Raw genomic sequence first — 72,089 nt, forward strand, 5'->3', positions numbered from 1 at the left:
TAGCATATTAATGAAGAGGATGTTAAATTGTAGTTGCATGAGAGCATAATTGGTGAATTCTAACCCCGGCAATATCAAGTCATATCATTTCTAATCTTTTCCATTCACTAAATGCCTTTAACTTCCAAAGTTCAATTTTAATTATTTATGCAAAGTTTAATTTCATACATTAAAACTCAAAATATGGATTTATTCATTAGTTTAAATTAGTCATTAATTACGCAATTAATTAGTATACACGAGTCTCTTGGGAAACGATATCCCGGTCTTACCGGTTACTACTTGCGCGACTTGGTACACTTGCCAAAGTCTTAACACCACCCTTTCTTTATGAATAAAATCAACAGATGTAGGAAGTGGTAGCAAGTCCATGGGAGTGAGAGGATTAAACCATAAACAATTTCAAATGGAGAGATTTTAGTAGCCTATGAACTACTCTATTGTAGACAAACTCAATATAGGGAAGGCATTCATCCCAAGATTTGTGGTTTCCTTTCAAAATTGCCCTTAGCATAGTAGACAGAGACCTATTAACAACTTCAGTTTGCCCATCAATTTGTGGGTGACATGAAGTAAAGAAATTAAGCTTAGTTCCTAGCCTTAACCAAAGTGTTTTCCAAAAGTGGCTAAGGAACTTAGTGTCTCTATCAGAAACTATAGTGCGTGGTATACCATGAAGCTTGACCACATCTCTAAAGAAAAGCCTAGCAATGTTGCTAGCATCATCAACTTTGTGACATGGTATAAAATGTGTCATTTTTCTTAAACGATCTACCACCACAAAAATATAATCAAAACCCCTTTATGTTCTTGGAAGTCCCAAGGGGCTGAAGCAACAGGCAAGGGGGTCTATAATCCATGGGACATTGTCTTAGACTTGGATTGCAAATATGAAATACATTTTATTACAATGCCTTTAGACATCCTTCCTCATATGGGGCCAAAAGAATTTTTCTTTCAAAAGACCTAGGGTTTTCTTGGACAAGGAGTTTTCTTTGTGAGCATTGGGGAATACAAATTTTTCCTTCTTTAAACAAATACCCTTCATTCACATAGAAACCTCCTTGAGGTCTTTCCATACACTCAGCATAAGTATTGGAAAACTCAGAATCTTGAACATACATTTCTGGAATGTGATCAAATCTAAGAATTTGGGCTCCCAATTTTGGAAACAGGGTGTGCCTTCTAGACAAGGCATCAGCCACCACATTACTTTTTTCCTTCTTGTACTTTATCACATCTATCTTGACAAGCTCATTGAGGGGTGAAGCCAAAGTAGAGAAGTTAGGAATGAATCTTCTATAAAAGCTTGCCAAACCATGGAAGCTCCTAACTTCTCCAACACTTGTAGGAGTAGGCCATTCTTGGATGGCCTTTATTTTTGTAGGGTCAACATGGACCCCATTTTTGTTCACAAAAAAACCTAAGAAAACTACACTATCTACATAGAAAGTACATTTCTCTTTATTAGCAAACAAACTATTTACCCTAAGGATGGTAAGGATAGACCTCAGATGGTCTATGTGCTCATGTAAGCTCTTGCTATAGATCAAGATATCATCAAAATAGACAACCACAAACTTTCCTATGCACTCTCTAAGGACATGATTCATCAGGCTCATGAATGTGCTAGGTGTATTAGTAAGCCCAAAGGGCATCACCAACCACTCATATAGTCCAAATTTGGTCTTAAAAGCGATTTTTCACTCATCACCTTCTTTGATTCTTATTTGGTGATAACCACTCTTTAGATAAATTTTAGAAAAATGAGGGACCCATGCAACTCATCAAGCATGTCATCAAGCCTAGGGATTGGATGCCTATATTTGATGGTGATGTTATTTATAGCCCTACAATCACAACACATTCTCCACTTTCCATCCTTTTTAGGCACTAACAAAACGGGCACAACACAAGGACTAAGGCTCTTTTGAACCCAACCCGTCTCCAACAACTCTTGCACTTGAGACTTTATCTCCTTTGTTTCTTGAGGATTTGTCCTATAGGTTGGTTTATTTGGAAGACTTGCCCCAGGCACTAAATCTATTTGATGCTTAATTCCTCTAAAAGGAGGAAGCCCAATTGGCCTTTCCTTAGGGAATATATCCTAAAACTCTTTCAAAATATTTTCAATTTTAGGAGGTAGACTCTTAAGTTCAAGAAATGTGGCAGTGCATGTGAGTGTTCCTTTACACAACAAGAGGCATGAAGGTTGTTCATCATTGAGAACTTGGTTCAAAGATTTTATAGTCAAAATGTTCTCATGTTGAATGACCTTGGGAGAAGGAACACTAATCTCTCCCACCTCAGATTCATCTTTAGTTACTTTTTGAGAGAGATGGAGGACATTTTTTAATCCTCTTTTATCTTCTTTTCCAACTTCTTTCTCATTTGGATTTAATCCTCTACCACTTGGGATGGTGATAAAGGATGTAAGACAAATTTTCTATCCTTGTGAGTGAAGGTGATTTCATTGGTAAAACCATTATGCATGGTTTTCTTGTCAAATTGCCAAGGTCTTCCTAATAAAACATGGCAAGCTTCCATAGGTACTACACAACATAGAATACTATCTTCATATTTCCCTATGGATAGCTTGACCTTCACTTGATGTCGGACTGTCAAATCGTCACTTTCATTAAGTCAATGAAGTTTGTAAGGTTTTGGATGGGGAATGATAGTCAAAGCCAACTTATCAACCAACCTTGTACTACAACAGTTGCAACATGAACCACTATCAACAATGAGAGAACAAGTGTGTTCTAAAATTTTACATCTTGTATGAAAGATGTTCTCTCTTTGTGTTGGCTCTTTTGGAATGGGTTGGTTGCTAAGAAGTCTTCTAATCATTACAAGGTCTCCTTCACAAGGATAGGCAATTTCCTTAGACTCATCATTAGACTCCTCACTAGAAGTCTCACTATCACTTTCTTGCTCATCTTGGCTACTATAGTGGTCAACACCCCTTAAGATCATGGTCTTTTTGGTGGGGCATTGAGATGCAACATCACCTCTACCAAGACACTTGAAACATTTTATTTCACTAGTGCGAGTGTGTGTAGATGTTCCTTCCCTTGGTTTCTCCTTTTCCTTGAAACTTTTGGAGGGTTCCTCTTTGACTTGCTTACCCTCCCTTTTGAATTCTCTCTTGGTATAAGAGTTAGACTAGTCATTTCGAAAATTTTACCTTAGAATTTGTTGCTCTACCTTTATGCAAAGTTGAACCAAGTCGTTTAAGTCTTGGTAGGGCAACAATTCTACTCTATCTCTTATCTCAAGACTTAAGCCACTAAGAAACCTTGCAATGGTGGTGTCCTCAGACTCCCTAATCCCAACCCTCATCATATATAACTCCATCTTTTGTCTATATTTTTCCACTTTTATTTTATTGTGATGGAGTCTTTGGAGCTTATCCATTAGCTCTCTATGATAGTAGGAGGGAATATGTCTTCTCTTAAGGGCTCCTTTGAGGTCATTCCAATATTTGACCTTGAGACTTTGATTGATTCTCCTATCTCTTTTGAGGGCAATCCACCAATATATAGCATTGCTTGGAAGCTAAGGGTAGCTAAGGGTACTTTCCTCTCCTCACTTATTTGATGACAAGCAAAGAGTTGCTCAACCTTCATTTCCCGATCAAGATAAGCTTCAACATCATCTTTCCCATAAAAGTGAGGGAGGTCTATTCTAATGGCTCTTGGTTTCCTAGGCTCTCTTCTTTCTCTTCTTAGAGGAGGAGGAGGTTGATAGAAGTTGTTAACTAGTCTCTACTATCTTCTTCTACATAGTGTGTGACTAGTGTTGGAATGTGGGAGTACAAGTGTTGACTCCTATTACCCATCCTCTCATGCAACCTTTCCATATTTCTTGTTACCCTCCTCTCTTCATCTAAAAGTTGATCAAACCTATCTCTTTCTTGTTTTTCCCTTTCCGTTGCAATTGTTTCATCTTCCTTCCAACGTAGTAGTGCTCTCAAATCAAAGGTAATTTGTTTCAAACTTATTTCTTCTTCATTTGAAGCACCCATACATTGAGAAGGAGGTTGAGACATTTTTTTAAGATTTTAGAAGACTTTGGTCTTTTAAAGAAAATTTCAAAGAAGAAGTAGATAGCAAAAGCTTTTAGTTCTCCTCCAGGAAAGAGAGGTGAATCACTTAGATTGCTTACATACCAAGTCTTTCCTAGCCAAGTGAACTTGAAACTTTTGTTCAAAACTTCTTAAATGAAATTAATTCAAAGACTAAGTTGACACACACTAAACTATCAAACAAGAAAATTAAAAACAAGAAAGATTATAAGCTATATGTGGCCTAAGTTTTGGTAGAAGTAGAAGGCACTTGGAACCTTCAACCTTCACCACTAAAAGCACTTCACTAATGTATAGAAGAGGTTCTAGTTAGGAGATGGAATTGAGTACCTAAGACTCCCCCAAGACACCTAACTAGGCCATGAACACAAGAAGGAAAACATTACAATTTTACAACTCAATTTGAATACAATAAAAGTGCACAAAATGTAAAAGGTCTTCTTGACTTTGTCTTCTTGGCTTGGTCCTCACAAGTGTTTCACTCTTGATCTCACCAAAGAGGATTCTCTTTCAGGACTAGGTACTCCACCTCCTAGGATGCTACCTTAGGAAAGTTAGATCACCTCCAAAAAGAAGTATGCACTAAGTATAGAAACCAAACAAAAAGAGGTCAAGAAATAAAGAAAGAAAAGCACAAAATTATAATTGCTAAACCAAAAGTGAATAATGTCATTACAAACTCAAAGGATTACCAAAGAAATGACAAACTAGAAACAAGGTAAAGAAACAAGATAAACACTCAAATGAATTACCTAATGAATGACACTAGAATGGATGAAAAACAACCAAAATAAGCTACAAAACTGCATTGAAATTTGATTTTTCACTCACTGCCAGTCCAAAAACGTGAATTCAAGCCTCTACTTCAGCTATTTTTTATTTTTTTATTTCTCAACATTTTTCAATGATTTTTTTTTCTCTTTTTCGTCTATGTCTTAGCTAAAAGAGGCAAAAATCAAATTTGGATTTGCACCAGCCAATGTTTTATGATAAGTCAAATACATAGAGTGTGTAGTTGGATAGAAACTGGAACAATAGTAAAATGCAACAAAATAATGCTCTCAAACTCAAATGATGGTAGTGATTTTAGTGTACTTCTTTTGCCATTTTCTTTTGATCTTTTCTTTTGATTCTTTTTGACACTTTCTTGTATTCTTTTTGTGCTTTTTTTCTTTCTTTTTGTAGCTCTTACAACAGCTAGTTTCCAGCAAGCACAAAGAAAATTCCCACTAGACATTAAGATAACTAAGGTTATCTAGATGTGAAGGTTCATTTCCAAGGCTCCAAGAGAGAAGAGAGTGTTCATTTTTTAAGGATTAAAAACTGTACTCAAATCTGAAATAGAATTCAACAGCACATCACCAACAAATTCAAAGCAAATTAAAAGCTAAACAAGGAATTAATGACATATATGGACTAAACATGACTCCAGACAAAACATATGGATCTTAAAATCAAAATAAACTTAAGAACAACAGAATAAACCGAAAAAAACATCAATTACTCAATTAAAATGAAAAGTAAGTGGTAGAAACCAAATAGAACACCTAAAGCACACAAGGATGGTTCAACATGAAGCAAATGAAGATGAACAAAAGTAAAAAAGACATGAATACTCAAAATAAAAGGAACAAAAACAGCAAGACAAGTAGAAGAAGAGATGAACAACACGAAATTGAAAGAAAAATGGAGAAGAAGCACTTAACTCACTAAAACTGAGAGTAACCAAGGCTCATGATACCACATGGCTTCTTCTTGTCTGCATTGAAGCTTGCATGAAGAATGGAGGCTCCATTGATGGTGTTGGATGCGGAAGCATGAAGGAAAGAAGCTTAAGGTTTTTGGTTTGGTGTAGGTGAAAGGATTCTTAAGAGAGGTGAGGCCAACTCCTAAGGAAGAATACTAGAGTAAACTAGAGAAAAGTTTACTCTAAGGTGAGCTCAAAAGATATTTGTGCACACATTTGGGCAGCAATTCATTACTCAATTTCAAGCTCAAAAATACATCTCCTAAGCCTTTTATTTATAGGCTAAAATGAGACCAAGGAGTCTCCAAAAAGTGGAGGGAAAAAGGAGTCTAGAAAGTTGAATTTTTTAGCCAAAAAGGAGCATGTGGGAGGTGTGACTTGCCACCTAATCAAGTCACACTTTTCTTGCAATGGAAAACTAACTCTCATCCTTGGAGAGCAAGTTTGAGAAGCCTTTAGGCTTCTCTAAAGTAGATGCACTACTCTCGGCCCATTTAGCCCAACTCTCCTTTTTGATCCAAAATTACTTCTAAAGCCCAATTTCCTCTGAGGCCCAATATGTAACACCCCAATTTTGAGATTTCACGGAAAGTTAGAAAATTATCACGTTTAGTTGGAAAGGATTATCATTGAAAATGTACTAATAAAAAAACTTTTAATTTAATTTAAATTACATATTTCAAACGTCACTTTGTCAAAATAAATTCGAATAACAATTGCGAACAAAAGAAAATTACATAGTTTTTAGTATGTGACTTAAAACAACTAAATATTATATAAACTTCTGAGTCCACCCCAGCCTCTTGTCAATCTACTCCATGCCAAAATTATCTGCAGTATCATCTGCTCCTGTATAACACACACGTTATACGATCATCGCACATACAACAAACACATAAACAAACAAATAGGGGTAAGCTAACCATAAACAATTATATATAAAAGAATTTCGTAAATAAAACACGACAAATAATATTCAACATCTCATTCAAGTAACACTTAAGCATTAAGATCACAATCAAACTTTATTTTGAACACACAACCCCCAACATCCAAACAACCATATCAATGCTTAATTGTTCATCTTTAGAGTGTTTTTCATCTGATGGGCTTTATTGGGCCACTATTCTGAATTTGGACTAATTTCACATTATTTGGCCTAATTTTTGTTTTTAATTATTGTTAGGTATTTGGGTGAAGCCATTTTGGAGCTTGGACATCAATATTCAGTTGAAGAGAGTCATCACATCATTTCCATGTCATTTCTACGTCAGCAGAGTGAATGAGCCAACATTAGAGGCCCAGGAGTGACATTTTTGTAATTCTGAGTGACAGAGTGACAATTTTGTAAATATGAGTGGCAGAGTGGATGTGACCACGAGAATTAGGTCTCCTTCCATGCTAGCAGCCGCAACTTCATCTTCTACATTCTCTCCAACCACCATTTTCGTTCTCCAAGCTTCCATGGAGGTGCCCCTTGCGATTTATCACGTTTTTTACTAGTTTTTACCGTTTTTATGCACATTTGATAGCACCCATTAAGGGTTTTATGTTTTGAATTCGTTTTCTATCTTGGGCAGCTCGTTTTGTGGGTTTTATAGACTTGGAACAACACCCATTAATGTGGTTTTCATGTTTATATATCACAACATCATTTTACATTCCATTGAAGCTTTGAAATCTCTCTTTTTGCTCTTAAATTGCGTTTTCAGAATTCATAGGATAGGGTTTTTGAGTTTGATGTTCTGTTTCAGATTCGAAGTGGTTGATTGTTCCATTTTCCATGTCTAGCTAAGTTTTTCGTATTGGTTCCTTGAAGAAACTGAATTGAAACCATGAGGTTGATGTTTTGCAGTGCACTCCAATTCCTATTTTCTCTTCATCCTATTCAATTTTGTAGCTTTGAATGAAATGGAATTTGTGATGCTTAATCATGGGTCCATGTTTTCCACAATTTCAGAACCCTTGTCATGCTTAGTGAGTTCGGGTTCTGCCACAGTTGCTTAATTTTTGTGTGTGTGAAATTGAAAGAAGGATGTGTGCTATGCTTAATGGCATAATGAAGCTGTGTTAATTTTCGCATAGTTGATTAATTCGGATTTCATGAGAAATTAGATAAGATAATTGATTTAGTAACCTGTGATTGGTGGATTTTCAGTGGAATCAAGGAATCAATACATTTTGAATTCTGTGTTTAATTAAGTTTTGCTATTTCTATTAGAATTTAGCAATTTTGTGTGAATCTGCCAAACCCCCCCTTTGTGTTATTGTTGTGTTCATTTGGAAATTGAAGCTTTGAATGAAAATATTGGTCGATGAGAGACGACTTGGTTCACTTTCATATACTGCATTTTATCTGATTTAATTTGGTGGGGTACAGCCTCTATCACTTTCCATTTTGAAACTCCCTACCCTGATCACTTCTTAAAGAAACAATTTTAGAACTCTTTTCATTTTCCAAAACCTTGGCAAACTTCTTAAATGCATGGAATGTATCATTCTTGGAAGCTAAAAATAGTGTCCATGTGAATCTAGAATAATCATAAAAAATTACCAATGCATAGAAGTTTCCACCAAGACTCTTGGTTCGTGAAGGTCCAAATAGATCCATGTGAAGCAATTCCAAAGGCCTTTCAGTTCAAACAAAATTTTTAGGTTAGAAAGAAACCTTAGTTTTCTTTCCCTTTTGGCATGCTTCACATACTTTATCCTTCTTAAACATGAGTTTTAGAAAACCTTTAACTAGCTATTTTCTATTCAATCGATTCAAGTGATGCATATGTATATAACCATGTATCATCATATTTTGTAAGAAGACATTATATGTTATTTGATGCATGATGCAGATTAAACAATTAAATGTTATTGACTCTTTTCCCAACTTGCTTGTGACTCCATTTTCAAGTATTTTTCCTTTGTTGTTATCTCCATAAGTCACGAAACCTTCATCCTTTAACTTCAACTTTGCAAATTTGGATTTGTCACCTATCATGTGCCTTGAACATCCATTATCTAAGTACCACAAGTCCTTCTTTTCGTGTTTTATGACCTGTAAAATAAATTAATATTACATGGTACCCTTTGATAGGTTGGTTCCAATATGGTTACACCTTTCTTGATCTATTTGGGATTCATTTCATAAATTATTTAGGAACATCATGTTTTCTTGCATAGCAGTTCTTATAAACATGGCCTTTCTTCATACAATAATTGCAAGAAAAGAACAACATATCATCTGGCTTACTTTTGGAAAAGAAACTAGAAAACTTCTTAGCTTTCTTTTCAAAAATAGGGTTGTAACCTAGTCCAGTCTTTCCAAAAACACAATTTTGAGAGTCAAGAACAACTTCTAGGTTTGCTTTCCCTTTTGTCAATTTTCCAAAACAATGTAGTTTTCACAATGTTTTGTAGCCAATTGATTTTTGCAACAGGTTAAATTTTTGTAATTCATGTCTAGGTTTTAGAAATTAGTTTTTAAATCGGTTAATTTTGATTCCAGTTGATAACTCTGTTTTCTAGCTAGTTGTTTAATCCTTTTGATCGATTTTTTATGACAGTAATTTTGTTAGCTTCATTATGCAATTCTTCAAAGTCATGCAACAATTTATTATAGTCGTTCTTGTCTTTTGATGACAGAGAACTTACTTGGCTTGATGAAGATTACTCATATCCAACCATGAGGCACACGTTTGCTTCTTCACTTTCATCTTGTGATAAGCTACTTGTTAAATCATCACTGTCTTTCCAAGCATGTAGGCACGACTTTCCTTAGGCTTTTTCTCCTTTTTCCTATCACCATTCTTCTATTTCTCTTTGTTACTGTTTGGACATTCAATTTTGATATGTCCTTGTTTTCCACAATTATAACAAGAGAAACTAGGAGTGTTACTTGAATCATTTTGTTTGGAATTGTACCTCTTTTGATTACCTTTGTTGCCTTTCATCTCGAGATATTGTCCAAACCTTTTAATTAGTATATTCAAGTTCTCATTTATTTTGATTCAGCCATCTCCTCCTCGAGTTCATCACTCTTTTTGGTGTTAGTCTTCAAGGCTATAGTTTTCACCTTTTTGTCACTTGACTCTTGTTCATTTAGCCTTTGCATCTCAATTTCATGTTCCCTTAGCTCACCAAAACAATGCAATTGTGGTCATAGTGAATAAATCCTTTGATTACAAGATAGTCGTAACCTTAGGTTGTCAACTCCTATCAAGACACTTTAGCCCTTTGATGTTTTGCTCTTCTTTATCAAACTGCTTTCCCAAGCCTATAAGATGATTGACAATATGTGTGAATCTCTTTTGCACTTCAGTTATTGATTCTCCTTGTTGCATCTTGAGCAGCTCATATTCTTGGATCAAGGCATGTTTCCTTACTCTCTTCACATCATTTGTTCACTCATGAATAACTTCAAGCTCATTCCACATGTCTTTTGCACTTTTGCATTGAGAGACTCTAAAGAACTCGTTTATGTTCAATGAAGAGGTGAGGATACTCTTGGCTGTATTCACATCATTTGTTCCCTCATGAGTAACTTCAAGTACATCCCACATGTCTTTTGCACTTTTGCATTAAGAGACATTAAAGAACTCATCTATGTTCAATGAAGAAGTGAGGATATTCTTGGTTGTCCAATCATATTAAGCACGCTTTCTCTCCTCCTTTATCCATAGATTCCATGGCTTTTCAACCTGCTTGTTATCAACAACATGTTTAGGAGTGTAAGGTCCATTCACAATTGCATCCTAAATACCTTGGTCGATTGATTCAATGAAAATTTTCATTCTAATTTTCCAAAACTAATAGTTAATACCACTAAACATAGGTGGCCCATGTATGAAGCACCTTCTGCAAAAGGAAGCTTATTTTCAGCCATTTCAAAATAAATTTAGGATTAAACTTAAATAACTTTCAAGAACCTTGCTTTTAATACCAATTGTAAGTATTTAGATGGTAAGTTTAGCCAAGAAGACGGGGGGATGATTTGACTTTATAAAATTTTGTTTCCTTTTTGAAAACCTAAAACCCTTTTTTTATTGAATCAAACTGACCACAAAATTAGAAAGCAAGTATTGTGGGAGTGTACACTTTTAACTGATTAAAATAAAAAAACAACAAATTAATTTGTTCATACAAATGATTCAACTAATTAAAATATGAAATTAATTAGCTAATATTGTAGGAAATTATGCAGAAACGCGAAATGCACAAAACTCACTCAAACAACATGCTTTCTCAATTAAGATACATTCCAATGTTTATATCCAACTTAGTTATATTACTAGATAACGTAAAAATACATGCACACTTAACAAAGATTGGTTTAGCTGATTTTCTTGAGATTTAAATGATGAACAAGATATGGGAAAGAAGTTCACACAAACAATTTTATACTAGTTCACTCAATAACTGAGCTACATCCAATTTATCAAGACAACTTAAGCCTGATCATGCACTAAATGAAAAGTTTTACACAATTTATTACACTTTTGATTAAAGCAAAAACACCAAGATTCTTGAATCAACAAGAATCTGATCCCCAACACTATAAGAATCTCACTTACAGACCTGGAATCACAACAGGAATAGTATAGAAGCATAAGAACAACCAACCATGATGGAGGCTATCCCTAGCCAACCAAAACATGTGTTCTTCAAGCTTCAACCAAGCAAAAATGCTTCCAAGATCAACCAAGATCTTTAATCAATAGTTGCAACTCTATGATTCAAAGAGAGAGAGTTTTCCAAATTTGTATTACAGTTTTTTTGTGTTCAGAAATCTCAATTTGTTCCTTATCTCTTTGAAAACCATTTTATAAAGCTTGGTCATAAGTGAATTCAACAGGTTGATTTGTCCGTACAATCTATTGATTTCACTTGACTTAAGTGAAATTTGTTGATTGAATAACAATTCAATTGATTGAATACATTCATTCCAAAACTATATGCAACAATCCTTTTAACCATTTAAAAACAATTTTAACACATTGAAAAGGGCGCACCAAGACCAAAACGACATCGAACCTATGTCATATAGTGTATGAATACAATACAAGAGTCAAACTTTTTAATCTTCACGTCACTTCCAAATTCAAAAAACAAGAAACTTGATCATCAATAAATCTTCATCAACCTCATATAATCTCATGCCTTCATCAAATTTATGCACCAAGGTCACTTGTGCTAACAGACTAAACTCTCTAATTAGACTCTTGTATCTAAAACGTCTAGTGCATTTTGTACGCCTATAATACTTATCATCCAAAAACAAAGTTGATTTTAGTATATTATTTTATTTAAAGCTCACTTTATCCTACTTGGACATGTCCCAATTACAAAATTGGATTTAAACTCAATTATATCTCAAAATAAGTAATATTAAGTATTCTAAAAGTATATAAAAATGCACTCATCACCGAGATAAGTAATATTAAGTATTCTAAAAGTTACACCATCTATTAATCAACAAATATTTTCTTTAAAAGTTTGTTTTCCTTTTGTGAAATTATTCTCTCAATGGCAATTGAGTGATAACTCAATTTCTATACTCTCATATCTAGGTTTATTTTCTTTAGGATTTTGATCTCTTTTATCTTTCATTCTTAGCTTAGTGTTTGCACTTCTTAGGAAATTTAGAAGTTATAGTAAATATAGCATAAAAGACTTTTTTATAGCTAAAACTTAGAGTTGCTATGCCTTGACCTTTGTTCATTGTTTTGCTCATAACTTTCTTCACAGATGTCCAATTGAACTAAGTTTTTTGGTGTTGGACTGTAGGCTCAAAGAGATTTAATTCTAGTATTAAAGCATTATCTTTGGAGCTTTTTTCTGGCTGTAATTCACATTGGAAATTGGATCAATTAGCAATGTTTTGGGCTAGTCGTTCTCCACCTAACATACAAGTGGATTGACTACACAGGGACCCAAAGAGACTAAGATAAGGCATTAAACTCATACCAAGTTAGCAGACAAAACATAATCACAAATTCTAAAATGGCAGTACGAACACTCATACCAGAAAAACAACTTTCGGTAGCTTTTATCTTTTTTCTTGTTTGCCTAACTCTGAACTATTTTCAATCCTGCATAAATTATGCGTTTATTTTCCCCTTTTCTCTATCTTTATTCATACTGATTTAGTTTATTCTACTTCAATTTACAGCCTTGAACTGTGTTCAACTTCCTGTATAATTTAATTTTAACCAATTAATTTCACTTTTCGTTATATTTCATTTACCTTGATTTTTATTTCTTTATCTTTATGTTTTTGCTTTTGAAAAACCCAAAACATTTTCTTTTGTATCAATATTATTGTATTGACCTCTTTTTCTTTGGTTGACATAATCCCTATACTACATTAGTAAGAAGGTTAATTATGATTATTTGGAGTAACTTATGCGATTAGATTATTCATAAAAGACAAAATGAGTTAATCTAATCCATTTTAACCAAGCCTGCCAAAAATAAATTGAACTAATCTGACCTACCACAAGGTAGAAAATTCCAACTCGTCCGGTCCACTATTTTTTTAATTATATATATATATATATATATATATATATATTTATTTAAAATATATTATGGATATTTTTTAACTTTCAATTGATTAATTAATGTTTATATTTAAATAAAAATAATTAATATCTTGTTAAATTATTATATTATAATTAATAATTAAAACTTAATTTATCAATATTAATAATTTAATTATAATATTGCATCTTTCAAATAATTTAATATAAACAAACCAATTTTTATATTTTTCAAATTTTTATTAAAAAAACATGCTGATAGACCAATCATTTGCCTTCGGTCCGTCAGATAAGATGAGCCATAATGGACTAACATGAAAATTTCAATCTGACACCAAATTTTTGGCAAACTAATATATTGACCCTCCAGACCAAACCCCTTTTTCAACACTATTCATCAGAGTATTGTAGAATCTGGTAAGGTCGATTTGGACGACAGATTTTGAAAATAAGGTTAAATTTGAATGGAATTATATGTATGAATTTATTTTTGGGTTAATTATGTTTTTGGTCCCTCAAGTTTCAGCGAAATTTGAAATTAGTCCCTCATCAAAACTTTTGACCAATTTAGTCTTTCATCTTTCAAAATACGTGAATTTAGTCCTTTTAACCAAATTTTGTTAAGTTTATCTGACGTTTCAAGCGCATGTCAAACAGTGTAAATAATTTAAATACTATTATGAAATAGGCTTGAAACGTCAGATAAACTTAACAAAATTTGGTTAAAAAGACTAAATTCACGCATTTTGAAAGATAAAAGACTAAATTGGAGGGACTAAATCCAAATTTCGCTGAAAGTTGAGGGACCAAAAACATATTTAACCCTTTATTTTTTCTAAAATAATTTTGTAATTTTCTAGGAAACAAAAGACATGAATTCAGAAATAAATAGAAACTAATTACAAGATTAATATAGCTTTTATAAATTAATTATTATAGAAATTAATTCATATTTATGTTTTAATTTTTCGTATAAGTCTTTAAGAAAACTTGTCGGAATATACTGTTAACCCATTTCATTTAAAACATTTAGCTTTTTTTTCTTTTTCTTTTTTACAAAATGTATATAGTCACGATCTATACATAAGAAAGCCACCCCCACAAGACTTTAGCATTCAGGTAATATTTCCCATATGCTAAAAGTTGCCGTGGAAAAAGAATTCTCTCAAAGCTGTAGAAGATAAAGCTAACATCCGAGTGGAGCTCACATCCTAAACCCTAAACATTAAAGATTTAGTTATTAATGTACAAGGAGATAACGGTTGCAGAGATAACACTTTACAGAGAAACCAGTTCAACAAACTTTGTATGTAAATATTAAATTAAAATTATGTTAAACGGTAGAACAATTTGTAAGATCAATGATTAAACTACAGTAATGACAATTAACTTAAAATATATTTTAAATAAATCCATCCAGCAAAACAGTTCTCATCTTATGGTGCCATTGTACAAAAAATTCTGAAGTCAGACATGCGATTGTATCTTACAAGTGTATCTATTTACAAAGCAGCACCCAGAGAATAAACCAAAAAGGCATTTGCTATATACATCAGCATATTCCTAAAAGTTGAATGCAGAGAGCAAGGAGAAGATTTCTCCCAAACCGTGCGTATATTTAGAGATTTCTTTCATTTGGTTCAAGCCAAGGAAAGTTCAGGAAATCAAATACCTCCTTTTCAGTATTAAATTTCAAACTTGCGCTACCTTTTGCACCCTGAAGTGGAACAAAAGTATGTATGAGAATTCGAGCAAATCATGACGCAAATATAAAGGATTCTTTTATGCCATACCCGTTTGTTGCCAGAACCAAGTGTGGCTGGAAACAACCCAGTATCGTCAAGCCGGAATCCTTTAGATTCTGCTATCAACCTCAACCTGCACTCAAACACCCAGAATAAGAAAAACCATCGTGACTTATTAGCTATGCATGACACAGAAATGACAACCCAAGATAAACAAGACACCGAACAAGGCCCATCAAATAGACAATGAGGTAAGGTTATGAAAACATCGTGCGCAAGAAAACAATAAAAAGCTAGAGTGGAAAAGCTTCTCAATAATCACTGGAAGAAGAAAACTCTAAAAAAATGAGATAGCAATAAAATAATAGACCACGTTTACTGGGGGATTTGAGTTATTTTGCTATAACTACGTGAATCTTTATTATATTTTTATTAGCAAAACTTGCGCTTTGTTCTTAATAAAAAGGACTGATATTTTGACTATTAAATTTTGACAACTTTCCTTTACAACCTGAGGTGTCATCTGTTAAGTAGTTTTGAAATATAGAGAAATGAAAAATTGCAAAAAAATAGATAGCCACTTGAAAGATGTCACTATATTGTAAGAGAAATTTCAAAATTTAATTGTCAAAAAATCATTTTTCTAATAAAAAATACTTACTAGAAGAACAGAATATCTTGAAAAACATAAATCAAGTCAACCACCACGACCATATCCATCCAACCAGCCCGTGTTGAGAAGACCATGCTCAATATAAATGTGGCCCAAGCATCCTATTCTATTTAAGAAATTGTACCTTATTGTTTGGGGCAAATATGCGTGTCCATCACTAGGGCTATTTTGTTCTGACTACATGTTTTCTTATTAACAGAAAATCTTCTAAAATCTTCTTCACTTGAGTTGATTAATGGATAATAAGTCAAATGCAGACTCATATACATAAAGAACATTATCAATGAACAAAGAAGAAAAAAATTAATAGTACCAACACCAGGATAAGACCTTAGATCCATCCGACATGGTATTTGAAGATAAATAACCCATAGAAGATCGAGAAGAAAACAAAGATTTGTTATCCGTAATATGGTTGGTGGCATCCAAGTCAAGAACCCTAGGTCCAAGGGAAGTAGAGTGAGTTAGACCAACAAAAGATGCACGTATGTGTGCGATAGAAGCAGTGGAACTAAGGTTCTGACAACCCTCGTACCATTTGATAAATTCATTGAGAATAGCATAGTATCTTGTGGTATTAGATGAAATAGAATCCACATTAAATGGAGGAAAGTTTAGTTTGGACCATTGTAGCAAAACAAGGAGAATGACCATATAAAGCATAATGCCGACAATCTTGTGACCTAGCTTGTGACAATGTTCACACTTGCGCTAGAGAGAGCCTCAGATCTGCAATCAAGATGATCAGGACATCGTGGTGGTCGCTAGGCCGAAATGATTTGATTGGTGGTGTTTCTCATCTAAATGGTGGCTCTAGGTCTATCGATGACGACTAGCAACAATGACAGAAAAAACGTGGGTTTAGCAGAAAACCCTAACTCTAGATACCATGTGAAAATAATGAAAAAACTAGGTATAGGATTAATTCCCCAGCTCTAGATACACAAGATATTTATAATGAAAAATAATATAAGAATATATGGGCCAAGACAAATACACATAATATTATAACTAACATAAGATATTGTAACTAACAACATCTAACAAAAGTAATGGTCTCCTAAGATTACACGCAAAGCTTCAGAGATCGCACTTCTTTCATAAAGCATTTCGTTACATGTAAAATTGATATTGAAAAGGGCTCTCTGGTAGAACATATTGAATATCAAATTGGTAGTGAAACTTATTTATTTATCTATCACACACAAGACCGAACATTATTTATGAAGTTAGTGTGGTAAACCAATTTATGCATGAGCCAAGAGAAAGACATATGCAAGCAATACACAAAATTCTTCGGTATTTGAAATCAAACCCAGGAAAAGGGCTATTGTTTGGGAAAGAAGACACATTGACCCTAAAAGTATATATTGATGTAGGCTATGAAGGTTTTGATACTAAAAGAAAATCTACCTCGGTGTATTATATGTTCCTAGGAGAAAGTTTCGTAACCTAGGAAAGCAAAAAAAAAACATGATATGTGTCATTCTAATGAAGAAGTTGAATTTTGAGCCCTTTCTCAGAACATGATAAAGTTTGATAACATTTAGTAATTGGTGTGCCTATTACTAGTAAAAAAATATTGTTTCCTTACATAGTTCAAGTGTATGTAAGGGGGATAACTTGAATCACTCACGTAATAGGATGGATCCATCAAAGTTCAACTTGGACATGGTTAGAGACTACAAAACCTGATCAGAAACAGACATACTCTCAAGAAGCCCATAAGAGGTAATCAATGCAAAGGTTTAACATTGCTCTAGTTCCTGGGCAGAAGTGGTAGGAAGAGGTAAAAGTTCATTGAAGTAACCTAAAAGACCATGAACCCCAATACTCAGCCACAAGACTATCAAGGCATCTAGGCACAATGACACTCAAGAAATTATGACAAACACCATAAAGGTGTTGAGTGTCATTGGTATACAACGATCATACCCATTCCCAAACCCTTGTACATGTGTCATGGGCACGGAAAATCAACTTGAACAAAGGATAGATGGTCTATATAAGAATAGTAAAAACTTGGGCATCAACTTTTCACCAATGAAGGTGATCCTTTTTTATCAATTGTGGTCATTGTCTGGTAAGGAATCAACATAATCCTATCCCTTAAGCCAAAGCTTGATATAAGAGGCATAAGTGTCATAATTAGAGCCATTTAACTTGTTAGTGGAGAGTGGGATAGAGGATTCAAAGCTAGCACTTGTAGAAGCCATGGGCACATGAAAAAGAGAGAAACATTGATAAGAGAGAGAGAGAAACATCCCTAAAAAAGAGGGGACATGTAAAATGAGCCGCAATCACTAAGTTGAGACTAGATTGGAAGAGGGAGCATTGAAGCAAGTTCAACACCGAAGAGAACAATTGAAGTAGATGCTGGACATATTGCCCCACGTGGTCGCCAGTGATGAATGAAGAAAGAAGCACACCTGGTTCTAGACATGCATGAGTGCATGTGGCTTCTCTAGTAGCCGCGATTTCAGTAACTTCGACTAGGCTCTCAATACCGGATAAGAATAAATTATTGGCATACGATTAAATCCTTGAGCATCTCAAGCACACTAAGCGAACGTGATATATATCATTTACATTGCATTACAAAGATAGGCCAAGGGGGCCCATATACTTCTAACAATGTATTGACACAAACAAATATTAAGATGCCACGTAGCTGACAACTAAAAACCAATTTCATAGATACAATGGTACATCATTAAAAAAAAATAAGGAAACCTCTTTCTATATTATTAAAATAATTAAATATTCATTTCACTTCTAAACCTTTCATTAATTTTCCCTAAACGTAAATTACAATGATATTCCCATAAATCAAAAGAACAATCCCTGAGGTACTATTTGAACTACTCTACTACACATCAACGGCCAAAAGACACTCTAGAAATAGAAAGTTTAGTACCTCCTATTCAGCACATCATTTCCGGTCCAAGCTATTAGTCCAAATGCATATATGTCTCTTGGGTACACCTACAAAAACATTAAAACCAACCATTTTAAAAGGTGATGCAACAGCATAAAACTGACAAGAATTACTTCTAAACTTTTATTGCAATATCCTATTGTTGATTATGTGCTAACATACTAAGTAAATAATTAATAGTCACAACACTATCAAATAGAAAAGAAAACATGGAATAAAACTAAAATATGCCATGCTACATGTCAAATGAAAGATAAAAGGAAAACCCTAAATATTTTAAAGCTACAATTGTCACCTTCAAATCAATACGACGACGCAACTCCTGCCCAGGATAGGTACAAAAACCGAAGTAAGTGTCCACGCCAGAATCAGAACCCTGTGTAATGAAATAAAAATTAACAAAGAAATTACCAATGAATTAAGAAATATTGCAAAAACATCTACCAGATAGATTAGTGCAACAAAATATTGAGTGGAGATTGATTCATCTAAAGGTATATCAAGATATATTGTATTCAAATTATATAATGATAAAGATATATGAAGTAGAGAAGGGGTTGAGAACTCCTATTAAAGTTTGAGACACAAAGTGTAAGGAACCAAGAAATCCCAACACCACTTAGCCCTTTTGTTGATTTCCAAATGATACAAATGGTGTACATATTGTGCCATTATCCAATTTCTCCTTTATAGAGTGTCTATCTACTTCAACATGCTTAATTATATCATGTTGCACTAGATTATGTGCAATACTTATTGTTGACTTGTCCTCACACTACAGTGTCATAGGGTTCTTCCAATGAATCTTTAGGTCTTCTAAAATTATCTTTAACGACAATATTTCATAAAGCTCTAAGGCCATGACTCTAAACTTGGCCTCTGAACTTGACCTTGCCACAATTTTGTTTCTTACACTTCCAATTGACTAAATTTCCTCCAAGAAAAGTGCAATATCCAAAGGCAGATCTTTTGTTGTCTATAGAACCTGCAAGTCTTAGTCTATGTAGACTTCTAAAATCATCCGATTCCGCTTTGTAAATTGTATTCCTTTTCCATGAATTCCTTTGAAGTACTGTAGAATGTGATAGGTAGCTCTAAGATGAGTCTCCTTTGGATTAGGCATGAGCTAACTAAGAATGCCTAAAGCAAAGGCAATGTCAAGCCTGGTGAGAAAAGTAGATCAATGGGAAGATTGTCTATCCACAACTACATCTTCAATAGAGTCACCAAGTCTGTGATTTTGTTCAATAGGTCTCTCTACTCGTTTGCATACTAATTTACAAATTTCAGCCAATAAATCTAACATATTTTTGTTGGGAGATGAAAATATCATGATGGGAATGAACCATTTCAATGCCCAAGAAATACTTTAAAATTCCTAACTCCTTAATTTCAAATTCTATTATCAAACATTTTTTTAAAGCTTTCGTTCCTACCAGACAATTTCCTGTTACAACTATATCAACTACATAGACGATTAGTGCAATAACTTTCCTGGAAGGTGATGCTTAATAAACAGTTTATGATCACCTTAACTTTGCTTGTAGCCTATGGTCTTCATTACAATAAACACATGCAAAACCATGATCGAGGAGAATACTTCAATCCATAGAGTGGCTTCCTTAGTTTACACACATTTTCCCCTTCGGCTTTAAACCCATGTTGGACCTCCATGCAAATTTTTTCCCCAAAATTACCATGCAGAAACGAATTTATGACACCAAATTGTTGCAAACTCCATCCTTAGTTAGCTTCTAAAGACAATAAAATTCTAACAATATTCATTTTTGCAATAGGCGAAAAGGTTTCAAGAATGTCAATCCCATATATTTGAGTATATCCTTAGCTACTAACATTGCCTTATACCTTTCTAATATCTCATCTGCCTTGTATTTAACAACGAATACCCCCAATGGACGGTTAACAGGCCTTCTCTTCATGAGTATACTTCCAATGGACGGTTAACATTGTAAGTTTGTTCTCCAGTTATATTTGGGGTTCACTCAAGGTGAATGAATAGGAGCGGCAATAGACTTAGTAGATGGTAAAGTGTTAGACTGAATAACTGGTGGAGCGTTAATGAGACCTAATTTGGGAAGAAAGGAGTTTTGTTAACAATGAATTGTTCTCATGTTCAATACATAAGTTTTTCCCCTAAAGATAAGGTTGAAAATAGTGGTTTTTTTATCAAAGGTGACATCACCATACACAAGGAATCATTTTGTTGGAGCCTAGTAATATGTGTATTCCTTTTGAATAGGTAACCAATAAATATGCATTTGATAGCAAAGATCAATCTAAGTTACAAAGAATAATAAATCATAAAATTTAAAAACTTGATGGCACCTTCCTCATTTTATCCTAATAGCTGGTCATTTCAAAATTCGTGTCATACTTCAAGGTAGCTTATTCAATCCTTCAAATGACTAAAATGTAAAATTTCAATCTATATGTTAAGAAGTAGACTTTAAGTCTAACTCAACCCCACAAAACTGACTTGTAAAATAAAGTTTGTGCTCCAATTATATATTATGAAATTGACTTATCTCTAGTTGATGATGGACTTCCAACACACACCCCTCATGCCGAATATATACGTCCCGTGCATGGATCTAGAAATGGATGGTTTGATAGCGACTCGATAGTGGGTGGAACAATATGTGCAAAAAACATAAATTTCGTTAGCATAAGCTTTTTAACTGTGGTTCTAATACCATGTTAAGAAGTGAACTTTAGACCTAACTAAACCTCACAAAACCGGCTTGTAAGGTGAGGTTTGTACCTCACTTAAATATATTATGAAATTGTCTTATCTCTAGTCAATGTGGAACTTTCAACATTATCAACTATATAGCACATATGTATTTGCAAACAAACCCAAAATGTCATGATGTCAAGCTTAAGTGCAATTTAATAGTTACATCTCAACAAACTATTACTGCTTTGCATATTTATATGCAAGCATGCAGTCAAACACTAATCTTTGATGATATCAACATACAAATAAAATAATGTATCAATGCTTTCCTGGAAAGCTTAATCAATCAACCAAATAAACACATAATTTATAGGTCACAAGAAAATGCTAAAATTACCTCTTCGCTGTGAATACTGAAAATTAAATCCTCTCTTAGGAAATTCATATGCTTTAAATGTTTTACAAATTCTGGCAAAAATCCTTTGTGACTGCAAGCAATGAACAGATTTGTTTAACCTCTAACATGAAAAAAGAAGTTTCCACAAAGCAAACAACGATAAATATGTGCAAAATGTTGGTCAATTGCATTCTCTCCTTAACAGAAAGAGTAAAGTGTAATTTCTTAGCTGTTGAGTGTTACATATTTTTCCAATAATGGAGAAGAAAGTAAGCACGGAAGTAATTAAGGAATCCACAAAGATTAACATAAATTGCTTTAAGAATTTAGAACACGCCTAATTATGTAGTTAATCCAAGTAAAAACAGAATTCAAAGTGAACTCATGCTTCTAAAAGACATTTTTTGAATTTTGTTTTACCAAGAGAAAATTTGTATACATTACCATTCACTATTCTATTAAAAAACTAGTCAAAATTTCTATTGCCTACTTCACAGCACAGCCAGCCTATGTGTGCTGGGAAACATTGTTGGATGTTAGCATTCAATTGCAAGATATGAGACTTGAGTCCCACAATTTATCCATGAATTTTTTAATGGATGAATCCATCCATGAAAATAATATTTTAAAAAAGTTTAAAATAAATTGTCCAAAACAAATTTAATATTTCTGAAACTTTTTAAAAAGGTAAATTTAAGAAAGATTTGATTGTGAAAATATTGGTTGGATTGAGTTTATTTCATTAAGAATTTATACGAAGATCCATTGGATTTCAAGAAATGATGATGAATCATAAACCACCCATAAATATTGTTAGATAGTGAAATTTAAGCCTAACTCAACCCAACAAAACTGGCTTGTAAAGTGAGATTTGTACCCACTGATATACTATGAAATTGCCTTATCCCTAGTCGATATGGGACTTCTAGCACACCCCCTTCATGCCGAGGAATATACATCTCGTACGTGGGACTAGACCATGGTAGTTGAATCTTGAATCGTATCGTGTATCAAAGAGCTTAAATTTTGAATCGTGAATCGTACAATTCATTAACATTTTATAAACATTAAAAGAATGCAGTTTATACTTAAATATATATAAGATAGATAAATATGTAAAGAGAAAATTAATAACAAAACAATCTCATAATAAAATAGAATGGTTGTATCTATGTGTATCTACCGCAGAGTTTCACAATTTCAACAACATGGCCTTCAAAATACAATGTGGTTGCTGCATAAGATTCCTTCAACTATAGTTATATGCAACTAAACAAATTATGCATTATAGCCATCCAAAAAATAAGTGTTTGCTCCTTGTACCCTAAACAACCTAAAAAATAATTCTATTCTAATCATTCGTAATTCATCCTCATCCTCTCTAAGATTTACCACCTTGTGACCACTGTACTACAAACGCAGAAGCTCAAACCCACTGAACAAACGAACAAAAATATGCACGAGATGACCTGCAACCGCCACCGCAACACCGCACAACCAACCTTACACCATTGTGCGACCACCGCAACAAACAGAGATGACGTGATCACAAGAGGCAATGAGGAGAACATGTTTTCGAGCACACTAACGTTAATAAGTAACGTTAATAAGCTTCAATGTGCGAAAAATAATGGGGAAAAATTAGGGTTTCAATTTGGGGGTAAATCTGTAGAGGGAAAAACTAAATTTTCAAATTGGGGTAAATTCGTATCGTGAATCGAATCATGATTACGATTCGGACTCGTATCTTACGATACAATTACGATATCGGAGTAAAAACGATACAAATCATTCGTATCGCCAGGGACCTGAATTGTTTCATATTGTACGATTCGTATCGTGAATCGTACGATAGCGGGTGAAACTATATGCCCAAGAAACACAAATCTTGCTAGGATAGGCTTTAACTATGCCTTTATTACCATGTTAGATAGTGGACTTTAAGATGAGGTTTGCACCCACTTACATACTATGAAATTGCCTTATCTCTAGTCAATGTGAGACTTCCAACATATTAATGGATGGATTTGATGCAATAATTATTATACTTTTTTTATTAGAGATCCCACATAGGGATAATGTCTGTTGAAAAAGAGAGACCGATGTTATCAATATGGGATAACAAAAAATATCAGTAACCCAAAAATCATTTATAAAGTTATAACGAAAACCATCACGGGTTATAGTGGAAAGTATAACTTTTAAAAGATAGTTATAGTCTATGTACCAGAAAAAAACAAAATGACAAAAAACAGAGTTGACAATGGCAGCAAGCGACAGTTGTTGCCAGTGGCGGCAGACAGCGGTGGTTGACAATGGCAAGCAACGACAACCAGTGGTGGAAGTTGTCATTGTTAGTTGTAGTAACTAAGGTTGTACTACACGTACTCGAACCCCACAAAAATTAGGGGGCTAATGAACTATCCATACCCGAACCTATCCTACCCGGGCAAGAAGGATAGTATCAACCCATAGATAGATGTACTACTCGTACTCAAAGCCCACCAAAACTGGGACTAGCGTACTATCCGTACCCATCCCTATCCTACCAGGACCAGAACGTTAAGGCATCAACCCCAAACATGTCAACCCTCATACCAATGCCTTCATTAGAAAGCCGACAGCTACGAAATGAAAACCAACAAGGGCTTTTGGGTAATTTCACCCACTTCAATGGATTTACAAGTAAAAAGGTATTTTGGACCAAAGAAATCCCAATCTAGGTGGGGACCATAAATAAAATAGTATAAATAGCACGTTCTTCCATGCATTCATTACGCAATAATTATTCTCTGAAATTCTCTGACATCACCACCAGTATTATCTTAAGCATCAGAGTGTCTTTCGCAAGCACCCCCCTTGCTTTGGACAAGATCTTTGGAGTTAAAGGATAATTCACCTTAAGACCAGATACTAGAATTACTTAAAGGACTTGGTAGAGTACAACTAGTTTCCATAAGAACAAAGGCTAAAGTGAAAAGAATAAGAGAAGAAATGTTTTAAACAATATTTTACTAAGTAGTAAAAGAATAAGAGTTGCCGAGTAATATGTAAAAGAGTAAGAGAGGAGGGTTCTCTGTACAAGGGTTTAGGTTAAATAATGTCAATTGGCCTAGCCCAAATTTTCGCCTTATGTACTAAACATTCGTAAAACATAGAAAATGACGAAATTAAGGTTTCTGTGTGCTGCTGCTACCTATCTCATCTCCCACATTGCTCATCTCTTCCCACAGTTGCTGCAATATCTCTTGCACTTTGCTACTGCTTATCTCTTTCTTCAGTTTGCTTTTTCTGCCATTACTATTCTGCCACCGTCAACCGCCATGCAAACAACGCTTCCACAAAAAACCCCTTCACCTCCGCCATGCGAACAACGGCCACCAAGAACTGCCACGAAAAACCCCCTTCACCTCCGCTCATCTCTTCCCACAGTTGCTGCAATATCTCTTGCACTTTGCTACTGCTTTGCTACTGCTTATCTCTTTCTTCAGTTCGCTTTTTTTGCCATTACTATTCTGCCACCGTCAACCGCCATGCGAACAACGGCCACCAAGAACTGCCACGAAAAACCCCTTTCACCTCCACCATGTGGCGACAGGTTGGGAAATTGCAACCGGTTTTCGCCATGGCAATGCCATGGCCGAAATCTGATAGCAGTGAGAGACATAGGTTTAATCTATAATATGTGTAGAGCACATAGAGTTATGCATTATAATAGGAAAATACAAAGAGATGGGCCTAAGCCCATCCCATGTAACACTCTCCCCCATACTGGTATATATAAATCGTATGTACCCGTAATGATTTAGTAAACAATACTAGGTCCCTATAACGAATTAGTAAACACATATGCTAGTTGATCCCTATAATTAATAAACTCAATCTTGATATCTCCAATCTTGATATCTCCAGATACAATATTTCTCAAATAAAATGACAATTGACCTCAATTATTTAGTCCTTTAATGAAAGGCGGCATTTCAACTAATATGAAAAGCAGCTTCATTGTCACATATAAGTGTGATTCAAGTGAGCTCTTCAAATTGCAATTCTTCAAGTTATTGTTTAAGCTAAATAATCTTACAAGTAGTTGAGGTCACAGCTCAATATTATGCATCCACACTAGATCTTGCTACAACATTTTGTTTCTTTTTCCTCAAAGGTCAAATTACATTTTATTTGTAAAGTCAAGCCAATGTTGTGAGGTCGAATTATGCTTAAAGTTCAATTTATAATATGGTATTAGAGTAATTCAGAGCCTATCCTAATTAAGTTTGTTCGGCCTCATGTCAATTGCTATCAAGTTCCCCACTACCTCCACACTCAAGATCAGGGCGGTGCTTTTCTATTAAGGGCCTTCCTCTTGATTATGTTGTAGTTATTTATGTAATTGAAAGTTGTTGGAAGTCTCACATCGACTACATAAAGATAAGGCCAATTTAGAGTATATATATGGGTGCAAACCTCACCTTATATACCGGTTTTGTGAAGGTTGAATTAAGCTTAGAGTCCAAAATTCTTAACATTGTATCTAGAGCCTAAAGCTTTTGATTGTCAATATTTGAATTTTGAATTCATTAAAGAAGGATTCTTTGGTTTTTATCACAGGACACTGGGTTCTTATCAAAGATTGAGATCTTTGTGGCAAATCTTCATTGACTCGTCAATCTGCTAGATTGTGGCGTCTCCATCTTGGTTTTTTAGGGTTTTTCTCTTTCCATGGCTTCTTCTGCTGCCTCTTCTGATAGTGCAAGCCAATTTGCTCTTTTCAAGGTATGTAGATGATCTGAACTGTAGTTCCACTATTTTTATTGCACGCCCAGTTATATCTTCTTTTGTTGGCGACCTTGGATTCTTGACTTAGGTGCCACAAATCACATTTCTGGTAACAAATATTGGTTTTCTTTATCCTCTTGGATAATTTACCTACGGTTACAATGGTTGATGGGTCTAGAGTCTTATCTCATGGTATCAGAGTCCTTCTTAGAACCTATCCTAACAAGATTTGTTGTTTGTTGGACATGTTCCACCAGCTACCGGGCCGCTATGGGGCCACTCATTAATGTCTAGTTCTACGCACGAGATATATATATACCTCAGTGTGAAGGAGGTGTTGGAAATTCCACATCGACTACTTAGAGATAAGGCCTATTTAGAGTATATATGTAGGTGCAAACCTCATTTTACATGCCGATTTTGTGAGATTGAGTTAGGCTTAAAGTTCACTTCTTAACAAGAGTAAATTTGAGACGCCTCCCATCACTGAAGTGGAGGCCCTCCTTGATCATGAAGCGTGCCTCGAACTTCATCAAAAGTGTCTTTTTTCCCCTTATGTAAATTATTCTTCTTTTTCTACCCCTACTACTTTCCATAATAATTCTTCCAAGTATAATGTTCGTGGTGGTGCAAGGCGTGGTCGTGGCCATGGTGGTCGATTTGCCAACTTCTAATGTCATATTTGCCTTAAGTATGGTCATACTGCCAATGTTTGTCACTATCGTGCTAATCCAACCTATCGGCCACATGAATCCTTGGTTCTTTATAATCCTTCCACCAATCAACTATTGCATCTTCCATCCTAATTTACTGCTCCTTTGTCTATGGCTTCCTCAAGTTCCAGTGTTGCCTCTACACAACCTATTTCTGTTCTGCCCAATGCCTTGCTCACTTCAACTACTCCCGAGACAATTGCCTCATGGGTCCCAAAATTCTAGTGCTTCTTTCCATGTCACTAATAACTCGCAAAACATCCAGCAATCCAAGCAATTTGATGGTCTTGACAACATCTATGTTGGCAATGGTGAAGGATTGAATGTTCTTGCCTCTAGTTTAACTTACTCTTAATCCCTCCACAAACTCCTCCTTCATCTTTCACTTTTGTCATTTACTTGTTCCTTCTAATACTAAAAATCTTTTTAGTGTGTCAATTTGCTCTTGATAATGGTGTTTATTTTGAGTTTTATCCTCACTTTTGTATTATCAAATCCCAGGTCACTCATGAAACTCTTCTTCAAGGTGTTATTGGTGTTAATGGTCTCTATTCCTTCCCCCACACTCCAGGTTTCCCAACATTGTCATCTTGTCTTGTCCATTACCTCTCTTGTTTGTGATGTCTCATCATCCAATGCTCCACCATCCTCCGAGTCTCTCAATTTATGGCAGTCTAGATTAGGCCATCCTAATGTTAATGTATTAAAACTTGTTATGACACAGTGTAATGTTCCTTTTAATAGTAAAAATCTCTCTTTTTGTTCTTCATGTTGTGTCGGTAAATCTTATCGTTTACCTTCTCCATCTGCTATTGTTTATAGCAACCACTTCAATTAATTTTTAGTCATTTATGGGGGACCCTTCCATGTTCTTTCTATTGTCGGTTTCTTATACTATATTTCATTTATCGATCCTTTCTCACGTTTTATATGTCTCTCTCCTATTAAGCATAAATCTAAGGCTCTATCTGTCTTTCAACATTTTAAATCTAAAGTTGAACTTCAGTTGACACTAAAATCAAAAGTATTCAAATTGACTAGGGTGGTGAATTTTGCTCTTTTACATCTTTTCTTGCCACTCATGGTATCACTCAACATCGCCACATTACCGAATTGAGCCTAACTCTATTACAACATGCATCTCTTCCCTTGAAATTTGTGATCTTACTTTTCATGTTGCGATCCATTTAATTAATAGGTTACCTAATGCCTCTTTGCAATTCAAAGTAATCTACACTATTCCTTTTAATTGTTTCCCTGATTATACATCTTTAATGGTTTTTGGTTGTGCTTGTTTTCCATTCCTATGACCATATCATGCACACAAACTTCCTTTTCGTCGGAGGAATGTGTTTTTTTTCGGTACTCCACATCCCACAAAGGTTATCTTTGTTTCTCCATGTTTGGTCATGTTTATATTTCCAAGGATGTCATTTTCAATGAACTATGTTTTCCTTATCCTACTCTTTTTCCTTCTACTTCTCCTTCTATTCCTTCTCAATACTTTGGATCTCCTGCTCCCCTTAAGCGCCCATTCTTATCCCTCCTTCTCCATCGTCTTCTCTTCGGTCTTCTACTCCAACCACATTACCTTCTTCCACTGAACCTTTGCCACCTCCTGTTGTTTCCTATAATACTCATCCTATGCAAACACATTCGAAAGTTATTGCCATGTCTTGTTTTGTTCCTTCCTCCCTACTTCTCACACTGTTGAACCATATCATTTTACCACATGCCATTAAAATTCCCCACTTGGTTGTTGTTGTGCAATCTAAATATGATCTTTCATGATAAAAATAAACAATTAGAAATTGATTGTCATTTTGTTAAAGAGAAGTTGCAGTTCAAGAATCTCTAAGACGACGTAAGATATAGTTTAAATGTGTTGGAAGTCTCACATTGACTACAGATAAGACAATTTCATAGTATATAAGTGGGATGCAAACCTCACTTTACAAGCTGGTTTTATGGAGTTGAATTAGGCTTAAAATCCACTTCTAACATGGTATCAAAACCATTGCTTAAAAAGTCTATCCTGGCAAGATTTCTTGGACATTCTGTTCCACCCACTATCAGACTGCTAACGGACCACCCCTTTCTAGATCCACACACGAGATGTATATACCTCGACGTGAAGAGGGGGTATTAGAAGTGATGAAGGATTGACCCCAACCAAGGATGGAGGCACATGCTTAAGAAGACTAAGCATGTTTAGAAAGGAAGTTCACTAATCCTTCATCCCTTTCATTTGTGTTTGTTATTTTTGATTCCCAAAGTTGACTTAGTTGATTCAACTTTAGTTGACTTGTTGACCTTTGACTAGGTTTGACTTGTTGACTACAATTGACTTGACTTAAGTCAACATGCTAATCTATGTTTATTTGCTTTGTAGGTTAATTAGGAGTAAAAAAGCAATGCTAGGTGGCGCATGGTGATTGGGGAGCATAAAGACATCCAAATGATGAAATCAAATAGTGAGAAAAAAGTACTGCAAAGTGACATGTATGCAGTAACAAGGTCAACCAGTGGTAACTTTTAAATGGTCAAAGAATAAGGATTTCAAATTTTATTAGGCTTCTGAGGCAAAAAATGCATTAGCAAATTGTAGTTAAAACTGGGATTTTGGAACCTATATCATGGTAAGAGCATCATGGTTAAAAAAGCCCATAGCAGCACTAATTGCAGCTAATGAAAATCACTCCATTATTTGAATATTTTTGCAGCCGAAGGCTTTTCCACTCTGCTATAGCATTATTATGATTAAGAAAATACTCCATATATTTAAACGCATTTTTTCTTCACAAATAAAGGTTATAAGAAATCAAGCCATACCTTTGTCCATCGGGATGTGTTATAATGATATCAATATCTCCACAGGTAGCTTTCCCACGTCTATATGATCCCCCACAGATGATAACAATCTAAATTAAACAACAGAAGCATGAGCAAGTTTTCAACAAATTAAGAGTTCTGCTCTGATTTTGGAAACATAAAACATTGAGCTGAAACCGTGTTATTGAGACAACACAGATGTATTATTTCTATCGAGAAAAAGGAATTAAAATTAATATAATAAGTAAAGGAAATTTGATATCCCTTAATAACAAAGATATGATACAAAAATAAATTAAAACATTCTTAATAATGCATATATAATCTAAATATTCTTGATTATGTATACGATAAATTCCTTAGTTCTATAATTATAACACTCAACCAAATTGAAGAATGTAAGTCAGATGTGTCTAGCTTGCTACACTAGAGTTTACAAATCAAGTGGTCATGTCTCCAAACTCTAATTGTTTTCTTATGAAATGACAATCTACTTCGATATGCTTGATCTTCGCATCAAAGACAGCTTTAGAGGCAATGCATAATAATATTTGGTTGTCTACTACAAGGCACATTTGGGAACTTTCAAGTTCGATTTTTTTGAGTCGCTTTAGTCATATGAGCTCACAAGTGACTAATGTCATTGCCGCAATTGATCTTGTCACAACATTTTGTTTCTTACTTTTTCACGATATTAAATTATTTCAAAAAAAAACAACACCCTGAAGTGGAGCATCTATTGTTTGATGACCCTACCCAGTCAACATTAGAATACCCAACAATTTGTGCAGATTTGCCATATCTTCAAAACATGAGGCCTTTTCCAAAAGCCTTGAGGCCTTTTCCAAAAGCCTTCTTAATATACTATAAGATCCATGTCAAGGCATCCAGACACTCTAGACAAGGAGAGTTTAATAATTGACTTACTACTCACTGCAAAGGCGACGTAACAGAGTCACTCAGTGAGATTATTTAGTTAAGCAACTAACATTATGTATTTCCTAGGATAAGAATATGGTTCTCCTTGGTCGGGGTCAAGTTTGACACATTGATTCCTTGGATTTTGCCACTTCTTGATATGATTTCGGATGAAGAAATGTCAAATCAAGGAGGAGGAGAAAATTTAGAACATGATCAAGAAGTCCTAACTAGAAACATGGTAAGAAAAGTGATAAAGAAAGAATCAAAATGATTGAAGAAAACATTAAGAAAAATAATTTCTAATATTTAGTCGATTCCAAAATATTCTAGAAGGATCAAGAATGTCCCAGAATCCCTTAGAAGTGCAATGGTGAACAGCCAAAATATGAAGAGGAACATTTGCATGTTGTAACTTCCTTCAACAAGACACCTTCAAGCCCCTCTGAGTGTTGTAACTTCTTTCACTTGTCACTTTCAAACACATGTAAAGGTTGTAACTATTTCCCATGTCTCTCCAACTTCTAGTACATCACATGAGTTAACACATAATTTAGGTTAAATTACTCTTTTGTTCCCTCTATTTGTCATGAAATTTCATTTTGGTCCTCAAGTTTTTCGTTGTCTCAATTTGGTCCTTATTTTCTTAAAAATGACTCAATTTGATCATCACCGTTAACTTTAACCAGACGGTGTAAAGTCAACGCCACGTGTCAATTTGTGGTTTTTTTGAATTTTTTGAATTTTTTTTGAATTTTTTGAATTTTTTTTTTTAAATTTTTAATTTTTTTTTATTTTTGACATGTGTCACTTCACAGTTGTGCCACGTGTCAAAGTGACTCAATTCTATACTTGTTTTTAGTTTCAATTTAGTACCAATTTTTATAAAAATGAAACAATATTGTCCTCCTTAGATTAAGACTCAATTTAATCTTTGTATACAACTTATGATGATATTTTTAATAAAATTGATGTTTTTATTAAATATTTGTAGAAATATTTTTAAATAAGTTTTTTTTTTTAGTTTTATTATTAAACAAAGTTAAACCCCAAACTTAATTTCAAAAATTAACAATTTTGTCATCATATATAAAGGCATCAAGTGTATCATATTATACAAACTTAGTAAAAATTAAAAATCAAATAACTTTTCACACATAAGTTTAGGAACTAAATTTCAAGTTCAAAACAAAATCAAATTCTAACCGTAGAATTTAAAGTTAATTTAAAATATTTATAGAAATATTTAATAAAAACATTAATTTTAGTAAGAATATCACCATAAAATTTATAAAAAAGTAAATTTAGTAACAATTTAAGGAAGGAAAATATTACTTTATTTTTACAAAAATTAAGACTAAATTGAAACTAAAAACAAATATAGGGACCAAATTGAGTCACTTTGACATGTGGCACAAATGTAAAAGTGACACGTGTCAAAAATAAAAAAAAAATTTAAAAATTTAAAAAAATTAAAAAATTAAAAAAAAAAACAAAAATTGACACATGGCGTTGATTTTAACACCGTTTGGTTAAAGTTAACGGTGAAGACCAAATTGAGTCATTTTTAAGAAAATGAGGACCAAATTGAGACAACGAAAAACTTGAGGACCATAATGAAATTTCATGACAAATAAGGGACCAAAAGAGTAAATTAACTCATAATTTAAAAGGGAACTTAAATGGATTTTATAGACTATAAATGGCTTTGGTATCATCTTAAGAAAGTGGAATTTAAAAGGGAAATTAGAGACATTAGAACACAATTAGTAGTGAAGGATGGGAGGGGTTAGCGTTTAAATATGGATGTAAATATTGCACATTTGCTTCACAATAATTATAGATTGATTATATAATAACTAAATATTTCTTTATGGGGAAAATATGATGTATATTTTTCAATTTGTTAAAAATACAAAAAAAATCAAGGGAATAAATTTGTACACTAATCTATATTTGAATATCAAGGAAATAATTCTCCCCATAAATGCTCTAAACTTTGTTTTATTATTACTCATTGAGTATCTACTAGGTTTAATATGTGCAAAAAATTTTAGACTCTATTCATCCCCCCTCTTTCTAGAGTCACCTACACGTTTATATATATGTTGCTAAGAGTTTCCACATAAGATCTATACCCCTCTTACAACTTTCCACACAACACATATTTTTCAATAGAAAGATCTCAACCGTTTTCTTTAGACAACAACAGTGTCAATGTCATCATTAAGCTTAGGATTAGAAACAATATTACCCAGGGAAAACTCATTTTGTGGAGCCTGGTTGGATTCACAGCTTTGCCTTAGGGTTGTGCTAGACTCTACTCCCTTCCTTGTCTTTCTGAATTACATCATCCAATTGTCTCCTTGTGTGGCTTGACCTTGATCTACCAATGTAGTACTTTCTCTAGCTTTCGTTGGTGCAATTTCTATCGTAATTTCCTCTGTTGTTGGTGCATTCTTGGCTGGCTTTGCATTTGCTACTACAAATTCCTCTATTGTAGGTGCAATCTTAGTCGACTTTACTTTGCATTTTCTATTTTTGTTTCCTCAACTGCATATGCAAGCTCAACTAGCTTTGCATTTAGGTAGATCGGCTAGACCAAATCCCAAAAGTTGGGATTCTACCACTTCAATTGGATAGGTCTTATCGTCGTGAATACCAACTTTGGGGTAATAAGGCTATATCTCAAAAAACATGACCTCCATGTGTGGTAAAATTTTCTAGTTTGAGGTGAATTGCATTTGTACCTATTTTAGTGATGAGAGTAGACATGGAAACTGCATTTTAGGTCATATTTGTTATGACGAGGATAGAGGTTGCAAAGGCTGAACATCTGAATATTTTTAAGGGAATGGATGTAAGGATACAACTAGTAGGGTATATTTGGAAAGTAGTGTAAGGGATGTTAATCCTGGCAAGGCTTCAAATTTTGATTCTGAAAATCCTGGCAAGCCTTTTCTTTCCTCTTTAATTGAAGGAATACGTGCACTACATGCTGAAATTGAACCTCAAATCTTCCACATAATCTTTTAGTACTTGCTCTCTAGACATGACGAGTAAGAACTTCAATTCCTCTTTTAATGTTTCTAAAACTTTATGTAAGGACTCTAGGGTTTGAAAATCTGGTGCAACAGACCATATGACCCCTTGTTTTAACATATGTTTCTTTTCCTGATAACCACATTACTATTGTTAATGGGACTTGTATGCCAATAACTAGACATTGTAATGTTTCTCTTTTGACATCCCTTAGCCTCAAAAATGTCCTTTATGTTCCAAAACTTTCTACTAATCTTATTCATGTTCAAAAACTTATCCATAACCTAAATTATTTTGTAACCTTTCCTAATCACTTTTTAGAATCTTGCCACAGGGAGGACAATTGGAATTGTTAAGGAATGGAAGGGTTGTGTTGCTTTAAAAACTATAGGATCAATACCTCTTGTCTCTAGTCATGCACTACTTTTGAGTCTACACAAATTTGGCTTTTCCACAGTCGTCTAGGATGATACCCATCCTTTTTTGTTCTAAAGTTTATGTTCCCTTCGTTGTTTTTTCAAAAAAATTCTATTAAGTCATTTAAATGTGACATATGTCAATTTGTAAAACACCATTGAGCCATATTTCCTTCTAGTCGTACAAAGATAGTTCATCCTTTTTATTTAGTTCATTATGACATTTGGGAGCATGCATCAAACTCTAATTATATCTAGTGATAAATAGTTAGTCACTTCTCTTGATGATTGTACCCATGTTACACGGATTTTTCCAAATGCTATCTATCTTATTAACCAATTACCCTTTAGAGTCATATATGGTCTAACTCCAATTGAGTTCATGCATGCCTTCTTTCCATTTGCTCCTTTTTTATCTACCCTTCATGGAAGTGTTTGGATTTGCTTGTTAAATTCATTGCCTATGCATCTAATAAAAAGGATATCATTGTAATCATCCTCTGAGTCAAAAGTTTTTTTACCTCCATAGATGTAACTTTAAATGAAACTAAAAAACTTTTTACATGCGTTCTCTACTTTAGGAGGAGAGTTCTTTCAAAGTTGAGTCTTTTTAATCTCTTAAGTCATCTTTTGTCCCGGTTATACAACAACCATCTCATACTGATACTACTTTTGGTACTCTTGATATTTCTCCTTTTAGTACTCTTGATATTTCTCCTGACACATCTCGTATTAATTATTACTATTAGATATATTGTTAGATATATTCGATATCTTTATCTTCTATCTTTAGTATCTTTGTTATTATTCTTTATCTTGTATATTAGGCTTAGCCCATGTCTTCTTTATTATAAATACATTATCCTATGTGTAGTTTTACACCAAGGGAGATTAATCTCAAATCTATTTTCCCTATATTCAATAATTACTATAGGGTCATAGTCCCCTATCTATAGAGGACGATGTACCATTTCAAATGAATCAATTAAATAAGAATCTTCTTTGTTTCAAATTAAAACCTTTCAAGTTTTGGTATTAGAGAAATGAGGCAAGTATGTCGTTATTTGCAGATTGTGCATAAAGAATATTTGCAGCCAACAACAAGTGCATTATTGTATTTTTTGTGGTTTGTGTTCAGTATTTTATTTTAAATGTTTATCATTTCATGTGTTCCATCTACAACCCATTTTACTTCAAAGAACATGCCAACATGGAAAACATCTATTTTGAATTGAAAATATCACATAAATGATAGAGAAATTTCAAGTGAAAGATTGTAATGAAACATTTATGACAAGATAGAAACTCATTAATCTCATTCCAAAATTTATGTCTACTGCTCACTCACCCCAGGTAAAACGTCCTCCCCAGCTTTTTGTAAAATGTGTTCCATCTCCTGAACCTATTAAATAAAAAAAGGTTATAAAGGTTTTAGCAAAATAAATTTTGGGTGGGGGAAGGAGGGGTAAGGAGAAATGTTATGACTTTAATAATAGTGTTACAAACCTCGTGGCGTGGGATCCGTTGTCTGATATCATCAAAGTATTTCAGCCCTAACTTTTGTGCATTTGTAAGTGAGCCATCATTCCTAAGATCATCTAATGAACGATGTCCCTTCTCATACAATTTCATTGCTGTGGATGGACCTATGCCCCATACTTCACCAAATAATGATATTGTTCGTACCTATAGATAACCAAGGGGGAAAGAGAAGGGAGTAAGATTGAAATTATGTCAAGAAAATTGGTTCTGATATTATTCATATAATACAAAGACTTCATAACATAATATTCTAATTTATGATGGACATAACCTATCCCTACCATTTAGTATCAATGATCTACCATTTAGTATCAATGATCTGATACAATAAATATAAAATATATTATTAGCTTATTAATCCTTCTACCTCCTAATTATGGAAGTAATTAAATCTCTTAATCATGTAATGAAAATTGTACAAGAAAATATTAACTGCAACATAAATTAATGGATTCTAACACTCCCCCTTTAGTTGTTGAGGGGATTTCATTAACTTCCAACTTGCCAACAATAGATTGAAATGTGGCCCCACTTAGACCTTTTTGTCAATACATTTGCAAATTTATTTCCAAAGGATACAAATGGTGTACATTTCCCAATATCCAATGTCTCCTTTATGAAATCTCTATCTACTTCAACATGCTTAGTTCTAACAAGTTGCACTAAATTATGCGCAATATTTAGTAATGACTTGTTATCACAATGGAGTCTCGTAGACTTCTCCAAATCAATCTTTAGGTCTTCTAAAACTATCTTTAACAATAGTATCTCACAAATCCCTATGATCATGACCCTTCGCTTGATCTTGCCACAATATTTTGTTTGTTGGTGGTCCAAGTGACTAAATTTCCTCCAAAAACATGTGCAATATGTAAAGATAGATCTTTTCTTGTCTATAGAACCTACATAGTTAGCGTTTGTGTAGGCTTCTAAGACCATCTCACAGGCCTTTGTAAATATAATTGCTTTTTCGAGAGCTCCATTCAAGTATGGGAGAATGCGATAAACAACTATGAGATAAGTCTCCTTTGGATTACGCATGAACTGGATTTAACCCCTACAACATCGACAGTATCGATGCCTAGCCATACAAGTAGATAAAATTCCCAACCACCCTTTCATAAGATTCTCTATCCACAACTTCATCTTCAATTGATTCACCAAGTTTGTGATTTTATTAAATAGGTGTCTCTACTAGTTTGAATCCTAATTTACTAGTTTCAAACAATAAACCCATCACATTTTTGTGTGGGAGATGAAAATACCATGATGGGAATAAGTCACTTCAGTGCCCAAGAAATATTTCATTTTGTGTATCTCCTTCATTTCAAATTATATTATCAAACATTTTTCCAGGCTTCATTACATACCACCCATGAAATTGAATGCTTAATAAACAATATATGATCACCTAAGTTTTGTTTGTACCGCATTTTCTTCATTACAATAGTTAACCTGTCAAACCATGCTTTAGGAGATTGTTTCAATCTATAAAGTTCCTTTCTTGTTTACACACCTTTTAAACTCAAGCAGAAATAGCATACTCAAGATTGCAATGCAGAAAGGCATATGTGACATCAAATTGTTGCAAACTCCATCTATAATTAGTTGAAAGAGACGATAAAATTCCAACACTGTTCACTTTTGCAATAAGTGAAAAGTTTCAACATAGTCAATTTCATACGTTTGAATATATATCCCTTAGCTTCTAATATATCCCTTAGCTTTTAATTGTGCCTTATACCTTTCCATTGTCTGATCTACCTTGTATTTAACGGTGAATACGCACCTATATTCAACAAGATTTTTTTCTTTAGGAAGATCCACAATCTCCCAAGTTTTGTTCTTTTCTATAACAACCATTTCAACCATCATAGCATTTTTTCAGCCCTTACTATTCGATGCCTCACCCACAATTTTTGCCATAATGACAATATTCAGATGACCTCTGGTTTTGGACGCTTCTTTTGTTGCTGCAGTTGTGGAATTTTTTTGTTGAAGTAGAGGTAGCTGCAACTGTTGCTGGATTTGTGGAAGCTATTGTTGCAACTGAGAAAGCTTCTGCTGTTGGACCTGAGGAAGTTGTTGCTGCTGTTGTAGCAATGGAAGTTGTTGTTGCTGTTGTTGCAGCCATGGAAGTTGTTCCTGCTGCAGAAGTTGTTGTTGCTACATGTGAGGAAGTTGCAGTTGTTGTTGCAAGATGTTGTTGTTATGATTGCAACTACTGGTGTTGTTTCTGCATATGTTGTTGTTGTGAGTGGACAATTGTGGCTTAAATACAACCAGATCCCCAAGTAGAATCATCTCAATCAAGTGGAAGGCTTTGTCAAAAATAGATAGTTGCAATGTCAATGATGGTAATTGTATAACTGCACACACTGCAGCTGCCCAAGAAATTCATGTGGGTTCGTTGTCAGAAAAACTAAGAAATATGCCTTTCCTACATATTGTTTGTTATTCACGTGGTCCTCAGATATAAGTTGAACTATTTCCATTACAGAGAGCTAGTTTGTTGCAAGTGTTTCAGAGGCATAAGAATCCCTGTAACCTTCTAGTTTGGAGATTAAGACCGACAGTTCTTGTCTTTGCCCAAACAAGCTTCCCTGCTAGACCTTTACATATGAATTGAGGAGATTGCATACCACCTGATGTCTGTTGTGACCATAGCGCATATTAGCTGAAGCACTGTTTACAAGGGGCTGTGTTGAGAATAAAGAAAATAGGGATTGAGATTAATCTCCCTTGTGTATAAACCACACATAGGATAATCTCTTTATAATAGAGAGAGGTACAATTAAAAAGAGTAACTGAAAAATAAATAGAGTAAATAGAAGATATTGTTTGATATTGTGATTAACAATATTTTAATAATATCAAACAATATCTAAACAATATCTAACACTCCTCTCAAGCTAGAGCATACAAATCGTATGTGCCAAGCTTGTTACAAATATAATCAATTTTAGGCTCCCGTAAAGACTTAGTAAAAATATCTACTAACTGATCACTTGAGTTAACAAACTCAGTCTTGATGTCTCCAGACATGATCTTTTCCCGAATGAAATGACAATCAATCTCAATGTGTTTGGTCCTCTCATGAAATACAGGATTAGAGCTAATATGAAGAGCAGCCTGATTGTCACACACAAGTGTCATTTGGGTAACATCTCCAAATTGTAACTCTTTAAGCAATTGTTTGAGCCAAACAAGTTCACAGGCAGTTGAGGCCATAACTCTATATTCTGCTTCTACACTGAATCTTGCTACAACACTCTATTTCTTACTTTTCCACGAGATCAAGTTACCACCAATGGAGACACAATACCCAGATGTAGATCTTCTATCAGAAGGAGATCCTACCCAATCAGCATCTGAATAGCAAACAACTCCTTTATGGTTATTAGAACCATATAACAATCCTTTTCCAGGGGATTTTTTAATATACTTCAAGATGCGAATGACTGCATTCCAATGATCTTCACATGGAGAATTAAGAAATTGTCTTACCACACTGACTGCAAAGGAAATGTTAAGATGAGTAACGGTAAGATAATTCAATTTCCCAATCAATCTTCTATACTACTTAGGATCAGATATAGGCTCCCCCTGATTTGGTAGAAGTTTAGTATTGGAATCCATGGGTGTATCAACAGACTTTGAACTCATCAACCCAGTTTCCTCTAGAATATCCATGGCATACTTTCTCTGAGATATAACAATACCATCATTGGACTGTGCCACCTCAATACCCAAGAAATATCTGAGTTTGCCAAGATCTTTGGTCTGAAAATGGTGACAGAGATGTTGTTTCAACTGAGAGATGCCATGGTTGTTACTCCCTGTAAGAACGATGTCATCAACATATACTATCAAATAAACACATCCAGCACTCGAGTGTTGATAAAAGACAGAATGATCTGCTTTACACCGAGTTATACCAAATTGCTGAACAACATTGCTAAACTTTTCAAACTAGGCCCTAGTAGATTGTTTTAGGCCATATAGGGATTTGCGAAGACGACATACCATTCCAGAAGATTCCCCCTGAGCAACAAATCCAGGAGGTTGCTCCATATAGATTTCTTCTTGTAAATCACCATTGAGGAAAGCATTTTTAACATCTAGTTGATAAAGAGGCCATTGTTGAAGAGCAGCCATGGCAATTGTACCATAAAAGGTTGCATGCCTGATTGTACTTGTTGAGACATCCCAAGAGTGGGAATCATTATGCCATTCCTAGAAGAGACTATGGATGGACCAAGACCACTCATTGCATTTTGGTTCATGGGAACCCCACCTTGCACCATTTGGAGCCCTGAAAGGTTTCCTTGGCTCATACCAAAGACTTGTGGTCCCATACTAACAGCCCCTTGAAGATTACCCAATGTTTGACCTTGAAGACAAATTAGAATTGTTGGAAGATACTAAACGGGGTTCTGTCCAACCTGTTTAGGAACAGAAAAGAGACCCAAGGTTAGTGATGTTATTCCTGATTATCCAGATGAAAATACACTAAGCCGTGGGTAAAATATCATCCCACTAGATATCATGTTTGACATGTGCATGGCAACAGGAGTCTAACGCATTGAAAGAATTCCCTTAGAGGTTCCACCACTTAAGCCAACAGAGTTCATCACCTGCCAGGCTTGAAAGAGATTGCTCAAAATGTTCAAATCTGCTTAAGGAAGGGATTCACTCGATGCCAGGCTGCAGCATTAACACTCTAGGACCATCCACAAATATATATACTCTAATGTTTGAGACATCCAATCCTTGGTGTGAGGGAACATGTTTGAGATCCTACTACGACTAGAGATACGGTAAAACTACAATATATAGAAGGTACAAACCTCACTTAACAAAATTATAGGATTGAATTAGATCCACTTTCTAAGAGCTATCAAGCACTACGATAAATGAGTATTGTACTAGAGTAAATGTGCATATAATTATTATGGAAAAGAACTAAAAAATTGTAGTTGTACAAGGATCATGGATAAAGATATAATATGATCCATTAAAGCTAGAAAAATGTATTATTAATTAATACAATATTATTTAGATCTCTGACTACCGAGGGTTAATGGTTATAATACCTTCTCATCTGTTTCAAAGTGTTCTAATTTGGATAACTTCCCACTAGTTATGATCTCCTGAATCTGCATAGAGTATGCATAGAGTAAACTGTTAGGCAAAAAAATAATGAGGGTAGAATGTGTGTTATATAAGGAAATTTAAAAAAAAATAGTTATGATGTTAGTAGTTTTAGGGGAGAGACTTTGTGCGAAAGTCTATATATAGTCCACCCTTTGGGGGGTGTTAGGGGTCTTTTGTACAAAGAGTCTTTGGTGAGTCTTTGGTTGGGTAAACAGGGAATACCTTATGTGAAAGGAAGTGTCATGTGTGAATGATGGAGTATAATACTGATGATTTTGAAATAGTACTACAAAAGATATTCAGTCTATGTATCTGGTTTTGTGTTCTTTCTTTCCTAATGAAAGGAAGTTTGCTAGACATGAAAGAAATCAAATAACTGTTACATAGAAATCAAGGAAAGTGAGAAATTGTAAGGAGAGTACTCTATCAATGTTGAAGAGAAGAAGGAAGAAAGATTTGTACATGGTAGCAAATCAGATGGGGTGAAAAGTCTAGTGTTCAAGAAATTCTGGAAAAGCACTTTCAGATTAAAATAAACATAAAAAAATATTATGAACAGATATTGTTGAGATATTTTAGAAAGTTTTAGATTTTATTCCTATTGGTTTTAATTCTATATATTAGTTGCATCATGGTTTTATTACTAGCATATCAATCCCACAATCACAAGGATTTGTCTCCTAGGATAGGTTGTTCCATCACCATGAGGAGTGTGGTAGAGAGTTGAACTAGGAAACTGCACCAGCATAGCAGCATCAGACTTCAGCACCTGCAGAAGGCCACCAGCAGTGGTATCCACCCCCTTCTAATGCCCTAGCACCACAGATTTCACTTCCTTTTCCTTCCAGGGCCATTTAGTCGAAGAAGCTAGAATTTGATAGTGAGCTACTAGAGACTTATAATAAAGTGGAGATAAACATTCCTCTCCTTGATGCAATTAAGGAGATTCCAAATTATGCTATGTTCTTTAAGAAATGTGTACTTAGAAGAGGAGTCTAAAAGATAAACAAATTCAGAATATGGGGAGAAATGTGTCTACATTGATACATAGTAGAGATGTACAAGGATTTGTCTCCTAGGATAGGTTATTCCATCACCATGAGGAGTGTGGTAGAGAGTTGAACTAGGAAACTGCACCAGCATAGCAGCATCAGACTTCAGCACCTGCAAAAGGCCACCAGCAGTGGTATCCACCACCTTCTAATGCCCTAGCACCACAGATTTCACTTCCTTTTCCTTCCAGGGCCATTTAGTCGAAGAAGCTAGAATTTGATAGTGAGTTGCTAGAGACTTATAATAAAGTGGAGATAAACATTCCTCTCCTTGATGCAATTAAGGAGATTCCAAATTATGCTATGTTCTTTAAGAAATGTGTACTTAGAAGAGGAGTCTAAAAGATAAACAAATTCAGAATATGGGGAGAAATGTGTCTACATTGATACAGAGTAGAGATGTTGCCTCTCAGTCCTAGTCTAATCTTCCACAGAAATGTGATGATCCTAGCACTTTCTAAATGGCACCAAAATAAGGAGAGGAAATCGAATGTATATTATAGAAGGAAATTTACTGAAAAAAAGTAATTAGGCAGGTAGTTGTGTTGGTGGAGGAGACTTTCCGAGAAAGTCTTTATATAGTTACATTAGGGGTTGTGAGGGGGATGTTTTTGGAGTTCTTGGGAGAGCTAACAGAGAACTACCCTATGAGAAAGGAAACACTATCCTTTGTATGCAAGGAGAAGGTAACTGTGACAAAGGAATATCACAGACATTACTGAGAACCTGGACAAATGTAAGTTTTTGTGCCCACAAAGTTGAGATGATTTAGAGGAAGATGATTGTCCCTGATTTTGTAAACAACCCCAAGGGATATAAAATCCCTGAGAGGAAGCCATCCCAAAGTTAAAGAATCAGAGGCTATTAGGGTCACCAAAGCATTAAACACCAATCAACTTCGTCTTCACCAAGTGTCAGTCAACAATATCTACACCAAACAAAATAGAGCATCTTATTTTACATGACTACAGAGTGCAAATAAGAATTGAGTTCTTCTGTGCTTGACACGGATCTCTAGCCAAGACAAAGAAGCGCAACCAGATTTTGCACATTGAATCAAAGTGAGAAAGATCCAAAGAGGTGTGAGGCATGAGGCTGGGGAAGAAACCCTAAAACCCAATATTATTTTGAATATTTTACAATCTATATTTATTTTTTGAGTCCACCAATCTTATTTTCACCAGGAAAATATTAAAGATGGAATACAATTTAATGTGTCCTCTAGGAATCAACTTAGGTTGTGCTCTGTATTAAAAAATTTAGAAAAGCCTAGTATTTTTTTTATTTCACTAGCAATGCTTATCGATAGTCCACTCTCTGTTAGGGGTCTTTTGTACGGAGAGTCTTTGGTTGTGTAAACAGGGAATGCCCTATATGAATCTTCCTTTGTATTTGGATGTTAGTGTGTAGTACTAACAATTGTGGAAATAATACTGCACAAGATATTTGGTCTAAATTTCTGGTTGTGTTCTTTCTTTCCTGACAAGACACATAACATAACATAGTTGTTTGTGTAGTTACCTAAACAAATTTAAAAGTAAGCTCTACATCATTACAAAAGAAGAGGCAGAAATGTCTTTCTGAGAACCAAATTAATATCACTTAGCTATTTCGTAGACTTACTACAAATGAATAAAACGAAATTTCACAAGACAAAGGAGAAGGTAGATAAGCTGCAAAACTAAATAAACCAAACAAATGTTCTAATAAAAATAACCATAATTCAATGGCCAAATAATAACAAACTTTGTAAAAGAATCATATCTCGTAGATGTTAACATGCTGAATGGATTTCCAGTACAACTAGACAATGCCATGCACATTTATTCCTAGTAATAATAAATAAGTAAGAGGATACCATAGAAGACAACAGAAATTTCAGAAGACAAAATAGTGCAAAAGAGCAATAAATCTATTGGGAACTATGATTCAGAAATTAAAGATATATATTGTCTTTCAAAGTGACAAACTACGAGACAGAGTGTCTAGTGACATAGTTCACTTACATGATCTTTCAATGATTTTCCAATAGATGGCAGGTTGTTTATCTGGTCAGCACTTTCAATTTTAAATGGCAACTTCTCAATAACAGCAATAGCCTTGTAATAGCTAAAGGACCTTCGATCATCTCCCAATGCTTCAAACAGCATACCACAATAAATAAGAACACCAGAGTAGCACAAAATATAAAAAGATTGCAATATGTAGGAGACTAGGTGTAATAGAAGCCTTACCTCTATATATGTTTACAAGTTTCCCAAATATCTCTGTTATGTTTTTGTTTTGATCAGGTGGACAGTATGATGAAGATGACTGCAAAGTGCACCCATGTTAGCGGAGTTTTGAGTGTGTGTGCGTGGTACAAACACTAGACACAGTTATATGAACCAGAAGATAGAAAAAGTATTAATTATATATGTCAGAATCTTATTCTTAACAGAGATGCCTGAGAAAAATTATTGTTTTGGAGTAAAATATTGTCACCAAATAATGTTCAGCTGTAGGCGGATAGATCTTAGCACTTACAACGTCACTTTCAGAATCAAGATGTTGAGGTCTTGTATTTCCATAACTTAAACTATCACCTTCCTCATGGCTGCTTGTTGATAAAAATGAATCATTTTTTCCTCCCTGATCGTTACTTTCATGATTTATAATTTCCGTGTATTTCGTCTTTTTATTATTATGCAATTGCTGAGGATCGCTCTGGCCTGGTTGAGGGTCCAAAGACTTTTCAGGTTTGCCTTGAGGATTCAAGTTCAGTACATACATATCTTCAGATACTATCTCCCCTGATTTCAAGCAGTCCTCCAGCCATTGATAAAGGAGAACTCTCTGCACAAATCAACGTAGATCATTAACCGGAAAACAATTAAATAACTAACTAAACAAAAGACATGTAAAAGCACATTCCAAACACAAAAACAGAAACCCAAATTATACATTTCAGAGGAAATTGCTATACCAACAAACTAATCCAGTACCAATTACAGTCCACATAAGTCAAAGTACAATACTACAATACACACATTCTTAAAAGTAAAAAGGAGATCAAAACAAGATCAAGACCCTTCAAACACTATTATTAGATATCCACTTTGATCCTTGAAAGATAAACTCAAACCGAGACCACATTGACCCTATATCATCAATAAATACATCTATTAGCCCTCCAAAAGAACACAAGCTTCTTAATAAACTGCTAGGGAAATACCAATCAATATTTCTGATGAAATACCAATCAAAAATGGGGTTGTTTTATGGATACTATTGTTGTCCTCCTTACATCTCCAAGGAGACATAATCAGACTAAGCACTCATACATCACATAATGAAGAAAAAACCAACCCCTTTAAAACGTGACAAACGGTCCCTATCCAGTTGTTGAAGAAGCGTATCTGAGTTCATAGCAAAAACATGAGTGACCCGTTTGCAGAAGCGCTCCTCTATCATAGCCCCCATTTGCATCAACCGCTCCTTCCAAATCTGATACATGAGAAAAAGTGAAGAAACTTAGAAAAGATGAAAACTTTGAAACTTCAAAGGAAAATAAAAAAGGTGGGTTTTGAAAAATGACAAATGTACAACGATATCCATTGTTAGCCGGTGAAACTTGAAACTTGTATTGTACCTGGAGTCGACGGGCTTGGACTCCTTTGGGAACCAAAAACACCACCATGCCTGAGAACATTCCGCTAGGATCGGGCTCTGGTTTCTTCTTTGGCGCCATTTTGCAACGTTTACTTTCCTTGTTGGTGGCTTCTACGAGAAACCACGGTGATGCGAGTGGCGCATGCTTCAGTGCGTGCATCCAAAGGTGTAACCTCTTGGAACCAGGCTGAAGTGTCGCAGCTAATGTTGGACACGTAAGCAATAACGCAGAAACAAATAAACATAGTGTTTTCGAGACTTGGAAGAGAAAATAAAAATTGAAAAAGTTTTAAAATTTAAATTTAAAGGAGTAGATATTTTTGAATTTTTTGCTTTTTTTCGTTTTTTTTTCAAATTAAATAAAATATAATATCATTTGTGTTTTCTTTCTTATTATTTTTACCAAAATTCATCTATGTGCACTTTTTTTGTTATATATAGAGCCGTTAAAATGGGTTATAACCTGCGAGTTCGAGTCGAGTTGGATAGAAAAAAAATTACAAATTTCAGTACGAAATTAAAATGAACCCAACCCATTAAGAATCCGGCTCATTCAGGTTGAACCTGTGATATATTATATATTATATATTATATTATATATATATATATATATATATATATATTATATATATATATATATATATATATATATATATTTATATATTATATATTATATTATATATATATATATATATATGTATATATTGTAGATAGGGATAAAAAACATGTTTCAAGAGATGAAAATGTTGTGGATTTATTCATTCAAGATTCTAATACTATAGTTTGATAAGTGACAATAATGATTTGATGTTAGATAGTAATTTATATTTTTGTGATTTTGGTTTGTATTTTGAGTTTAACATAATTTGGGATTTTATTTGGATTGTATTCAAGTTTATTTAGATTTTTAATCGGAATTATAATTTAGTTTTCTTGAGATTGAAGAAAAAAAATTGTGTGTTTTTTTTTAATTAAGTGAGTTAGTGAGTCAACCCGTTTAACCCGCCAACTCGTGGTGGGTCGGGTCGGGTTTTAGTTTTGTTGGCTCGCTAATAAGTGAGCTGAGTTGGGTTGACCCACTATGTGGTCAACCCGTCGCGGGGCGAGCCGGGTTGGGTCGGGTGACCCGTTTTGACAGCTCTAGTTATATATTATGTTTTCCTTAATTCATTGATATTATAAAAATAGTTGATTATAGAAATTTTACACAAAAAAATTAAATATGATATTTTTTACCATAAATTGTGATATATTTATTAGAGCTGTCTAAACGGATAACCCGGTCCGACCCGGCTCGACCCACCATGGGTTAATAATTTAGTGAGTTAACCCAACCCGGCTTACTTCTTAGCGAGCCAAAAAAATCTGAACCCAACTCGACACACCACAGATTGGCAGGTTAAACAGGTTGGCTCACGGGTTCACTTAATTAAAAAAAATACATTTTTTTTATTTTTTTTAGTCAAAACTAAATTGTAATTCTAATTAAAATCTTAATAACTTTAATACAATCCAAATACAAACCCAAATAAAAAAAATTACAAATTATTTATGTGTTGGATAAAAAAACCTAACATCACCCAAATGTAAAACCCAACTTAATAAAAAAAATAAAAAACAATTGTGTGACCCTTTGATCTGCGGGTTGGTGAGCCAACCCAGCTCACCACGGGTTCAACCCGAGTGAGTCGGGTTTTACATGAGTCGGGTCAAAAATCAACCAGTATTGAAATATGTAAAAAATTTCAACCCAACCCGACCCGAACCCGTGGTGAGCCGGATTAACCCGCGGGTTCCAACCCATTTTGACAGCTCTAATATTTACTTGTCTCATCACACTATCATGTTATTTAAGGTGTATGTTCTCGTATAAGTTCCATATACCTAAATTTCCATGAATAAAAGATACTAATTATTTTCAAGGAGAAGGTGTATTTTACATAAACTAGTGTATACACAGGCATGGTCGCCCCCTTGTGTATGCATTTTTTAAATATACGTGATGTTATATTAGTAGGTGATGATAATGTAATGTTATTAAGTTAATATATAAAATAAAATTATTTATTAAAAATAAAGTCAAATATATAAAAAAATATGAGAGAATAACTGTTGATAAATAGAGAAAAAATAATAGCAGAAATAGATGATTTTATAAAAAAGTTTGTAAAAGTAAAAGTAAATTTTCAAAAATTTAATAAATAATTATATTTTAAAGGGTAAAATAGATATTTTGAAATGTGGATACAAAAGAGGAAATCATCTTTATATATTGTTAAATATATATATATATATATATATATATATATATATATATTTGTATTAATATTTGTATAACCTCAATTATAAATAATAAATACTTAGTTACATGCATCATTAAAAAAAAGTAATAAATATGACAAAATATTTCTAATATCTTTTTTATTAGGTTACACAGTTTTTTTTATCTCATTATTAGAACATTCTTTTCTATTTTATCTCATTATTTTGAATAGTCTTAATCCTTTCTATTATTTTGCTTTATCATTTAGTTCAAAAGTATCAATTTGGTCCTCCAATTTTCTATAGTCTTAATTGAGTTTTAATTTTTGAAAAATTGATATAATTTGATCATTTTCGTTAAATTTTTTGAAACAATATAAGGATTTTTCACTAAATTAACATAAGGATTATGTTAATTACACCGAGAAAGCAAATCATACTCATTAACGGCTTCAATTTTGATGAAAAATCTTTGATCTCTCTCAAGCCATAACGAAAATGACTAAATTACATCAATGTTTCAAAAATTGGTACTAAATTGAGACTAAAAAATTTTGAAGGACCAACTTAATATTTTTAAATAAAAATAGGAATCAAAAGAATGATTAAATCTTAGTTTTTTTTTTTATTTATCTTTATTTACAAATACCAAAATTCTATGTAAGCACACTTCCACCAAAGGAAGTATCGCCTCTTTTCTCATAGTTATTTTGCAAATTATTATTATTATTATTATTATTATTATTATTATTATTATTATTATTATTATTATTATTATTATTATATCTCTTATTGATTTGAACATTGGTAAGTCTCCTACAAGTAGAATATTTTCACAAACACTTTTAAAACATTTTAGCAATGACCGAGAGAGTATGGATAATAAATAGAGACAATAAACAATTTATTTTATACTAGTTCACCCAAAATTAGGCAACCCAATTCACAAATGTGTCTGGTGCTTCGTGAATCATTTGCTTCTTAACATTGAACCTATTAATATAGACTTAAAATCACAGTTTCACTCCCTTGCCCAAACACAACGCCACGTTCTTCATTTTCGTCCCTTCTCTCTCATTAGTTTGAGACCCTCGATGCCAAATCTTATGCCCCCTCTCTCTCTCCCACCTCCAACAATTGTTCATCCACTTCCTCTACCTCTTCGACACTTCCAAAGACCTTATCTTTTGCACTTATTAGATGAGTTAAAGGCTTGATCAGACGACCAAGTTATCAGACAAATCAGGTTATATACAAGTGTTAGATGACTTAAGGTAGTTGAACTCGTTAGACGAATCAAGACTACAGATCAAAATACAAGAACCAAACAACTCAAACAGTGCAAAAGCATAATGAATGTATCAGACAATTGCGTTAACCCGACGAGTCATTCTAAAGTAGCAAAGCACTAGACTTCTACAAAAGAGTAGATGAGTCAAAGTAAGCAGGCAAACAAGCAAAGAAAAGAAGGATTAGACGAGTTAGAAGAACTAGAACAAGTCAACATGATGCAATAAACGAGCCTATGCAAATGCACACAGAGACATTAGACGAGTATCTATCAAACGAGTCAAGTCAACTCCTGGAACAAAATACTAAAAAACTTATTAGATGAATACTTCCATTGGACGACCTAATTGCAACAATGATTGACGAGTAAAGAGTCAAAGCACAAAAACAAGTATCAAATTGATAAAACAAATCAAGTTCAGAATGGCATGAAAGAAATTTGTCTAATCATAAGGTGATCAAGATCAATTGCAAATTGATTAATGAAATATGTAAGTTGAAATTGATGATCAAGATGATTAAGAGAATTGCGCAACATGTCTCAACATATTTTGAACATATTTTGATTGAAAATCAAATTATGGTGACAAGGAATAATTGAAGATATTACTAAATACACACACATACACACACACACACACACACACACACACACACATATATATATATATATATATATATATATCCATTGCAAATTGATTAATGAAATCTGTAAGTTGAAATTGATGGTGAATATGATTAAGAGAATTGTGCAACACGTTTCAACATATTTTGAACATATTCTGATTGAAGATCAAATTATGGTGACAAGGAATAATTGAAGATATTACTGAATACACACACACACACACACACACACATATATATATATATTTATGTATGAAGAAAATCCAGAAAGCTAAATTAATATCAAAGTATCCATAAAAGGAAGTAATTTTGAATTCCTCTTGGATTGATTATTCTAAATGTTGTCATATCAATATTGACCAAATCACGAGACATGAAAAAAGAACTTTGCAGATTGAAGGCTGTGAGAGTATATTTTGATGATTGAGGCCAAAATGTTACAATGTTTGAAACTCAAATTGTTGAACGACCAAAAAGGAAAGAATTGATAATTCATAAGAAGTAATACACTTAGAATATCCAAACTTCCAAAGTGAAAAATGACAAAAGATATTATGAGATATATGAAAATATGGATATATTTTGCATTAATGGTCAAGTGATATAAATGCATCTATAAATATCAAGACCGAGATGAAGAAGGGAAGAGACAAAAGAGAAAAGAAGGAACTATTGAAATACTGTCAAATTCATTCTTGAAGAGAAAGAGAGATTACTCCATGAGCTTATATTGTCATATTCATCTCATTAGAAAGTGATATTGGGTTGAGCAAAATCATTATAAATCCTTCACTGTGTGAAGTGACCCTGTGAGCTTCATTGTAACTCTCCTGCATGAGAGATCATTTGATTATTGTGATTATGAGTTCTTGATCTTAGGCGAAGATTGAGACATATACCTAACGAGGTTAAACTCATTGTAACCTTGAGAGGTTTATACTTATGTTCCTAGAGAGGATTTCTAACCTCTTAATCACATAAAGATTAAACAAAAACATAGTTTTCCCATTTTAATTGAGTAGAGTAGAAACCAGGGAATCACTATACAACAAAAATGACTTTAGACAACACTAAACGAGACCATGGGTATAAAAATGTGGTCTAAACATAGTAAATGCAACACTTTTTTAGACGTGACTTAAAAATTATCCTAAGAAACATTTATATAAATGTTGCTTGTAAAAGTGTGGGCTAATCCATAAAAATGTAGTATAAAATACACTAAAAATGACTGAAAATGCAAAATTTAGTTCTAAAAACTCAAAAATTTGAATTTCTTCCCTCACTTTGATTTTAGACTTAAAACACCAAGATCTTAGAGTGTTGGAAATGTGAAGTTTTGAAAAACACGTACATCAAAATCATTGTCTGTTATGAGGATCTTAAGCAACGATTTTAAAATTGTTATCGTATTGAAAATCGCAGCTTATTACCTATATCTACGCTCACCTAGACTACGCCTAAAGCTTTTTTGTCTAAACTTTAGCCCACAGTTTTTATGGTTTAAGTCACAATTTTGTGTTGTCTCTTAAAGTGATTTTTGTAGTAGTGGCAATCAAAAGAAATGGCTAAGTTAGAGTAATTTGGAGTGTATAAAATTTGTCTAGTGTATGACAATGGGGGAAAATATAGAAATAATACTTCAAACTAAGCTAAAATAATCCTAAAATGCTATGCAAATGATGTATGAACTATTTCTAAAGCAAGAAACTAAAATTGGACAAATGTATGATTCTACAATATGAAGGCATTGGTTTAATCACTTAAAATGGATTCTAATGCATGAAAATCACATATGAATGGAATGTATGAACAAGTTTATCTAAACATGTTTGGAACTTTAAAACTAGCTAAAATGATGTAGAGTATGACAACAAAATGTGTTTGTTGAAATGCGTAAGTGAAAACTGAATTTTACAATGTGTTCGACAAAATGCCTAAATGAACTAAAACAATGAATTATGCATAAAAAGGATTGGAACAAGTTTTATTACCTAAAAATAACTAAGATAGGCACACGTAACTAACTAGAAACTCAAAATGCTCAAAATCACTCTATAGAAACCAATTGGACAAATTTACCATTATTAATCAACTTTTGATAACAAGTGCAATATAAGGTTCTAAAGGCAAATTCGAGTTAAATGCAATATGAATGCATGAAACATATTAGAATCACTATAAAAAATCATGATAAACATGTAGAAACACTAAACATCATGCAATGCACAAAATCACAAATCAGACCAAAGTTGGCAGAATTAACAATTAGCACCAAACTTTTATGCAATTGTAGTTTAACATGCAATAATTATTTATATTCAATGCAAATGCATGAAATATATTTTAAACATTAGAATTATCCAAGAGAAATATGAAAAAACACCAAATTATGTCAAATTTACATATTTGCATGTTAAACCAAAACTGGCAGAATTAGTCATGAACTAATTTTTATCAATTTTTTACATGTAATGCATAATGTGATTTTTATGTACAAATTTGAGTTATGTAGAAGTGATGAGCCATTACTTTCTCATATTCCATTGCCTTTTTGTGTCCATCTTGATGGTTATTTAGTGCTTAATTTTCTATTGTTAGTGCATTTTCATCAATTAGGCTTAATTGGGCAATTATTTCGAAATTTGATTAATTTGACATTAATTAGTCTAATTTTTTATTCTAATTATTTTTTGGTATTTATGTGAAGCAATTTTAGAGCTTAGACACTAATCTTAAGATGAAGAGAGAGTTGTCATGTCATTCCCACATCATTGTCACATCAGTGCCATGTCAATTCGCTTGTTCATGTCATTGGGCCAACATTTTGGCCATAGTGGCATTTTTGTAATTCTAAAGCCTTTAATGAGATTTTTGTAAATATGAGTGGCAAATTTAAGGGACAACATTTTTTCAGGGTTTTAGGAGGTTTTTAATGGTGCTTCTTCTCCCCCATTCTGATTTTTACGTTTTGAAGCTTATAGGTTAACGTTTTCTACACATTGCCTCCTTTAATTTGTGTTTTATGTCTTCTTTTCTTCAATTTAATGATGTTGTTGGTGTTTTAAGAGAAAGAAAATATAGAGGAGTACGTTACGGAGAAAAAGAAAAAAAAAACATATTGTAGTGTATATCTCACATTTATTGAATTGAAGGAGACTTTTAAATACACAAAATGAAACTGAAACTGCAAAGCAAAATAATAGGAATTGCATGGGTCACAATCCCACGTTTAACAACTTCGTAAAATATCTTAACCATTACTGACCAAGTTTGTTTGAAAACAGTCAAACAACTTTAATTTAAAAAAATAAAATAAATTATTTCAACGTAAATGAAATGGGAAACAACTAAAGTACAATTTCAACATTTCTCCTTACTTTGGTTGTTGCAAACTCCAAGTTTTTCTCTAAGAAACTCAAACTTACTTCTTGGTAAAGGCTTGGTAAATATATTAACAAGTTGCAATTCAGATTTTCAATAAATCAAGCTAATAGTTCCTTCCTTTTGCACTTCTTTGATAAAATAATTTGATGTTGAAGTGCTTGGTTTTTCTGTGAAAAATAGGATTGTTTGAAATAGAGATCGTAGCTTGATTATCAACGAATAATTCAGTGCATCTCTCTTGCTTCATATTCAAATCGATTAACACTTTTCTCAAGCATAAAGCTTGGTTTACAACATTACTAGCTATAGTGAATTCAACTTCTACTGTAGACTATGCCATAATATTTTATTTTTGGCAGCACCATGACAATGCACATGTTCCAAACAAGAAGTAGTACTTGAAGTGCTTTTTAAATCATCAAGAGAACCTCCCCAGTCATTATCAAAATATCTTTGCAATACATAATTCTGACTTGTGCAGAATTTGATTCCAAAATTTAAAGTCCCTTTCACGTACCTTAGGACACTTTTAGCAGCAATAAGATGTGTTTCCGTTGCATAATTGGTAAATCTAGATAATAGACTTACGAAGTACAAAATATCAGGTCTAGTAGTTGTTAAGTACATTAAACAACCAACTAGACTTCTATAAAAAGTTTCATCAACCGGTTCAACATCATCTCTTTTACTCAACTTCACCTTCTGGCACATTGGAGTATCTACACTTTTGCCTTCATCCATTCTGAATTTTTCCAGAATTTCCTTAGCATACTTCTTTTGACAGATGAATACTTCTCCATTTTTCTACTTTATTTACATACTTAGAAAATAAGCCATTTCCCTCAAATCTATCATCTCAAAAATTTTCTTCATATCTTCTTTGAATTTTCTCATAAGCTTTTCATTGCTCCCTATAACCAATAAGTCATCCACATATAATGAGACAATAATGAAATTGCATCAAGTACTCATCAATTATGTTGTACCATGCTCTTGGGTTTTAGGCCATACAAGGCCTTCTTGAGCAAGTACACATCATCTTCTTCTCCTTTCACAACAAAGCCTTTAGGTTGCTCAACATAAATCTCCTCCTCCAAGAAACAATTTAAAAATGCTAACTTGACATCAAGTTAGGAAACTTTCCAACTCTTTTGTGCAACTATAACTAGAAGCAATCTAATTGTATCTAACCTTGCAACAGGAGCAAAAGTGTCAAAAAAATCAACACAAAGAGAGTATCATTTTACAACAAGCCTGGCTTTATGCTTGTTGATTGAGCCATCAGGATTCAACTTGGTTTTGAATACCCACTTCACACCAATCACTTTTCTATTTGTGGGTCTTTTCACTAACTTCCAGGTTTCATTTTTTTCAATCATTCGGAGTTCTTCTTTCATTGTTGTAATCCAATTTGGATCATTTTCTGCTTCCTAGAAATCCGTTGGTTCAAGAACAACCACATTACACCTTTGATAAATACTAGAAAGTGATCTCATACCTATAATTGGAAAGTCATCTACAAGCTCATTTTCATCAAGTTGAGATTTTGAAACTTGATCGGGAAATTTAACATGTTTTTCATCCCAATCCCACTCATCATTCTCCATGAAATGTATATCTCTACTTATCAATATTTTCCTTGTGTTTGGCTAGAAAATTTGTAAGCTTTAGAAATTAAGCTATACCCAACAGAAATCCCAATGTTTGCCTTTTTATCCAACTTATCATGTTTTGCCTGAGGAACATAAACAAAACACAAAGAACCAAATACTTTGAGATTTTTCAAAAAGGGTTTAAAACCATACCAAACTTCATATGGAGTTTTTTTGTAACAACTTTAGTAGGAAACCAATTAAGAAGGAAAACTACAATATTTACGACCAATATTCTTTTGGCAAATTTTTCTCAAACATTAAACATCTAGCCATCTCCATAATGGTATAGTTCTTTCTCTCACTCATTCTATTTTGTTGCGGAATGTATTGAGCGATGAGTTGATGTTCAATCCCTACTTCTTCACAAAAATGATTAAATTGATTAGAGGTGTACTCCTTGCCATTGTTAGATCGCAAAGCTTGTACTTTATGACTACTTTGTGTTTCAATCCATTGCTTGAATTTCAAAAAAACACTAGCAGCTTTTGATTTGAATCTAAGAAAGTATATCCAACACATTTTGGAGTAATCATCAATAAAAATCAAGAAATACCTGCTACCATTGAGTTACAAAGTGTTGTGAGGACCAACCACATCCGTATGTATTAATTGCAGCTTCTCAGTCGCCCTCTAAGTTGATTGCTTAAATGGAAGTCTTGATTGCTTTCCTTGTTGATAAGCTCTACATTATGGAATTTTTAACTCAAGACAAGGGAGATCTTGAACCACTTCCATTCTTTGCAAATTCACAACATTAGTATGGTTGAAGTGTCCAAGCCTTTTATGCCAAACTTCAGTTTGGACATTTGTTGTAGGGAGTGTTATTTGCTCCTCCTTCATTGGATCAAGTGCAATGCTTTTTCCTTTCCTTTTTACTTTGAACACATCATTGTCATGTGCATCTTTGATCAAGCACCGATCACTTTTAATGATAACTTTAAAACCTTTTTGAATCAACCAGCTAACACTCAACAAATTTTGACTGATATTAGGTAAAAATATCACATCTTTGATAAGTTTTGTACCTGAAATACTTTCAATGGCTATTGTGCCTTTTCCTTTGACTATAATGTGTTCTCCATTTCTAATCTTCACTTTGGATGCTACACATGTATCTTATTCCTTAAAGAGCTCACAATCAAATGACATATGATTAGTGTAACCACTATCAATAAGCTATTTATCGCTTGAATTTGAACTAGCAAAGCAAGTGGCCACAAAAAGTTGCTCCTCTTCTTCATCAACAACTTGACCAAAGTTGCTCCTCTCACATGATGTCATAGTTTGTTGCATTTTTCACACTTGACATCAGGTCTTCTACAACATTTGAAAGGAGGATGACCCATTTTGCCACAATGCTTACAAGGAGGAAAGTCCTTTTTTTATTACCTTTACTGGTGTTGGCAGCTTCTGAACCTTTGAATTTTTTTTTTGTAATTCTTCACTTTTTTCTTTTTCGCTTTGTTAACTTGTAGTTTGGATTGCAACGCTCCTTCCACTAAAACTACATCCCTCATTTTGCTCCTTTGTTTTGGGGCCTGCATAACACTAAAGGAGTTCTACCAATGTAATATTTGATAAATCGTATTTTCGAATGTAGTAATAGAAGCCTCAAACTTTTCAGTGACTGTTACTAATATTTTCTGAACTATTCTTAAATAAGAAAATTTAGTACCTAACAATCTTATATTGTTCACAATGCAAAGAAGCTTGTTTGCATACTCCTTGATTGTTTTTTACTCCTTCATTTTTTGCATTTCAAATTCTCTAACTAGATTCATTACTTGCATCCCCTTAATCCTTTCATCTCCTTCATATTCATCCTTGAGAAACTTCTTCATTTTAAATGCAAATTTAATTGTCATGATTTTGGTGAAAACATCTTGTGAGACAAGAACTAACAAGGTAGCTCTTGTGTTTGACTTTCTTACTTTCTACTCCTTTTGAGTTTTAATCTGAGCCAAAGTTGGATTTGTTGGTAAAGGAGGAATTTCGTAGTCTTCCTCAATACCTCCCAAAGATCATTTGCCTCCGGGTGTGCCTCCATTTGTGCTGCCCAAATGTAATAATTGTTACCATCAAACACAATAGTGCTAGTGTTGTGTAAGGAGTTTTAGAATCCATTTAAAGGATTGAAATAAGGTGGGTTTAAATATTCACTAATAGGTCCTTCTAAGAAGAATGCTTTGATACCATTTTGTTGGTGTTTTAAGAGAGAGAAAATATAGAGGAGTACGTTGGAGAAAAAGCAAAAAGCAGATTGTTGTGTATATCTCACATTTATTGAATTGAAGAAGACTTTTAAATACACAAAATGAAACTAAAACTACAAAGCAAAATAATAGCAACTGCACATGTCACAATCCCATGTTTAACAACTCCAAAAAATATATGAACCACTACAGATCAAGTTTGTTTGAAAATAGTTAAACAACTTTAATTAAAAAAGTTAAAATAAATAAATTATTTCAACGTAAATGAAAAGGGCAACAACTAAAGTACAGTTTCAACAGATGCATTTTCGTTTTGGATTGGGTGTTCATTCGAATTCCATGGGCAACTAATTTTATGCATTGATTCCTTGCAAAGAATGAAATGAAACCTTGGGATTGGTGTTTTGTTCGGTTGAGTTTTGTTATTTCTCTCTTTTGAATTTGCATTTGCGTGTAATGAAGAAACAAATCTATTTATGCTTATATTGTAGAGTGGGCAATTCATTTTTTTGGGTTTTGTTCATGATTAATGAACTGTGACAGATTCATGAATGTGTGCACTTCTCAATTGTATATTGAACTCGTTGTCAACATTCGCTTAGTTGCTTAATTCCGAGTCTCATGAGGGATAACAGAACCAATTTAATTTGAAATCTGTGATTGGTGAAATTTCATTCGAATAGGAATCAATGTCGTTTTCACTATTGTTTTATCAGATTTGCAATTACATTTTATTCTTGTGTTGAATTTTTGAAACTGCCAAACCCCATCCCCTTTTGTGTTGTGTTTGTATCTGGAGAGCTTTGATTGAAAAGAATGGTCATTGGGAGACGACCTTGGGTTAACTCCTAAGTATTGCATTTACATTATTTAATTTGATAGGGTAGGACCTCAATCAACAAGGTAGATACGTAAAACCTAATTGAACCTATAAAATGTATGATATGTACAAAGAACTATCAAACTTTGCAAAAGTATCACAATTGCACTTAAATGAAAAGTTGGAACACACCAATCATATTGTCCCAAGCTTGGAACGCATCAGAGACAATGTCCCAAATCTCTTCGTCCTTCCAAAAGCTTTCAACCCAAAAATAAAAAGTGGAGTAAAATTGGCGTTTTATGTGTATATGTATGAAAATTCAGATTTATATGTTCCTAACTACTAAAGACACTTACTATTGGAAAATACAAGTTATTACAGGTTGGAAAATTTCATAAAACTTGTCAACTACCTATGAAAATTGTTTTAACTACTTAACTACTCTACCCTATCACATAGGTAGCAGGTCTTAAAGTCAACTTCTTCACAATGCAACTAGTTAACATAGGTAACTCTAGCTCTTAAATTCTATCTATTGGAGCTTCTAACTGGTCGTTTTGGGTTATCTTTGCATAGGTTCCACGTCAGCTTCCAGCTTGGCAACATGTTAGATTGCTTCTTGTGCAAGCTTGCTTAAACTTTAGGTCAACTTGTCACTTTGGCGGCAAGTCTCGTGAGGTGCAGGGCATATTGCATAAAGCTTCTCAATTCAACTCTAAATTTGTCTAACTCTAATGCACATGTTAACTAAGCAAGTTTCTCTTATGTTCATTGCACAACTCGTCACAACAACAATTTCAAGTCTAGCAAGTCTCAATCAACTTAAGCGCACTTCGTCCAAGTTGATTTGTCCCTTAAGTTAATTTCACACTAAATCACAATTCCTGAAAATACTTCTCCTTTGGGAATCCAATTTCCGATCAATGTTTTCCTTTTATCAAAATCTATTTTCCAGCAAGTCACATACCCCTTATAGAATCCATTATTCAAACCACACAACTACACCTTCCTAAACACTTCAAATAAAACTCCTAAGGACAAAATGGAATTAAATAAAATGATAGGGTGTAAGAAGAAAATGATATGGTGCAGGAAACAATTACCATCTTTTTTAAGTGTTTTTAGTCTATATAAACAATTTTTAATGAAAAAAAAATCAGTGGGCCAAAGTTAAACTGGATTGGGCTTTTCCAATTTTACAAAGTTAAAAATATAAAGAAATCTTACATATAAAACTTTTTCTTCACGAACTTCTACAAAGTGTTAAAAGTAGCTTTGGAATCAAAACACTACATTCTAAATATCCAAATTGAAGCCTTAGTAAAAAATCTAATGCAAAAGGAATCATCCAATCATTTACAGAAAAAATGTATGAACAAAAGAATAAACAAAGGTTTGTGCTGAAAAAATTATAGTAGAAAAATACAAAATATATTGGGTATTTAGAAAAACTTCTATCTACTCTAAAAAATAAAATAACATGCTTAATGTAATAAATAAGGAAAAAAGAATCACTTGGAAGATGCAATAAGACTATAAATGTGAGTAAAAAAATGAGTAATCAGATATATTTTGTATAGAAGGAACTAATCATTCAAGTGTTTCATTTGATACATAGTAAATGACCAAATACCTTTTTTTTTCACTTTTTATAATAAGTAATAATGATCAAAAGATAATTGCAAATGAACAAGATGGTGTTGAAAATTCAACCACAATTAATTACACAAGAACAATCATTAATTGGTTAATACAATCAAACTTGTTCATTCTACAAATCAATTCACTTGCACCTCATTTATGGATTTCAAGTTTGAGGGACTTACAAACCCTCCTACCTTAGAGAAGCTCGTAGAAATAATTAAATGTGAATTCAGTTAATAATATATTTATTTGGTATCCAAGTAACTTGGATAAATCTGATAAGAAGCTAATAACATCATATGGTTGTAAAGGAATGAATATCAAACAACAAGAACTAAATATCCAATTATATCTTTTGGTTACCTAAGCCTTTATTCATGATCCAAAAATATATAAATACACATCAATCTCATAGTAAGTACTCACTCGATTATTTCAGTCAATATTCATAAATACACTATTTAGGCTTTTATTGACTTGGATGCCAAAAAATCTTTTGTAGGTGAATCTTTTATCGATCTTCATCAATAATTTAGTGTCAAGATCACAAAAAATAAAGCTTAAATATTAGAGATTTTACTTTTTCTACCTTAGAAAATTGACTGTCCTTTAAAGTAAGAATCAATGCAATATGTTTTACTTACTGATGACTTTTAAAAGAACATGTTACAAAATGGTCAATGAGTAAGTTTTTCTACAGGGTCTGACTAAGAATTTAGCTTATGGTGAGGCATGTAGGACAAATAACATGTGGGTTTTGCTTTTCGACTTTCCATGAACCAACTAGAACAAATGGTGATGAGTCTCGAAGTACTCATGTTTTTCAAGCTTAAGAGCACTTCTTTAAGGGCTAGTTAGTGTGATTTTTAGTATTTTAAGACATTTCTAGTATAGATTACACAACTAGGTCTTAAGTTGCATTTTCTTTTAATTACTTGTTTTTGGGCTTTGTTTAGTGATAATCTAGAGTAGAGTGGTGTTGTCTTAGGTTTTCCTAGTGTTAATTGATCTAGTGTAGACTTTAATTGATAAAACAAGTATATTCTTTAATTTTTCTTATCTTTGCATTAGTTTTATTGCATTACATCATTAGTCTAGTTTTAGTTAGTCATAGTATATAGTAGTTAAAGTAATGAAGTATTAGATTCTTGTAATTGTTAGTTTAGTGCATATTTGTTTTCCATTTTAGTTATTGTTTTGATTTTTAGAGTACCTAATCATTTGTTGTTTTTAGTTTATGACTTTATCTAGTTTTCAAATTTATTTTATTCGTTCAGATGTAGACTATATTCTTCCTAATATTAGTAGCATGTTATTTAGTTGTTTAGCAAGTCATTTCCAGCATTACTTCTAATAATCTTCTCTCACAAAAATTCTTCCAATTTTTATTCAGTTTTAGGTGCAATATAAGCTAAAGAGGAGCAATCTGTTTTGGAATGGACCGTGAAACTAAAGCTAGAACTAAAGGTGTATCAACATGCACTTAAATGAAGAAGGCCATGAGGTTGGACCGTGAGCTTGTGCTTGTTGTTGCAGGTCAAGAAGTCTAGTGGAAACTTTTAGAGAGTGCAACAACCTCCTATAGCAAATCAAGAGGAAGAACAACCCACTTGCAAAAAGTATTACATGTTGCAATAAGAGAGGAAATTAAACTGGACAGAAAAGTTGCATTGGTAGTTACTTGTAACATCCCGATAGGATATTACGGATTTAATAATAAATAAATAAATAATAAGTACTTTCATTTAATAATACCTCATTTCCCAAAACGTGGGAAATTTAAAACTTTTATTAACGTACAATAAAAGCAAAATATAATTCCAAACCATAGTTTATAAAACTGAAATAATAAACAAAAAGTCTCATAAGAGTTTACAAATTATCTCCAAAACATAATAATTAAAAAGACTCCCATGCTATCCCCGCTCTGAGTTTAAGCATCACCAGCACCACCTCCATCAACATCCTCTGCTCACGTGTACCGCGCACACGATCATCGCCAAACACAAGCAGATAAGGTGAGTTTAACAAAATCAACATACAATCATACTGATATACACATAAGTAGTCATTTATATAATTCATGCAAACACCCAAATAAAGTCTCTCACTCTATTTCGCATCAACTAGCCACAACCAGATCATTCGTGTTCTACCTCTTTTAGTGATTACCCCAAGGTGACTTGCTGCCATACCTATTGTAAGACCCGAGAAATTTAAATAATTAATTAAATAATTATTTAATAAATGCGAGTAGTAGGAGCCTTTAAGGCATTTAATGCGGATACCTATGATGTGGAAAAGTACTAGCTTAAATGGTTGAGAGTACTTAAATGAATGAGAGGACTTGGGTTCAAGTCCTATGTATGTTGTTTGTGTGTTATTTAATTATTATTGTTTTAATAATATGCTAGTGCATGTTGAGTGATAATATAATCATAAAATTATATTAATCATCTTGAAACATGAATTGGTTAAATGGTGGAACATTGATTTGGCTTTGGCATGGTGAGGGGTTCAAACCTTGGTGAACCACAAATTGAACTTTATTTTTTGCCAAAATGTTCTTTGGCATGAAAGTGAAAGGGCAAGGAAACCCAAGCAGCCAAGGAAGGGCTGGAAAACCATCATAAGACAACAAATTGAATGGCATTAACCTTAGTTTAATTGTAATTTCGTTTTGCATCATTAATCCAACATTAAGACACCAATTATTGGCCAATTAAGGGAAAAAGAGTGAGGCTTTGTGGCTGGTTTTGTTGGATGGGTCGAGGAATACGAAAATCAGAGTAAGGTGAGTGTATTGAGTGAGACATTGAAGCTAAATTGAGGAGAACTAAGGAAGGCTATTGGAAGTAAGGGAGAACCAAGGGCTACTCAAGTTTTAAGCAAAGGAAATCAGGTTAGGGAAGCTGAACTCGTAATTTATGTTGTTTTGTTAATGGTATGATGTATGATGTGCAATTACATGCTTCCTGTTGAATTAATTCGCAAATTCTGGGTTTCTGGAAAATTTCCAGAAATCGCCTGGCAGACGATGAACTGTCGCTCGACTACTCATCCTATTTTGCTAGTTTTCTGGGTTCCTGAGACGAACCGCCTGGCGGTGAGCTTTGTGCTGCCAGGCGACGCGTGACAGATTAACCCAGTTTATGGGTTTTGCTTGAACTGCCTGGCGGTGATGAAGACCCGCCAGGTGACGCGAACCAATTTTGGTTCAATTTTGATGTTCTGGACGTTTTGAGATGACTCTAATCGGAGGGAAGGTAAATTTTAATGGTTAAGGGGTGATTGGATGTCAAACATCAATGAAATTCCTTTAATTGATGGCTAAATTTGAAGAAAAGGTAGGAATATTATCTTAGGATTGATGAATTGAGAATTTCTATAGTGGTAGCAATCTAAGGGGAAAATGTGAATGAATTCGTGAATGGAAAGTGTTAGGGATGAACTATAATCCCAATAACTGGGTTCGTATCCTATAGAGTTAGATATTGATGGAAATCAAAGTTGTTGTGAAGGGGGTAAGTTTCACAGGTGCAGGAACCGCCTGGCGGCACCCATTTGGTCGCCAGGCGCCATACTAGAGAGGTGCTTAGTGTTCTGTTCACGAAAAACGCTATTTTTCATACTTTTCGTGCAATAGGAATCGTCGGGCAGTAGTTTAGTCCCGCCAGGCGCCACCTCCTCACTTCTGGGCGCTAGGCGCCATCATGTTTTTCTAGTTTGCGCAATTTTCATAAAACTGCATTTTCCGGTTCGTTAACCGTTTGATTTAGGTGAAATTTTAATAGGTGGTCCATAACATGTGGTTCTTCATTTTAAACGGTGAAGATTGGATTTGGAGGTCAGTAGCTAGAGATATATATTCCTTAATATTGCTGATTTTGGAGTCTGTAAAATACATGAATAAGCTCTTGATAAGTTCAAGTAACTTCTAATGAAGCATGATTGGCTAAACAGTTCTTTTACTTCTTACAATTGGTATCAAGAGCGAGTTTTTGATAGTTAATTAAGTTTGATCCTAAGACCTTTTTGAATATCTGAAAACAAGCCTCCTTTTGTAGAAGGAGCGTCTATACATAGGTCTCTTATGTTTAGTGGCGTGAACAACCAATTTTGGAAAATTCGCATGAAAACTTTCATAGAATATATTGACCAAGGAATTTGGAATGCTATCATGAATGGATCATTCATTCCTTAGCTTATTGTTAATGATAAGCAGGTTGACAAGCCTTGGAACCTCTAAAGATAATATAATTGTGCTACCAAGAACATTCTAACATCCACATTAAATATGGATGAATTTTTCATAATTCCTTAATGCAATAGCGTAAAAGATATGTGGGGTGTTCTTGAAGTCACACATGAAGGAACCAATGATGTGAAGAGGTCTAGAAAGCATTCATTGATTCAAGTGTATGAATTGTTTAAGATGTAGAAGGAGAAACCATAGTTGAAGTCCAAAAAAGGTTGACATATATTGTTAACCATCTCCCAATCTTGGGAAAGGAATTTGACAAAAAGGAGCTAAACATCAAGGTCTTGAAGTGTCTTTATAGAAATTGGCAACCTAAAGTCACGTTCGTCTCAGGATCAAGGGATTGAGATGAATAGGCTGAATGAACAAGAGAGTAGTGAGAAAAAGGTATAAAACATAGCCTTGAAGTCGAGCATTAAGAAGAATGGCTCACCTCTATTAAAGTCTTAGGTCGTTCGCAATTCAAAACAACTTCCACCTTCACCGAATCCACCGAAATAACCTGCGCAGAAATCACATGACCCAGAAATTGCACCTCGTCCAACCAAAATTCACACTTGGACAATTTCCTATAGAATTGATGTTCTCGGAGTATACCCAAAACATTCCTTGAATGTTCTGCATGCTCTTTTTGATCCTTCGAGTAAATAAGAATGTTGTTAATAAACACGACAATAAACTTATCCAAGCACTATTGGAAAATCCTATTCATATAGTCCATGAAAATTGTAGGAGCATTAGTTACCCTAAACGACATCACTACGTACTCATAGTGTCAATACTACGACCTAAATGTTGTCTTCTGCACATTCTCTCGCTTGACTAAGATCTAATGATATCCAGACCTCAAATCAATCTTTAAATTCACTCCAACTCCCATCAACTGGTCCAATAGATCATCAACTTATTCTTGATCGTTAACTTATTCAATTGATGATAATCTATACATAACCTTGAGCTGTTGTCCTTCTTTTTCAACAACAAAATTAGAGCTTCCGACGAAGAAACACTTGATCTAATAAACTTCTTCTCCAATAGATCCTCAATTTGTTTCTTCGTTTTCGCAACCTCTGTCGGAACCATTCTGTATGGATCCTCAAAGTGCACTTCTCTACTCGGCGACAACACCAATACTTCATCCGGAAAGAAATCTACATACTCTTCCCCCATTGGTTTCCCAATGATTTGCTCCTAGACATTATTCTTTTTCTCTTGAGCTATGACCCTGAAACAAGTAGCCCTATCATTGATGTCCTTCAAAACCCCTTAAACCAAACTTAGTTCCAACCTAGTATCATATGGAAACATCACTTTTTGTTGTCCGTAATCGATAAGAATGTGATTAGTAGTCAAGCAATTCATCCCTATAATTATGTCCAAACCCTCAAGTGGCAGACAAATAAGGTTTACCACAAACTTGCGCTCTGTTACCTTAATTAAACAACAAACGTGGACCAAACTGGTTCAGACCTGTTCATACGCCAGTGTAGAACCACTAGTTCACATCCCAAATCACGCACATGTAATTTGAGTTCTTCCACACACGCAACAAATATAAACGAATGCAAAAAAAACCACAAACATCAAGTTGCAAAAAATAAAAAACATTACACTATAACCATTCCAAAAATTTCAAGGCATACAATTATATCATATCAAAGTTTTCAAGCACCGTACTTACTCAGAGACTCTTCCAAAGAGACCCTATAAACCAATCATGTATTAACAATACAATAGAACAACATCAAGCTCATTTCCTAAAACTCAAAAAGATTTTTCGAAAAACCAAGATCTGATACCACAAATATAACACCCCTTTCGAGATCCCACATGTATTTTTATAATTGCCAAAATTCCAAAATGTAAAACTATGATACCACCTATTAAGTAGGAAATTTCACAACTTTTTCAACAACCACTTGCAAAATAGGGCATCTAAACAAAACTTTATTATTAAAAATAAGAATTTAATAAAATAAACCAAATCGGTTTAAGTTGTCAAAACAAAAATTCATTACAAGTCATTTCAAGTTGAAAACCCAATCAAACTACTACATAAAAACGCCCAGAAAGCTTTCCCACGAGCTCCTCACAGTTATGCCTCTGCACTAGCATATGCACCAACATCTACTCCCGTATAACACACGTCATACGATCATCGAATAAACACAACAACACACAAAAGCAAGGGTGAGATAACCAATTAACCATCATATGACACTATATTAACCACATATAACTCACCTTTCACTATCCCAACATATGCATAACTCTACCAAGATAACCATTAATGTCTTTTTTCAACAACCATTTCCCAGCAAGTGTACTGGTACATAGTAGTATCAACAAGTGTCGTATCCATAATGATTTAGCAAGTATATTGGTAGTTATATTTTTGGGTTTTGGTTGATAGAGAGTGCTAGTAAAAATAAATAGATATATTGAGTGGTGTAGGGGCTATGGATTGATTTCATTTCATCTTTTTCTACTACACCACTACCATCTTGTTTACTTAATTTGCAAATCATTCAATGTCCTGGGAGTACTCTTTCCATGTAGATCTAGGTTCATCTCTGAAGCACTAGAACCTAAGGAATTCAAACCCTGGTGTGATCTCTCTACTCCTGGTAGAAGGAGTCCTTGCATTAATGTGCAAGGCTCTCTCCTCCAGCATCCACTCTGGTATGCCATGAAACATCCAGTACATGTATGATGATTTGATTGGACCACAATTTAGACTGGTTTCTCAACTCAAAATCTAAACCAGTTAAATAGATGAGTGATTAAGTTATCATTAAGCATAAATCAAACCACAAACAACTGAATGAAAGCAAAGATAAATACCAAAGAAGTAGAAGTGAATAGAATCAAAATTAATTACATCAAACCTGGACACGAAGGAGTTAAGCTATTCATAGAATATTACAATGCAATTCCAGCAACATCTACACATAAGATTTACACTAAGAGCACCTCCCTCGTGCCTCACAGACCCTATTATGTCCTAATACTACACTATGAAGCCTCCACTCAATGCTTAGAATGAAGACCCAAGGTCTTTATTTATAAGAACTTTTGGGCAGTCCTCAGCCTAACTTTTGGTGCTTAGCCACAAGGGTTACTTCACAAGTGGGCTTCCTTCTTAGCTCAACCCCTTGTCCTGGTGCTTAGCACATGACCTTTCCTTCTTGGAAGGGTTTTCTTGGTTGTCGAGCCTCATGGATTTGGGCTCTAGGTTTCCTTGCAAAGAGGGTTTCCTAACGAGGCTTAGCTGCATTTTTTGTGCTCAGCCAGAAATTCTAAATATGTTGTCTTGTCTTTTCTACTTCCATGACTCAGCTATAATATTGTGGCTTAACGGCATACTTGATATTTTCTTTTATTTATACAGCAAAACAACAAAATATCATTATAATTTATGAAACTTTATTTCTCAATATCTCATTCTGTATCTTAAGCTAATGAGGTTCGTTTTATACATAAATAAGCTAATGAGGTTCGTTTTATACATAAATAACATCATTTCATACATGATAAATGTCAATTTCAAATGGAAAATTTACTTATTCTTGACACTTATCAACCACCCATCACATGTTCCCACACCCAAAACATGCAATCATCAACCTATTATCACCAAGTAAAATCCAACAATATGACATTCTCTCACAACCCACCGCTCTACCTTTCCTGCTCAACAATGCCTCTTGGAAAAGGCCTTTCCCATACTTTCCATAGACTTACAAGCATCAACCTTACCCGCTTAACTCTACCTGCTCAACAAAGGCTTATGGTTGAAAGAAACCCTTTTACCTTGACACGACAAAACCCTATGGATAAAAGAACCATCTTAGCATTACATTTATCTGAGAATTCATATTGTCTCATCACATATGTACATACATGTATATCATACCTCAAATCATCATGCAATTACATCATATCATGTCACATCATCATAATATTAACCATGCATCATCATCCTATCATGACCTAAACATTGTTTCCTTGCACTTAAGGATTTTAATATATACTCACTCAAGAATTCTGCACCAAGATAATATAGAAACAACAACATTTTTAACCCAACAACAACACCATGTTCAAAAAATAGCAACAACAAAACAACTAGTTCCATAAAAGACCAGTGGATTTTTCTACAACCTGTGGATTTAGCTCCAGAATATAAAAATGTGAACCAGCAAGTTTCACAAGTGACTTGTGGATTCTTTCACAACCTGTAGATTTGGCTCCAAAATATATAGAATGCAAACCAGCAAGTTCCACAAGTGACTTGTAGATTCTTCCACAACTTATGGATTTGACTTCGAAGATGCAAGAGTCAAAATTACGAGTTCAATAGGTGATCAATGGATTTTTTGACAACTTGTGGATTTGGCTTCGAAGATGCAAGAGTCAAACTAGGAACTAAAATTCACCCAAGCATTGACAAAACTCATGAATTCTTAATAACCACATAAAATTTTACTACACCTGGATGCAAATTAATTGTACACATTGGAACCATACTCACTCCACAAACCTTAACCAAATCATGCTACTCCAACACAAACCATAATTCCAACATCACCAGGAACATCCCCAAGAACAACAACAAAACCAATTTTCTTGCATACAACATTTCACCTATACTTTTCTAAATAAAAGTTCAATCTATCAAATAGTTTAAACGAAATTTCTAATCAACTTAACTCTAAACGCCCCACACTTCCCAAAAATTCTATAGCCACATCCAAAATCCCATTATCAAACTATGCTTATTTCAACCATAACTAACACTCTAAAGGAAAATAAGTTCCATTTTATAAACATTTCTCCAACCTCAAATAAATTCACTTGGTAACAAGATGAAGATTAAAATTTATAATTTCGCCTATTGATTCATCCAAACCAAAAATTGAAGTAATGAAATTAAACATCTTAACCCCACTATCAAACAAGTAATTTTCCTTCCATAAGAAGAACATGAAAAATTTTCCTCCCATAGACTTCCATATCTCAACTGCACATTTTTCTTCACACATAACCACAAAACTATAGGAACAAGGCTATACACCCCTTACACCAAAAACGTAACCAAAAAATGCATTTCACCATAAATTCCCCCATAAAAGCTTAAACATCACATTAAGGCCCTGAAGAAATCACACTTCATCATTCCATAAACCAATTTACAATCATTGCTCTGCACACAATCATGTAATAATAAAGAAAATGGTTTAACATCCCTTACCTTAAGAATCCCAAATTGTATTTCACATTACCACCACAAATTCATCTCCTAAATTTAAATTCTCCACTAAAATCACCTTTTAGCATTTCATAATCAAACTTCAACATGTATCCACATGTAATCACATAATAAGGACAAGGTTAACTCCTTTTACACCGAAAACCCAACCTTCTTTTACCATAAGGATAAACACTTTTGATCTCATATCCAAGACATTAATCACACAAACAAATAATGATAGATACAAGGTGTAACTCCCCTTACACAAAAAACTTAACCCAAAAATGCATTTCCCAATTCTCCATTCCATAAATAAAGTAATATCAAGAAATGGTTTAGCACCCCTTACCTGGAATTCCTGCAACGAGACCACTATCTAGATATAATGAATTTGCCTTAACTTTTCACCTTCCTAGGCACATTCCAAAATCACCAAAAAGAAAGCCAATATTTCTACCCTTTATACTTTAGACAAGGTTTGAACACACCACCTCCATGTTGCAACCCAACACTCCAAGCCATATCAACTATCACATTTGTCTTATCAACCACATGCACAACAACATACAATAACATCCACACATTTCATGCATTCGAGATAATAAAATTATAATCATGTCAACTAAATTATTAATAATTTATAAAATACAAATTACACCAAAGCATACTCAACACTTCTAAAACAAATACATAAAAACAATATTTAAATATAAACACAAAAAAATGCACACATCAAGAATGGAACCATTGATCACCAACCTATGACAAGGTTTAACCAATTGTACTACAAACACTTCTATGTATGTCATTATGTATTATTTTAAATAATATTCCTCACGTCCAATTATCACTCTTGGAATAATAATTATTTTTCCTTGGTCTTACAACTCATCACAAGAAGAAAGTGACGAAGCAAACTTGTGTCTCATAGTTCGTTATGAGTCATCATCATCAAGGCAGGTAAGTTATTTGTCCTCAAAAGATAAGAATGATAATAATCAATTACTGCATGCTTTTAAAGGAATTACATAATGAAGCAAACAAAATTGACATCATAAATTATTTGCTAAAAGGTTTAAACAAATGGCTAGAAAACGGAGTTAATCAGCTAGAAACAAAATTAACCAATTTAAAAGAGGATTTTGAAAATCTGGATCTGATTTATAAAAGGTCAACTTGTTGTTATGAAAATCAATTGATTTCAAAACCTTGTGAAAATTGCACTATTATGGAAAACAAAGTCAAAAACCTTTTAAAAATCTGTGCAAAATGTTAGCACAAGAAACCTTTGTGCATGGATTTGATGAAGCAAGTGCATGAGATTATGTGGTTGATCAAGAATTGATGAAGATGCATTGATGATCAAGCTAAGGATATGCTAAATCTGGAATTGACTTGAAGATCATGGGGCTTGTATTTTGTATTTTGTATTGTCGTAGACTATGTGACAGTTTTTTAACAGGTTAAAAGGCTTGCAGCATATAGTTTTGGTATGAATGTATTTAACTAGTTGAAATATTATTCAATTGACAATTTATGGGTTTTGTTTTTAATATGGAGGAACTTTTTCAATTAAATATGTTCAAATTGGATTTGAATGTTTTTATTATTAGGGAAACATTTCAATAATATATTGAAGTAATTCTTGTTCCAATATATGCATATATGCGAATATACACATATGATTCATTTATATTTTACTTATTAGAAAGTAAATCATTATTAAGTTAAGAGATTTATTGCAGCATTTATCTTGAAGGCTATTGAGGATTTAAAAGATTATGCTAGCAATGTTTCGGTTGAAATGGCACATAATTAGTTCCACTAAGAACTAAAATATTGAGAAATGCATTTAAATCCCTTTTTCCAACTGCTTAGAGTGTATATATAATAGTTTCATGTAGTTTTGCTCAATATCTCCATAACCTTTTTACAGTTATTTTAATTTCTTCCTGATAATATACAAGTGGTACTCTGGTATTCATATGTTGTAGTTCAAGTTAGAACAAATGTTTTCTGGTATGAATATAAGTTGTTATAAAAGAAAATTTACTTAATTGAGTTTTACAAACCCAAGTTTGGATTTGGATTTGACTGATTGTTTGTACTAGTTATAACTATATTGACTTTCACTATTTTTCCTAGATAACATATGAACTAAATTCAATGTTATGTTCTATCTCTAAATATGAAGAAGAATATTTCTTAATGCTCTTTATGATTTGCACAAAAGAGAAATAAGAAAGTTGTTGTTGAAAATAAGAAAACTATACATATTCCATAAAGTTGGGCATTTTGTTTTTCTTTGCAAAAAACTTAAAGACTAAAACAGAGTTATTAAAATTTGCTTTGATTGCAGGAAGAAACTTGCATTGACAGGATGATGGAATAAGAAACAACAGTGATGGAATAGCAAAATAGATTGAACACAAGTATTGTGGAGGTAAATATGTTCAATTTGAAGGTTAAGACCCTACACTATGAGAATTTGATACTAAAGGAACAAGTATCAGATCATGTAAAAATGTTGGCTAAACGCGAGAGTGCAAAAGTAGAAGTTTGATTGCTTAATGAGAAAATTAGCTATGAAGTTAAACGAAACAAGGAGTAGATCACAAGTCTTCAACAAAAAATATCCTGGTTGTAAGACCAACAATGCAAAGATGTTGTTTGTGATCAGATTCAAATTAAGTTGCAGAAGCTAAATGATCTTGACTCTAAAGTAGAAGAGTTGAAGAAGTCCAATTTAAGATTGTA

The 72,089-nt window shown here is 33.7% G+C and overlaps 1 protein-coding gene and 2 pseudogenes across 2 annotated transcripts; all 3 read right to left on the bottom strand.

Moving 5' to 3' along the window:
* Positions 1-14,731: 14,731 nt before the first annotated feature.
* POL{LAMBDA} (DNA polymerase lambda (POLL)) lies at positions 14,732-46,141 on the bottom strand. 2 transcript variants are annotated; one of them, XM_028069413.2, is made up of 14 exons: positions 45,897-46,141; positions 45,614-45,751; positions 44,792-45,100; positions 44,500-44,578; positions 44,272-44,402; positions 41,153-41,215; positions 36,021-36,200; positions 35,863-35,916; positions 30,139-30,227; positions 21,818-21,908; positions 19,018-19,098; positions 18,702-18,769; positions 15,160-15,244; positions 14,732-15,083 (listed from the first exon to the last, which is right to left on the bottom strand). In XM_028069413.2, exons 1-14 carry the CDS (start codon positions 46,074-46,076, stop codon positions 14,985-14,987), a joined length of 1,647 nt encoding a protein of 548 aa, XP_027925214.1. In that variant the 5' UTR covers positions 46,077-46,141; the 3' UTR covers positions 14,732-14,984. The 2 variants fall into 2 exon arrangements, with proteins under 2 accessions (XP_027925214.1, XP_027925215.1); XM_028069414.2 differs by lacking the exon at positions 41,153-41,215.
* Positions 37,994-40,130, bottom strand: LOC146887030 (mediator of RNA polymerase II transcription subunit 25-like; annotated as a pseudogene).
* Positions 38,552-40,789, bottom strand: LOC146887031 (mediator of RNA polymerase II transcription subunit 25-like; annotated as a pseudogene).
* Positions 46,142-72,089: the final 25,948 nt, after the last annotated feature.

This window comes from Vigna unguiculata, chromosome 4 (genome assembly GCF_037176805.1).
Source record: "Vigna unguiculata cultivar grain cowpea cultivar isolate G323 ecotype 2 chromosome 4, ASM3717680v1, whole genome shotgun sequence".
NCBI classification, from domain to species: Eukaryota; Viridiplantae; Streptophyta; class Magnoliopsida; order Fabales; family Fabaceae; genus Vigna; species Vigna unguiculata.